Source organism: Carya illinoinensis, chromosome 5 (assembly GCF_018687715.1).
Source record: "Carya illinoinensis cultivar Pawnee chromosome 5, C.illinoinensisPawnee_v1, whole genome shotgun sequence".
NCBI classification, from domain to species: domain Eukaryota; kingdom Viridiplantae; phylum Streptophyta; class Magnoliopsida; order Fagales; family Juglandaceae; genus Carya; species Carya illinoinensis.
The window spans coordinates 5,445,533-5,517,621 of NC_056756.1; the positions used below are offsets into that span (position 1 = coordinate 5,445,533).

A 72,089-nucleotide genomic window follows, 5' to 3' on the forward strand; every position below is an offset into this window, starting at 1 on the left:
TACGCCGTGAGCAACCCAGCTCGTCGCTAGTTGCCTCTGATCTGCTCTATGCCAAAGTCTTCTATGAGTGAGTGCCCAGCCGCATGGAACTTTGGTCTTTTGCTCCGTGCCAACATCTTCCTCATATAGTTTGTTTTAACAGGATGAAGTTATATCTTAGAAGCATAACTTTCTGATTTTAGTTTCCCTCTCTCATTTTGTGTTTCCGCCTCTTTTTTATTTTTATTTTTATTGTTTTTAATAATATCAGCAGCCGATTCCGCAAAAGGTACCCAACGGCGGTTAGAAGTCTAAGTGGACTTCCTGTCAGGAGGTCCCTAGTTGGTTCATTTGAGGAATCTCTATTGTCTGACAAAGGTATTATACCTGCCGTGAAGGAATGGTTTGAACTTGCCTTCTCTGGTGGTGTACGGGTCCCTTTTTATAATTTCCTGGCCTAACTCTGTTTTTGTTGAGCCTCCTTCAAGCCTCCTCACTCTCTCAGTTTCTTCACCACTTCCTTCCTCCTACTTAGATGCACCGTGAGCCACCACTTGCACCACCTAACCCACTTTTTCTCCACTCTTCCAACCCACACGGCAAGCTCTATTTCTATACAACAAAAACAGAGCACAGTTTCTTCCGTTAAACATGACTCCGCCTCAAACTCTCCAACCACTTGCTGCCCATGCATGCATCTAGCTTTATCTTCTGCATAAATGTTTACATTTCATAAATAAACCAACGTGCATGATTAATCGACAGACTTTTCTTTCACAAAATATGCTTGAACATTTATAATTGAATGAAAAGTTCAATGTGAATTAAATTTAACTACGGTTACAATCTTTGTTAAAAATAACAACTTTCGTTAGACAACTTTCGTTAAAACAAAAATTTTCGTTTTATACACACTTTTTATATATAGAAGATATATATATATTTTTTTAAAATGTATTATTATATCATGTGCTTTTTGTTAGAAACAGTAAGAAAAGTATCTAAATTTTGTATCAAATGGACTATCGACATAGAGTAGGGCCCTCATGCAGCCCATTATTCGTCGATCACCAGCTGCCACTTTTTTTTATATTTTATTTGGTTGGGATATTCATCCTTTTTTTTTGTTTTTTTTTTTTTTTTTTTTTGGTCTTTGTTCTCCCACGGCTGATATGACTACATCAATATCGTGCTGACTGACTTTGATAACAGCATCTCTAGCCAAGTAGTTGGTCATGTGGCTAGTGTGATTGAAGCTCTCTGTCAAGTACACCCCAGGAGGTATGTAAAGCAGCGTACCACCTCTCCTTCTCAGGTGCTGAATCCGATATATCGCCTCCCACTATACGCCATTTTTGCTCCTTAAACAAAGCTTACAAAATTTTTTCTTTTAGTTCTGGGTTTGGAGCTGGACTTGATGCTGCTCCTTCTCTGGGTGGGCCTCTGTTAAAAACGAGGACTGGCAGCAACCCATGATCTCTGTGGTTTTAGTTTTTGGTTTTCGGTATCGGTTTTTGAGTTTGTAAACCAAAGCTTGGTCTTACAGGAGTAGAGAAAACAGAGAAAACACGACGGGAGGGGTGGGTATGGTTTAGCTTTTGTATTTTCTCAGTCTCTGTAAATTTGGTAGTATTACATGAGCCCCATGGGTTGAAGCTGACCGAAGTAAGGCTCGGCGAGATCTACAGTGGCCGGAAAAAAAGGCCGGGGAACTCCTCCAGTCAAGCGGCGTTGTACATCCAGCCAACGCTTAGTCCCGAGTTGGAACGCCAGGTGATCCGCTGGTCTCGAACTCTTCGAAGGCGAGCTCCGAGTTCGCATGGATCTTCCTGAAGTTCTCAGCTGTTATAGGAGTGGTGTCCGCGTAAAACTCCAACGATCCCGATGGCCTCCATGATCTGGGCCTCCACGAAGTGTCCGATGCGAGCTGAGGTGCGACTCGGAACCCCCGGAGAGGATGGTTGATTGGGTAGTAGTTCCGATCGTTATGTGGATGATTCGGTCGAACCACCGGCGAGTCTGTTCTGCCGGGAGAGCGTTCACACAGTGAGAGAATTTCGGAAACCATGTGGCAGGAGGAAGATTTTTCTGGCGTGATAACTTGTTGTAAATCTATCAAATTAGAGAGAGAGTTTCAAAGATATAGAGAGAATAGAGAGAGCCATTCTTATTCATATACATTACTTATAAATATCTCCATATATATAGAAGGATATAAAAATCTATAACTTAATTAACTACATAATCATTCGATATAAACAAGTTTATAACAATATGAAGTAGTTGCCTCTTTTCCCCATTTGGTGTTGGTTTCTTACAGACATGAGGTCAATAATTGAGTCACTTTTTTGCAAATTATCCTGATCGTCCATCAAATTTGGTTAGTAAATTTGAGAAAAATAAATAGAAGATAGGGTAAGAGAGACCTAGAGCGTTAGTGAGACTGGTTGGGATGGAAACATCGATATCACAAAAAGTTTGATACGATCCAGTTGGATGGATCCCTATACAGTGTAGTGCGCCACTAGAGCTTATTGTTTAATGGGAAAAATTGCACCGACAGCAGTCTAGATGGATCCCTATACAGTATAGTGCGCCACTAGAGCTTATTGTTTAATGGGAAAAATTGCACCGACAGCAGTCACAACACAATTATATTCGATCTTCTTCATTAAAATAGATAGAGCTAGCTTAAAAAAAAAAAAAAAAAAATAGATAGAGCTAAATTGGCAGATTTCAAAGCCAATGAATCTGATCCCGATCCCCCCCCCCCTCTCTCTCTCTCATACGTGGAGTGGTAACATATCATATGTGGAGTTATAATTATTGATTATAAAATATTTATTTGTTATCTTTGCATTGTTGTATGCATGAACTTTTATATTGGTATAGTATTGTATGTAGTGGGGGCGCATGCATAAAATTTATGGAAAGTATATTTTACATTTTCGTTGTAGCAGACATAATTTTTTAGATTTCTATCTTTTTGTTATTTAATGTCACGAGGGCAAGAACTTGAATCCATTTGAGTCTATCGACATTCTAAAATAATATTTTTAAAAATACAGTACTATGAAGTCATTAATAAATTCTCTATTGGCATAAGATATATCACTTTATTATTGAATTATAATATCTGTCATGCTCTTACATCGTTCTATTTTGTTATATTTTTGTTAAGGTGTATATAAGATTAGAATCCTTATTTGAATTTCAGGTTTATAATTCACCTGAGAGGTATATAAACATATAAATAAACCCTATACATTTACTGAATACTATTGAAGCACTCAATCACTCACCTACTAATATTCTAACAGACTACAGTAGCAAGCATAAGGAGCCTACGGCTATTCTAACAAACTCCACCACAGCTGTCAAGAGCAATACAGTGCCATTTGTCATACTCTAAAATCTTCTCTTATAACCACCTGAACAATTATACACCGTTTGATCAATTTATAATTGAATTACTTGTCTTTCCAAAGGTGTATAAATGCTCACTGTGACTGTAATGAAATACATGAAAGAAATAATATACTCTAACTTCTTGAAGGTCTTTTCTCGAATGACTCTTGTGTCATCTTGTTCTAATAAATACTTAACAATATTATTACAGAAAATTCACTCAAATAACTAGAAATATTATAGAATCTTCAAATCAAGTATTTATTTCTTGTCCACTCAGAAATATATACTAGAGTTTGCCTCGTTTGATTACAAAAATAAGATAAGATGAGAAATCTGTTAATAATAATAAGATAATTTGTGAATATGAATGAAATAGTTTGAGTTAAAATATTTTATGGGTTGATTTTGTCATTCTTGGATTTTGATAATTTTGAATTGAACATCAGATTCGTTTTCTATTTGTTGTAGGTGATTCTCTTATCTTTGTTCTCTATAAATTATTTGTTAAAACTAGCCTATAAAGTAATCTATATTCTATCTGGCATTAAGTATACACTACAAAAAATAATTTTTTCTTCAAATCAAATTTTTATTTCTTGAACACTATGTAAAAGAGTTCGAATAAAACATCTCCTTTTTTAAATTCTTTAAAGTCCAGTTTTATTAAATATGATTTTTATTATTTAAAAGAAAACAAATGTGGTCAGAAAAGGAGGAAAATGAATACTAATCAGGAAAAATTTAATTATAAATACAACTGGATATTAATATATATTAATTTAATATAATTAATTAAAAATTAAATTTTATTAAAAATAATATTAATTTAAATTTTAAATATAAAAAAATTAATATTAATACGTAAATTAATATATATATATAATAAAACACTACAAATTAATCTGACTAACAAATTAAATCAAAATCTTATCAACACATGAGAGAGTATTTACTGCTATTTGTCATTGTCTGTCACTTTTGTGTCATTGATCTACCACCGGGCCCAATTAAACGTTTGAACGCTTTTGCTCATTGCAAGCTCCTACATACACGCAAGATCAGGTTCTAGATTTTTGAGTACCATTCAGACATCTGAATCCGTGTAATCAATTATTGTAAGCCATATTTTATTAGATATGATTTGAGCTTTTTAAAAGAAAAAATATATACACATATATTGTCAGAAAAGGGAAAATACACTAATCGAATGACAGCTGACAAACAAGCAAAATGAAATCGTAGATTAGGTACAAAGATTTTGCTCTTCTTGCTGGATAGTTTATACATAATCACAACGTGATTGGTGCAATTAATTATGAATCACAAGTAATTGGGCACTTGACTGCTAATGTGTATAGAAGAATTAATTATTTTATTAAAAATTCAAATATTAATTCAAAAATTTTAAAATTATTAGATACTAATTTGATTAAACTTTTAATCCTTAGAATCATAACATTCTACCACGTTTTAAAATCTAACATCTACGGTGGCCCATTCTATCAACATTAATTCGGTAATAGCATTTTCTCTTTTGATTGTTTCACTCATTTATCAGTAGTCAATGTAAGGTTTTAAAAACATTTTGTTCCAGTAGGAATTTTCCATGCCGGAATAGTAATCGGCAAGGTGTGATGGGTTATTCCATTTTAGCTCAAATTTCGGCCATTTTAGCCTATTCTGATCTATTCCGACTGAATTCTAGTGTTTCGACCGAAACATGTATTCCAGTTCAGAATTGGACTTAATGGCAATTTGAAAAATATTCTAAAAAGAAAAGGGCAAACTTGTAAAAGTCTCAACCCTTTTCATCACAGATATATGCAGCATTTCCTGTACAAGTAGGTTAATAAAGCTCTTAAGAACTACTGCAAACACAAAAAAAATTACATAAAATAAACCCATAAACTAACGTGAATTCATAAAATTTGTTAGATCTACTTTATAATAAAAGTAACTTTACAATTTGACGTACTACATTAAATTACATTAGTTTGTGAGTTTACTTTAAATTTGAATTCGACATCCACGTCGACCTATTCTATCGACATTGATCCAATTATAGCCATTTCCATTTTGACGGTTCACTTATCTATTAGTATTCAATAACTTAAAACTATATCTATACATAGTATTAAAACATTTTAATCCAATCTATCAATCTCTCCTTCCGTAATTTGAACTCGTGATGTAATTTTTACTCTCATAGTAATTATTAAAGACATAATTATTGATTCGAAAGCTTTAAAATAATTAGATATTAATTTAGTTAAACACTCAAACCCTCTATATCGTAACACATTGTCTGTGACTTTTTAGTAGATAGTGGGGCTTGGCTAGCTAAACGTTCACTAACTACACTAATCAATATGAGTTTTATTACGTACAAGCACAATCGCACACTAATCTGTATACTAATATTGATTTATTCATACTTAAAATTTAAATTGACACTATTTTTAATAAAATCTACTTTTTGACCAATCACATCACATTGGTGCACAGATTAGTGCACAATTGTGCTTGTAACTATATTTTTCCAATCAATATATGTTGAGGTTTGGATCTAAGCTCTGACACATTCACGTGTCTATTATAGCACTGCTACGTACATGTGAGTTTGTGCACGAAATTGCGCACCCCCTAACTCTTTGAAACACACCGTTTCAATTTTGAAAAAATATAATTGCAAATATAACTATGTATTAATCTGTACATCAATATGATGTGATTAATCAAAAAGTAAATTTTATTAAAAATAGTATTAATTTAAAATTTAAGTATGAATAAATCAGTGTTGATACACAATTTAGTGCGCGATTATACTTGTATGTAGCAAAATTCTTTCATTTAACACATCTTGCATAAAGGTGTGTGCAAGGTGTGCGCAAACTCACCTTTTTATTTCTCAATCTCTGCATCGTGTATAATGATTTCTTCTTCTTATTCTTCTAATGTAAATATTTTTGGTTGTTTATTAGGTGATTTCTTTACATGCAGTACTTACATGTAGAAAAAAAATTATATAGTCATACGAATATATGACAAAAATTACAAAGCCAAACAACAGGAACATTTGAAATTACAAAAAAAAAAAAAAAAAAATAGTGGACCCAATAGTTACATCTAAAAAACAATTAGATAAATTCATAATAGAATAGATATATATGCATGACAAAAGAAGTAGAAATTATAGGTAGAAAAAAAAAATTACGCCTAAACAAAGTCACTAAGAACTTCCAATCTTGACATTTTCGAACCCAATATTTATATTTAAAAAGTAAATACATAACTTTATAATAGAAATGCTTTCACAAGGCTCCATAAAAATGAACTAATTGAAAATAAAAAAACCCTTCACAAGGCTCCATAAAAGGAACTAATTGAAAATGAAAAAACCCTCGCGTATGAAGCGGAAGATTTGTAAGATTTCAAAATTTCTATAAAATCACTTAAACAATATATTGACGTAGACGAAATTAAAGCAAGTACGAAAAAAGAGTAGAACATGTAAATCTAAAGAAGGGGGAAAAACAGAAGAGCCAAATTTCCCGTGAGTCACAGCCGTGTTCCTAACAGCTAAAATCGAGAACAATTTTTATAGAATGAAACTTTGCTTTCTCAAAATAAAGGATAAAATTTGTAGATCTAAACAATTGACTTTAAAAAAATATTTACTCATGTACATTTGACAGATCTAAAGTAAAACTTGTTAGATCTAAACTAAAACGTCTAAATTTGTTGAAGTTTGTAAATATTACAAAAAAGAAATCTGCAAAGCACGTAAATCTAAATAAAGAAATTTGTAAAAAATTCATATTTTCAATGAGGCACACCCGTGTTCTTAACGGCTAAAATCGAAAATAATTTCTACAAAATGAAACTTTATTTTGCCAAAACAAAAGGTAAAAGTTGTAGATCTGAACATTAGACCGCAATCAATCATGAATCACAAGTAATAGAGCCCTAGACAGCTAATGGGCCGGAGAATGGATCGTTGTCTGTGACTTATTTGAGGATACACACTGCAAGAATTTATCCTCGTATACATTACCAACAGAGAAAAATGAGATCATATTTTGGGGGGTTATAACAAGTCTAGCGGTCTCAATCCTTAAGATTAAAATCCGCAACGGCCTTAAAAAAAAAAAAAAAAGAAGGAAATTTCTGGTTCAAAATTTTAATCCGGTCGCATGATATCCGTTCACACCACTTGGTAATTCTCTGTGATCAACTGTGTTCTCTGGGAATACTTGGGAGGGACTCCACCCTTTAGAGGTATGACAGTTACAACCTGCAGATATTCAAAGAATAAGCAAGGGATGAAATCAAGCGAAACTACAGGAAGAGAGTAACCCGATATATATAAAGTCATTCTGCAGAGATCTAATGCCCGATCTTCACAAAAATACCCGCTATTGCAAATGCTAGTCGAAAAGAAAAGGGAAAAGGCGAAAATGAAAACCCAAAGAAGCCACCAGTGTACTTTTCCCATCAGGTTTATTCAATGCCAATTGCATCATACCAAGATTTACATCACAAACTAGACTATGATGAATTATGTGCTTTGCCAGGGGGCTGGCTACTGGTGCCCAAAGGCATTGAAATCATTTTTCAGTGAGATTTGGCAAATAGAAAAATCTAAGAACCTTGATTTATATGAAAGCACAAAAGGAGCTACATCATTTTTTTACTTTTGAAGCGCAAAAGAGCAAAGATCAGACTATATGAAACATTTTTTTTACTATTCAAAGTAACACCGCATGACTACTAAATAGATCCGACTGTGAATAGCCAAAAAGGAGGTTAATATAAAAATACAAGAAGGCATATTGTTGACACCATTCTATAGGTGCCTGTTGCAATTAACAGGGTACAGCTAAAGCAAAAAGACAAAAGTATATCACAGTAAGAGCAGCAAACCTTTAGCTCACTGAATGTGTTGGTAGCTGAGAAACGCACAGAAATGGGGAAAAATACAGATGAGTCTGCCGGGGGAACAACAAACTCTAACGATCCACTGTCGATTAAATAGTGAAATATACGAAGTTCGTAAGCACTGGTAATATAGGAAAAAAAAAAAAAAGGCCATTTTGACAAGAAAACAATGGTCCAAAGTTTGCAAACCTGCGGTTTGAATTGTCAATAAGAAGAATGGACCACTCCAAGACAGAATTCCTCGAATCATATCTGCAAGTCAAAAGTGGATCAAAAAGCTAATACCAGGCAAGGCAAAGAAACAAAAGAAGCCAAAATGCATAAACCACATTACGTTAGAAATAATCATTTAAACGATGTTTTAACCTCATATATTTCTCAATTTTTTTTTCAAGTACAAATATTTTCTTAGATTTTGTCACAGTGAGCTTTTGGTACCTTCTAATTTAATAGATGCAAACATAAGCCCACTTATAAGAGGTAATTGTAAATTGTAAATTCAAGATTCTGTACAATGTGACAGAATTGCTAGAGCTCTACAATTACTTCTGGATATGTTTGTCCACTAAACAAAAATTTTAAAAGCTCCTAGGTGTAGCTTAAAAATACAACTAAGACTTTAAGCAATAGTGAATGAAAATAAATCAAAAAGACCAATGGCAGTCTAAAATTTCCCCTCTCAATAGCTTGGTATTTTAAACCTTCTATAAATGCATTTACATTCACTTAATGACCTCAATGTGGTAAACAAAAGGATACTGAAAAAAATTATAGCATAACAGACCACACACACTGTGTCCCGGCCCAATAACACATGAGCTGGCTACATAGGTTCCTTATATCTACCTAGACCAGGTGAATAGAGTTTATAGAATTCTTCTTCTTCTTCTTCTTCTTCTTCTTTCTTCTTCTTCTTCTTCTTATTTTGATGTTGGGAACCTCTACAAGGCCCCTTTGGACTCACTCCTGCAAAGTAAACCCCGATCCCATGCACCGCACCTTCAGAAGTTTCCCTACATGGATCTGATTAAATCGCTGACTTTTTACTAAGAGGTGTGGCTCCAAAGGATTGTTTGCACCCATGAGGTATTGAACCTTGGACCCTCAAGGCAGTGTTCACCACTTGGGCCTACCCCTTGGGGTTGTTTATAGAATTATAACTTGTGAACTTTTTGAAATGACCACTATCTCATGAATTTGCAACTTTTACCAACATGTGCCCCCAAGGACAGTCAAACCTTGAGTCAAGGGCTTTACAATCTATAAGTGAATTGTGACACCCCCTCAATAACTATTTCACAAACTAGATGTTAAAATAAAAGAAATAAAGTAAAAGTGAGTTTCACACCTCCATTCCCCATCAATCTGCCTAACACTTGGTGCCTCTCGAAGAGCTGGAAGAGGTACCGAGATCACGACGTTTTGTAGATCAAACATTGATGAAGCTTCATATTCAATGCTGACATAAGTTTCATTTCCAGAAACAGAGGGCCAGCAGTTGACTGCAACATACATTGATTCAGCTAAACAATTCAAGCATAGAAGACAAGTTTTAGAAATGGAAGATGAAACACATAATATTTTAACCCACTTGTCAATGGAACGATTGACTCATCTGTAGTTTGCATTCTCCACTTCAACAGACCAACACCAGCTGCATCACCACCCTGACCAGTGGGAAAAGGCCTATTTGGGTCCTTAAGGCCTAGAATATTTTCATTAGAAAATAATTCTTTGTTCATGTTAGGGTGTGTCTTGAAAAGGATGCCCGGATTCCCACCAGTTTTAACCTGAAAAGTAGCATTTGCAATATTATGATTGCAGTGAAAAAAGCACAAACCCAGTTGCTGCATGTTTACTCTTATGTAGGGAAAAAATAAAAAAACTCAGGACTCAATTTTGAGGTTTCGTTATTAGGTTGCCTCCCATGTATCAGGGTACTTTTTTTCACATGGTTTTTTGTCCAAATTATTGGCTGTTTTGGATGGAAGGAGAAACTAACACCAAAATTTCAAATAGGATACAATTTTAACTAAGGTAAATTTTGTGTAAGGGACCCAGGTATTTAATCCTTTTATATCTTATTTAGTCTAAGTTAACAGCTTTGAATTACTTATCAAAAAAAAAAAAAAAAGTTAACAGCTTTGAATTTTTTTTTTTTTTTTTTTTGGGGGGGGGGGGGGGGGGGGGGGGGGGGACACAAAATAATACCAAAACATTGCCAGATTGCACTTTTTAAGATTGAATTGGTGAGGACGAGTGAAATAAGGGTGATAGTTTCATGAGGAAAGTTCTTTTCCCATTTCTTAATTACATTTAGTCTAGATTTTCTACAATTCCATAAGTGAGTAGTATTCTATTAACTTTCTTTAGAAATTTGTTCACCTGTAAATTAGGAATCTGAGTCCTAATAGAGTAAATAATTCAAAGTTTTATGAAATGCTAAATGTACTCAAATAGATTTCAGCCCCATAATGGAAGGTTGAGATTACTTATAAAAAACAATAATGGAAGGTTGACATTTGAGTAGAGACCCGATTGTCCAGAGTGCTCTCTCTTCTTCTCCTTTTCTCACTGCACATTGGTACCATTAATGCATACTGTTCACAGCTCCTGAATAGCCACAAACTTTCCCTTTTCTCTCTTTTCGTGACTGAAATCAAGCCATTCTTATTTACCGAAATCATATGACCACAAAAATTTCTATACCAGATAGCCACCAAATAACTACTCAAAACAAGTAATAACATTGTATTCGCTGCTGTCAAAGAAATGGCCAACCCATTTTCTGTTTCAGCCCTTCTTTGCCATTCAGTCCTATGATCCTATCTTTTCAAGCGACAAACAAACCACAAGCCCAAATCATAATCTCAAGCTCCAAAATCCAACATTCAAACCCTAAACCCCACCACAAGCACAGGCATATTGGGATCTATCCCATGTCAAGAAATTTTCATGGGAAGGACAATATCCTATATCCTAAGATGCCAACCAAAAAACATTACTCTATTTCTGATATTGTTCTTCTAGTCAAATACGAAAGCCCCATGCTTACATGTCACAGAATACAAGTTCAGAAACAAAGTACTACCAAGATTATGCGCACACACGCAGACATGCTCAGATACAGACAGAGCAAAGAAAGAAGAGAGAGTACCTGAACTTGGATATGTGCATCTTCTTCATTAAGAATTTGAAGTAACAATGTTCCTTGAACATCAAAGTTACTAACTCCGCCATCTCGTTTCAGCATCACATTGAGTTTCTCCTCGACGGTCAAAGTGATGGGATCAGTTGGTGGTGGAGCAGCTGCTCTGGACTGGCCAGCTTTAGGCTGCACATCCTCAACAATTACTTCACCTTCTGCTTTCAACGATTCCAAGAACTGGTTTGTCCTTTGAGATTTACCAAGTTGCATACCAAGACCTTTTGGAGGGGCAGTGGCAGATGAAGGTGGACGACCTAAGGATAAGGCATACATTATCAAAAGTGTTCCAAATGATTTCTCGAAAAAATACACTGGAAAGATAGATCAATGTCTCAAAGACCAAACTAATGTAAACCTTAATGCAAGGCATTGCAATGTATTTATAAGAGATCACGGCACCTGTTTCTGGAGGTTTACACATATCTCACACATTTTTTAAGAATAATGTCCAAGACTCAAAAAAAAAAAAAAAAACGTACTAGAAATAATTATTACATGTAGATACAAGAGTCCAATGAACTTAAAGCATGTATTAAGTATCAATATCCTCCATGCCTATTATTATGAATAAAACTTCTTGGTTACCTAGTATCAATATCCTCCACAACTAGTCAAGCATTGGAAGCTCCTTGTGGAATTCATGCAGAAGAATCGGTACAAACCTTTTGACTTGCTAGAAAAGGATTCAACGTCAGTGCTTAGTCCAAAGCCAGAACCACTTCCAAAACCGCCTCCACCACCACCAGATATGCTCATGTCACTAAAGCTACTCTCAATTCTTCCAGAGCCCATTGACTGCAAGGACATAAACCCTCCTTTATCACCTCTGTTCCTTTCAATCTGCATAAAATCAAACAATAATTCTATACTGGATGCCAATTGAAAGGAAAAATAGGCAGACAAAACGTAGAGAATCCATTGCAGGTCCTTTAAAAGTACCTTGCTTTTGTCAATCTCACTAGCTTTGCGCTTCATAATATCCTTGGTTTCGTTGATTTTGCTCTGTAATACCAGCTTGTGTAGCTTCTCTTCATGACTCTCCATCTCACAGTACTGCTTAACCTGTGCAACAGTTACATTTTCCTTGTGCCCAATAGAGATGACTTCGTCAAAAGCAAAAATCAGCTCAAAAGCGGTCTTGCAAATACCCTCTTCATCTAGAGAAAAAGAATATTCAGGTACCTAAGAATATTTAAGGAATAAACTCAATGCCACTATTCACATCTTTGACATGTGTGTCTTTTATGAAATATTTGCAGCATCTTAAAAGACACTTGCATGCCTCAGAAACTTCTGAATTGTATAAATGAAAATGGATGAAGAATAGAAGAGGCTAAAGAAAAAGAAATTAGGGGAGCAAAGGCTTGACAAGTTGATAGTCTCAGATTCTGTTGCAATGATTATTATGACTTGATAGCCTGCACATATTAGTCTAACCGAAAAATCATACACAAAAAAATCGAATAAGGTAATTTTTGTCATTTTACTAAAAGGCAACATTTCCAGACCATGGAAACGTTGATTCATGAATATTTCAAAGGGAGTTCACATCCTCACATAACCACACTCTTGTGGGAATCTGCATACCTGTAAGCCATGCAAAACCAAACATGAAAATGCTCGGAAACTTGAAACAATTATCAAGAATCTTAAAGATTCTGCAGACCAAACACCACATAAAGGTCAAATAAGATTTTAAATTTGAGTAAGTTTTACAAGCATTTTAATCTGCAATGTCATGTCATGGATATCAGACTTATGCAATAAGATTATGCTTATCGATTGGTTTATTGACTTGCTTTATTGTCTCCTCATAAACACAATCATATTCGAAAACCTTGAAGTTTTCTATCACAAACCATTACCCAAAAAACATACTTTATCAGAGTAATTACCGAGAATACCGGACAACATATTTTATATTTCCCAAGGCCATTCTCCAAATAAATCCCCAACCCACTTGTATACCTTACTTATACTGTCCCACCTATTATAGGCCATAAAGTATAGTTTTACCACCAACTTAGCATATGTAATCAGCTTATGAACTGTCAGAGGTCCATCCATGACAATTATCACAATTAAATAAAGCTTTTCATTGGGTCTTTACATCTGGCCTTTAGTAACCAAAACTGAGCAATCTATTCAGAGTCTTGTAGTACCTATGTAGAGGATCCCAGTCCTACACAAATAAGAGTTCCAAAAGACTCTAGGATGTCTATGCAGTCAGTCAACTTAAGACAGCCAATTGTGATACCCCATTCTGATAAGTGATAAGGGTAGGTGGTGTATGAGATCCCACATTGCTTGGGAAGGAGAATTTTTGCTCTTTATAATGTTCCAATGGGATTCCATTTGTATCATTGACTAGTCCTTTTGGAGTATAGGCCATGTGGTTTGAATTTTCTATTAGAGTGTTACAAGTGGTATCAAAGACTATCCCAACCAGAAATGTGAGACTTGAGCCATACCACTTATGACGGACTGACCCGATGAGGACATCGGGAATACAAGAGGGAGAGATTGTAATACCCAATTCTGATAAGTGATAAATGTAAATGATGTATGGGATCCCACATTGCTTGGAAATGAGAATTTCTTACTCTTTATAATGCTCCAATGGGATTTCAATTGTATTATTGATTGGTCCTTTTAGAGCATAGGCCATGTGGTTTTAGCCTTCCATTGGGGCGTTACACCAATTCAAAGAATTCTCACCAGCTTCAAAGCTCTTTGAAGACGGTGATTTAATCCTTTCCAATGATTGCTTTGGAAACCATAGCCCAATTGATTAGGCTTCCGTTTTCTATGATCTTAATCCAAATAACCAGACCTAAAACCATTTAAATAAACCTATGAAAATAGGGAAAGAAAAAACCTTCATTTTATTCCAAAACCACTTCTACCAAACCAAAATCCTAGCAAAATATAGCGTTGAATTTGAGAGCTCCCAAACATAAATGGGAGAAAACAACATGCACTAACAAAGCTTCATCAGATAAAATGAGACAAACCACCAGCTTATGGAGCACAAAAAGGTCACTAACAAAGCTTCATAAGATAAAATGAGACAAAGCACCAGCTTATGAAGCACAAAAAGATCAATCCATGCATTAATGTTAAAGCTATAGGAACTGCTTAAAAACTCTCCAAAGTATCCAGAATAAGTGGGTTAAAGAAATCAAGACAAATTAAATATAAGGCCATAAAATACAATAATAGACCATGTAGAAGAGGATACAAGCTTAGAGAGCAGCCTCAAAGTTTCCAAATCTTCAAGGATGTTGCTCTGTTTGTTTGTGACAAGCAGCAAGTACAAAGCTTCAATTGGCTGGAAAACATAGCGCACATTTTCTGTCTCAACATAAGTGTGTTGTTTTCCAGTTCCTACCAACTTGGGAAAAGCTGCAAGAAGACCTTCAATTCTTATACGAGACATATCCACAAACTGCCTTGAAACAAGCACTGCAAAAATATGTCAACAGAACTCAATATATGATTGTATAAAATGTTTTTTTATAAGTTGATAGTACAAAATGTAATAACCAACAAACAAAAAAATAATCGTAGGACAAAGGAGCAAGGGAACATCAGAAATAAATTAAATTATTATTTTCAAATGCAAAAATGTGAACATTGATTGTATAAATTTCAGCCCATGATTAATCAAATCTAATAGACTCATAGATAGACTGTGAATTAAAATAAGCATACAGGTAACCTGCAATTCTATAAGCCCCATTAAGATATTTTGAAATAAAAAACAGAAACAACAAAATAAATTTTTTGAGAATAATTATAGAAACACTACTGAAAGGTGGATGTATATCGAGAGCAATAGCAATAGGATAACTTTTTTTCGTCAACTCAGACAAGAAGTGCAAATGACAAGCAAAGAACTCACCTTTCCCAGACTTGCTCACAATGGAAGCAGCAAGAACAACCTACATCAAAATAAGAAGCAATATAACACCAAAAAATCCTATCCAGATGAAAACTACAGATATAGAAACAGAGAAAATAAACAAGGTAAGAGTTTCATTAGTTCATTGGCGGTTGAACAGATATGGGAACAAAACAAAAAATCTTACCATCTTAGCTTATTCAGAAATGAGAACCAAGGAAGACTAGTTGAAAAGGCAGCGAAAGAGATTGTATCTGTATCAATCACCTGAGAGAGTGAAATATCTTCTCAAATTCATAATTATTTCAATACTAAGCAGAATCACGCACAAACCGAATCATACAATCAATTGCTGTCAAAAGTGAATAAACAAGGTTATCGCACCCACCATAAAAATAAAAAAAAAATAAAAATAAAAAAAAAAATAAAAAAAAAAACACACACACACACACACAAACACACATTACACAAAAGCTGCGTATGGTTATATAGAAGTAGTTTATATAAACTGAACCTGAGGCCCACATTCCAAGTCTGCCCTCTAATGCTTTATACACCATCCGATTCATCAAAATTTGGTGAATTGGGAAATTCCAAATCAGATCAAATGCAGCATTTTGGAACTAATCTCGACCTCCAAAAAATTTCAAAAATGCAACCTTATAAAAGACAATAGTAATACTAATAATAAGAAGAAGAAGAAGAAGAAGAAGAAGAAAAACAACAACAACACTCGGCTCTTTCAAAATCACGAAGCTAGAAAAATTGCGGAACGATTCGGATCGCACAAAATATAGCTGCAAGCTCTGATCTCTTTAAGAAGCCCCAGCCGCGAATAATAGAGCTCGTGCAAGGAACTCAAAAGAAGCTTGGGGAAAGCATCGAATAAATTAACTCACCTAGGAACTTCACAACCGTTTGGCTGTTGAGAAAATGAAGGAAATTAAAATTAAAAAAAAAAAAAAAAAAAAAAAAAACTCGCGTCTGAGAGAGACCACAACTCGCACAATGTTTTGATGATAAATTTTTTCGTTTTCTCATGTTTTCCTTCGTTCACGGCAACCACAACGGGGAGCGAATTGAATTGAATTGAATTCGACGAGATCAAAAGGTAAAAGTAAAATCTACGCTAAAATGAAAATTTTCTGAGAGATTGACAGCTGAGATCTGATCCGAGAAAGCTCTTACCTGGTACCACTCCTTCCGAGCGAAAAGAACGAGAAACTGAGGTCACTGAGGTGAGACGAGACCAAATATTTTAAAGTAAGCGAGGTGTTACTTTAGCACGCAAGCGGAAGTGGTTCTTTTAAGGCCGTTAGTTCGTTGGGCCTATAAAAGCCCTGATTCTTTTCTTTAGCAATTCAGCTTAGATTAAATATAAATTTTATATTGTTTTATAAATCAAATTATTCTATATAAATAGAGTGAAATATATATATAGTCTACACTAGTTTTTAAATAGAATTTTTTAAAAATTATATCTACAAGTAAAATACCCGCGTAGTCATAATCAAATTGAGTGACAGACAGTTAAATTAAATTAATTAATTGAGTGACAGACAGACAAATATATTAATATTTTTAACGTCCGTATAATATTTTAATTTTATGTTTAAAATATTGCGAAACGGTAAGTTAGGATGCAACGATAACATGTGTTATAGAGATGTTATTACTACAATTTTCCCTTAAGGATGTTTGGCAAATCACGTAACATACTAATAATATATAAATATCATTACTTTTTATTTTAAATTTTTTCTATTTAAAATAATTTTATATATTTATTATCATTTAAAATGTGAAACATTAATAAATATAATTAATAATTATAAGATTTAATGTAAAAATAATAACATTCTCCATAAAAAAAAAAAATTAACTTATAACTCTTTTACAATTATTTTATAATTCTATATAAAATGGATTATAATTTTGTAAAACTAAAATTTATTTTTAATCATTACAACTTTTCAAGTTTCTACACAAAATCAAATAAATAATTCAATTTTTTCATATTTTAAAATAAAAATAATATTAAAAATATATATTTTAACAATATTTTATTTAACTTTTAACTTTTATTTCAATTTATCTCATTTCATCTGCAAAAACAAACCAATGGCTCGTTTAAATTCAGAGAGTATTTCATCTCATCATTACAATTTTCTCAAATTCCTACACAAAATATAATAAATAATTTAATTTTTTAAAATTTTAAAATAATATTATTATTTAAAATATAATATTTTATTTATCTTTCAATTTTACTTAAAACCATCTGATCTGATATTACCGACCAAATGGGCACCAAGTGTATATATCTAAGAGAAAAAGCTGCCTCTTCCGAGCCGCACAATTTTCTACCCCGACCCAAATGCTTCACTCTGGGACTCATCCAACGTACACGGCCTTGCGTTCACTCTTAGAGCCGCTGCTCAAGTTCAACCATGTCCCGCTTCACATTCTATCATACGTACCCATATTCCAGTGCTTGACTGGCCACAACCTGTCGAAACTAGGCCAACAAATCCATGCCCACATGATCCTTCGCGGGCTCGAACCCAACGCCTTCCTTGCTGCCAAGATGGTAGCCATGTATGGGAGTTCTGGCGATCTTTTCTCGGCCATGACTGTATTTGATAAAATTAATTATCCTACTGTGATTTTGTATAATTCTATTATTCGAGCTTGTGCTCGATATGGGTATTATGAAAAGGCCATTGGGATTTATTTTCGAATGCACTCGTTAGGACTTAAGGGTGATCATTTTACGTTCCCTAATGTGCTCAAGTCTTGTGCGGACTTGTCGAGTGTTTGGATGGGAAAATGTGTTCATGGGCAGAGTTTGAGAATTGGATTCGAGTTTGATATGTACGTTGGAACTTCGTTGATCGATATGTATGTTAAATGCGGTGATTCAACAGATGCTCGCAAATTGTTCGATAAGATGACCATGAGAGATATTTCGTCTTGGAACGCTTTGATTGCCGGTAACATGAAAGATGGGGAAATCTCTGTTGCTGAGGACTTATTTAGGACAATGCCATGTAGGAATATTATTTCCTGGACTGCTATGATATCAGGGTACAATCAGAATGGGCTGGCTGATCAGGCATTTTGTGTGTTCGAGGAGATGTTGAAAAAAGACTCCAACGTAAAGCCTAACTGGGTAACAATAATGAGTGTGCTTCCTGCGTGCGCACATTCTGCTGCCCTTGAGCGTGGGAGACGGATTCATGATTTTGCTAGTAGTATTGGTTTGGACTCGAATGTCTGTGTACAGACAGCACTTGTTGCAATGTATGCTAAATGTGGAAGCCTTGTTGATGCTTTTCGTTGTTTTGAAGGGATACCTCGAAGTGAAAGGAGTTTGGTTTCTTGGAATACTATGATAACTGCTTACGCATCCCATGGATGTGGAATGGAATGCCTATGGACTTTTGAGGACATGATCAGAGCAGGCATTAAACCTGATACCATCACATTTACAGGGTTGTTTTCTGGATGCAGCCATTCGGGTCTTGTTGATGTTGGCTTAAAGTACTTTAATTGTATGAACACAGTATATTCCGTCAAACCAAGAGTTGAACATTATGCTTGCATTGTTGATCTTTTGGGTCGCGCAGGGCGATTGGTGGAAGCCAAAGAGCTTGTTGATCGAATGCCAATCCAAGCCGGACCAAGTATATGGGGTGCATTGTTGGCTGCTTGTAGGAGCCACCACAATTTGGAAATTGCAGAAATTGCAGCTAGAATGTTGTTCGTATTAGAACCAGAAAATAGTGGGAATTATGTACTGCTTTCAAATATGTATGCTGAAGCTGGCTTGTGGAAAGAGGTGGACAATTTGAGAGCTCTTCTAAAATGTCAAGGCATGAAGAAAAGTCCTGGATGCAGTTGGGTTGAGGTTAATGGGAAAGCCCATTTGTTTATTGGCGGAGACACATCTCACCCTCAAGCGAAGGAAATTTATATGTTGTTGGATATGTTGTTGGAAGCATTGCCTGGAGAAGACAAAGGCAGCTGGTTACATACCTGATACTAGTTTTGTTATGCATGATGTTAGTGAAGAGGAGGAGGGAATATAACCTTACCACCCACAGTGAAAAGCTAGCCATTGCTTTTGGTCTTCTTGACAGAAAACCTTTAAATTTGTGGAGATTGTCACTCGGCTACTAAGTTTCTATCAAAAATACATGGACGAGAGATTATTGCAAGGGATTTAAATCGATTCCATCATTTTAAAGGTGGTTACTGCTCCTGTGGAGATTATTGGTGATTAGATGTCAGGGTGCGAGCCACGTCCCGAGCTTCATGTGCGTTTGCTGTCGTCCTGCACCATATTGAATTTCGGTTTTATGCTTTGACGTGGATGTCCAACTTCAGTCCCATTATATGAATGGAACAAAAGGGGAACAAATTTTACACCATGATTACATCATCTGTCTACGATACTATCATTTATCTAATTTTTTTATTTATTATATGATAATGTCGTGTAGACGGATTGTATAATAAATGTGTAAACGTCTGTCCCTATCATTATTCATAGTGTAAGCCATACTTCACTATTCATTTGATCCTCGATGGGGCCACCTCTAAAAACTTTTGAGGTTTTCTTTTCACCTGCTTGCCTCCAAAAATACAACATACGAAATCGCAGCTACCACACCAAGCAAGTTAAATAGAAATATAAAATTTTTGTAGACTCAAACCATGAAGGAGACACAATATGTACAAATTCTTGAAGCAAAAATGTAATTACTGTGATGATGAGCCAGTGTTTTAAGACAAGGTGAGTGTGGTCTGTATCACTTAATTTACATGGAGGAAAGTTTTTCATTATTTTTTGTTTTTTCGGTTCAGCCTGATTCAACAACTGGAACGGTCGAGTATGAACAACTGTAACTCTCCACCTTGGATCCATTTTCTTTGACCTTAGTCCACGAAATCCTCCACGTCTGGAGCAGACTTTGCCTGCATTTAAGAAGCAACAACAAATGCATGCATGAGATAGGGGAAGGGAGACCCATAGTGATAGTGGGATAAAAAAAATATGCACACTAACATTGAAATCCTTGGCAGAATAAATGAACGGCAAGCTATGGATTATGCCTCCATAAGGACCCTTCTTATCTTTAAATACTGTTTAACCGATCACTTGAAAAATCGACAAAACGAGTTCCCTTTTTGCACAATTTCTTTTTTTTTTTTTTAAAAAAAAAGAAAAGACTGATCGGGCAATTGTTTTCAGGTTTTGATTGAAATACAATTTTTAAGAGTGAATTGAGATGCAAGATTGGATTTTTTAAGCTAAAAATTAGATGTTGGAATTCCATATTTGGATAACAACCAATTCTTGAGGGAACTTACTACCATCCCATCAAAACACATTAAAGATGCACTATGCCATTCAGTTAAGGGAGGAACTAACCTAGTGATAAAGCAGAAAAGGCCATCCAAACATAATGTACTACTCTAACGTAGCATGAACAACTAGGTTGTAAAACCAGCCTAATAGCTCACAGAGGTGGGTTTCTTTTGCCACATGCAAAGAGTTTATTTTTAGAACTCTTTGTAGTTGGGCCATAGCTGTGGATTTTAATGGCATGGTTCTTCAAGATTTTCTTGTCTCTAATGTGCTTACCTAGTTAGGGCATTAGACTAGTGTAACTGGCTTTGCCATTCTTTGATCAATATATTTATTTATTCATCAAAAAAAAAAAAAAGAGTTTATTTTTATTTTTTTGTCAAACTTCATCAATCAAGACATTCTAGGACTTCACCATTCTAAAAGTGAAAAGAACAACCATATTATCCAATTCCCTACAATCATCAACAAATCACGAAAAAAATCCCTGATGAGAATTACTAAGATGCCAGCCAACATGCACTTGAGACAACATTCTAGCCATGGTTGCAAGTTTTCAAAGTATTTTAGACGGAATATAATTACCAATAATAATCATAGGACACCAGAAACAGAAGTGGATGCCGTCACTATTTTTTTCCTCTTATGAAAAGAAAACGGTTTTTTTTTTTTTGTATACTAATTTCAAATTTAAATAGTTGATAAATCCAGATCATTTGATATAAGAATGAAGACTTCGATGTTATTGAATTTCTAAGTTTGCCAAATTGATGAATATCATCAAATTGCTTCTTTAGAAAGGACTTCTATAAATTTACATGATGAAACACAAGATGTTTCTAATAGTACGCTGCAGAATTGTAAGAAGAGACTTAAAAGTACCTATCTGTTTCAACACTCCTCTTTGCAAGCATAAGTGTCAAGAACACAGGAACCATAGCAGCACACAAATGCTTAAGCGTGTGCCCACTGACAATATGATGTGTCCATTCGTAAATCACTTTATCCGCAGCTTCTTCCACTTTAGCTAGGAGATAAAATCCTGTGTTTAATGACTTAGTGTCATGCTCAGCATAGCAAAAGCAAGGGGACATGTTTTAGGCACAAAAAAAAAAAGGGAAACTTGTAGAAAAACACAAACCCGCAGCCCAAAGCCAGTATGCGGAATGTGTGTACATTGGAGGCAACAAGATGGCCATCACAGGAATGACAATGCAAGGGACAAACTGGACCACGGCATATGGGCGGAGGTCATCAAAAAACCTGCAAAAGAAAATTCCAGCGATCAATTTTTTTTTTTTTATATGTAAAAGAAAATTTATTGAATCAAGTAAGTAGGTGTAGCCCAAGTACGCAAGAAGTATAAATGCAAAACAAAGTTTTCTGACCATGCCTGATTTTTATTTTTGACAACAAAAGAAAAAAGGTGGTGTTGTGTTCAAAGGAGCCAGAAGAGCATGCAACTTGCCAACACATACACATTGATGGTATACAAATGGGATACGTGCCCTCTAGATCATGTCTAACCATAGGGGTCGTTCAACAATCATATGTGGAGATGGAAATATAGACACCAGCTGTCTCCTCAAATAGTACCAAACAAGCTCCAGACACCTGACTAAACTTTCGTTCATCTAATCATTACCTAATTATTACAAATTTTCCAAACTTCCAAACAAAACACAAAAAACAATTCAACTTTTTCAAATCCCAAAACAAAAATAACATTAAAAAATTATATTCTAATCCTCTTATAACTTTATAATTTTTTTATTCAACTTTTTCTTCCTCCTTTCTCAAAATCCCATAAAAATTTTAACTCAAACAATTTCATTACTGTTCACAAAATATTTCACTACTATTCATAAATTTCTCATCCTATCTCATCTGTGTAACCAAACAAGGCCTAAAACTTGCATAGAGTTTCTTTTTCTAGTTCCTGACTTGTAATTAGGTTCAGTTTTTGTATACTTCCTGTGTACTTGCCTTTGCCTTGTTACTTGTCTCAATAAAACTTTCCTATTCATAAAAAAAATAAAAAATAAAAATAAAACTATAACTTGCATAGAATTATTATGAAGTTATACGCCTAGAAATTGATCCCTGTGATGAAATAGATTACAGATGATTGCCAAAACCCTAACCCAGTAAAGAACACAAATCACTTCATTAACATAGCGCAAAGATATTTATCATCTGTCATTGTCCACTTTTAGAATCAATACCATACTGAGCTTAAACCAAAGAAATAAGTAATAAGCTTGCCTCCAATACAATATGCTTATTATGCCTGCCATTAGTAGTGGAATGATGGAGAATGTTCCCTTCCTCTCATCAATCCTTTCGATGATAAAGATTGCCATTATTGACGTGAAGGCAATAGTCATCTGTGTTTGTCATAAAAAGCTAACAGGTTGGAGTTAAAACAATACTATGCAGGCATTTTATAAATAACTGTGAAACTGAATTGTATTTCATCACATTAATGTACTCACCGGCAGACGATCCCATACAAGGCGAGCATCATTTGGTTTGAGATGATAGTATGAGGATCCAAAAGCAACAGCAGCAACACCTATGTAAAAAAAGGTCCAACCCCAAAGCTCACCTTGCAAGCTTTCAATGCGAATATTGAAACATGATCAGTATTTACAAGAGTGCTAATGTTAGGATTGCATAGAATGATAGACACAAAAACCACATTACCTCAGCCTAAAATAATTCCCATAATAGCAAAGTACAAGCCCTATCACACCAGCAACAAGGAAAGGAAAATTTGAAACCACATTAAGTGTATTAGGAATACCTGAAATATAATTAAAAAAAATACTGTCAGAGTGATAGATAAGCACCCAACTAACACCAAAGAAGCAGGGACAGTAATTTCTTGGATCAAATTTACTCCTACCTATCCAAATGTTCCTTTTACGAAAATGATGGATGGAGAAGTCATGGGCTCAGCACACAGGTGCGCGTCTAAGTCACTAAAAAAAATTTATTTTTATAAACATTTACGATGCGTGCGTATTTATAGAAAACAAAAGCATATATACAAGGTAATTCATGTGGGAAAAAGAATTTAACAAAGTAAAACCCCATTTCCAACTGGACCAGACTTTCACGCCAAAATTGAAACAACAAAAGAGAAAGAGTCCAAAATTGTATACAAATTCCACAATAAGAATATATCCACATATATGTCCGATTCAAGAAGTTGAGAAAAGGAGAAAAAGGTGGACGGGAAACCCTAAGAGAGGGGAAAATTACCGAAGAATTCGCGTTGGTCAGCGAAATCGTGGTAAGCTTGAGACTGAGGAATGGCAGGGGTGACGATCATCAGCACAAGGAAACTCAGGATCGCTACTACCCATGCGTAAACGGTGCGTTTCTTCATTATCACGCTGCAGAGCTTCACAACTTTTTAGCATCTGAGGGTGAAGGGTCAGCCACAGCCTCAGCCAGAATCGTATTTTTGTTTACGTTGGGAAGGACGGACGGACTAGGACCACGGACCGGGTCAATTTGACCTGTTTTCTGCATGCTTATTTAAATCGGGTCGGTCTTCAAAACCATTTAAGTTTTTGATTAGATAGGTAAGATGTGATTAGATGTTTTATTAAAAGTTAAATAAAATATTATTAAAATTTAAAAAATTTAAATTATTTATTATATTTTATGTAAAAATTTATAAAATTTATAATAATTATATAAGATAAAATGATATAATTTTAATTTAGATATCCAAATCTAAGGGCTCTTATTCAATTTGAAAAAAGTTATTTATCATCTCGTGTTGTGATTTATTGTTTTCATTTTTTATTTAAATTTACATCAATTTATAATTTATCAAAATATTTTAATTATAAAGTGATTACACAAAAGTAAATTCACAAACTTATATAATTTGACGTAATATATCAGATTATAAAATTATTTTTAATTATAAAATAAATCTAAAGAATTTCATAAAATCACATCAAATTATAAATTTATTTTATATAATCTTTTTATATGTGTAATAATTCTCTTTATATAATTCAAAACAAAAAATCTACACAACCTCCACACACCACTATTTTTTTAATTTTTATAATTTTTTTCTTTTATCAAATATTTAATATATAAATAATGAATAAAAAAATTGAATTAATTTAAAAAGAATAAACTCAAAAAAAAATTTTAATATTAAAAAATTAAAAAAAAATAGTGTGTAAAGATTATGAGGTTGTGTAGCATTGCTAAATCCAAAATAATGCATAATGCAAAGACAATATTTCAATTTCAATGAAACTCAATTTTTGAATTTTTCTATGAAATCAAATTCGACGTCAAAAGTGAGTGTTTGTTCATACTGTTATACACATCAGTTCATCCGGTCAAGACCGATGAGTTCCCAACAAAACTTGCATCGTACGCTTAGAAGCCCCCAAAAGCGAACCCCCACTGTCCCACAGGTCCCGCTCCATTCAGTACAAGGCAAAGCCAAACCCTCAAAACAGTCGAGCCTCAAAAAAGCCACATCAAACGGCTCCGGCCTCCATTACAAGAAGCCCAGTCCTTTTAACAAGATTCAGTGAGACAGAGAGTCGGAGACAATTCTTGATGATACAGGCAGACAGCAATGGCGCAGTCGTTGGAACTGTTGCTGATACAATTCTTCATGCCCGACAACGACGCGAGGCGGCAGGCGTAGGAGCAGATAAAGCGCCTGGCCAAGGACCCGCAGGTGGTGCCTGCGCTGGTGCAGCAACTCCGCACCGCTAAGATCCCCAACGTTCGCCAGCTCGCAGCCGTTCTGCTCCGCAAGATGATCACTGGCCAATGGGCCAAGCTCTCACCGCTGGTAAGCAACTCGTCAAGCAGTCCCTCAGCAAGAGCGTCACCTTGGAGCATATGTCCAAATTAACCAGATAAATATATAAGAACAACTTTTTTCCCCTTCTGCATGGTTATAAATTTATTATTGTTTTATTGGGTTTAATTGACCGAAATTGTCTTTTTTACACTGAATTTGGAGATGGGTATTATTTATTTGGATTTTAAGTCTTGATGCTGTGAATTTTATATGGTGGTGTTTGGTTTATCGAATTGGGTGCGAATAATCTTTTCTGATTAGACATTGGCAGTTCGATTGAAATTTTAGTTTTTAAGATAAAGTCAGAGTTTTGAATTTCATAAACTTGAGTTTCTGATTAAGTTTAGTATAATTAAGTAGAGTTAATTACCCCATTTGTTTGGTCAGGAAAGCTGAGGATGTGAGAGAAAATTAAAAATTGGGGATTTTAGTCCCTTTTTAACTGTGCGGTATACAGCAATTTGGCTAAGTTGAGATTTTGTATGCTCTTATTAAAGGATTTATATGATATCACCGTCGTTGAATGTTGATTGTTCCCTGTAGGAGCTTGTTGGTTTTGCAACTATATTGATGCATTGCAATTGCCATTGATTCTCGGCAAGTCATAAGCCCACTCTGTTACGATCACTGGTTCAATTGCATGCTATAATGAGATTTTACCGTGATGCCCCTTACACCATATTCATGGTTTATCATTTAGCATTCCGTTATGTCTAATGTTATTGTTGAATAGAACTTTGAGGCTTTGGAGTTTCATGTTTGGCTGGTGATAAGAGTTAGAAAACTAAGTTGAAATGATGCATCCCATAGTGAAACTTGTGTTTGGCTGGTGATAAGAGTCAGAAAACTAAGTTGAAATGATGCATCCCATGGCGAAACTTTTTTCAAACTTCTGGAGACAGAAACTGCTCGATATTTCATTTCAAATATCCTTTTTCTTTGAACCTCCCTATATGTGATCTATTCTTTAAATTTGTCCCCTTTTTCTTGCACTTTGGGGTTTGTTAAATTTGAGTATCTTTTTCTTTCAGCTAGTCAACTGTATCCGATATTTAATTTATTATATGCATCTTTGTTTTCATTTCGTATCTTGATGATGATCTCATTGATTGTGCTGCTGCAGCCACCAGTGAGATGATTAAGTACAAATGTGGTGAGCATCATCGCAACGTATGCTGTTCCTGCTGGAGATTGATCATTGGCCGGATTTGCTACCCTTTTTGTTCCAATGTAGTCAGAGTGCACAGAAGACGCTAGAGAAGTAAGCTTATGATTCTTTGACGCCATTTCGTTGCCCTCTATATGTTAGTACAATGTATTGTGTTGTTAATCATTGCCATCTTGTCGCCTATTAGGCCTCTTCCCAACACCTGTCCACATACTTGTGGTCTCTATGATTCTGTCAGTATGATGGATAATGTTGATCTTGATAGGCTATTCACTTATTCTTGTATACACAAAATTTATGTTATAGTTATTCGCTTATTCTTGTATACGCAAAATTTATGGTATATATTACGCACCTTACTTAGTTTTGGTGCCATGCCAGTACCAGTACCTAAGCTTATATAACCTCACAGCTTTGGTATTGGCAGCTTGTTTCAATTACAACTATGACCGTAGAGAGATGATTTTGTCCAATTTATTATTTGGAGCTACTTATATATGATTTGGTATATATTCTGCGCTTTGCTTAGTTGTGGTGCTGGCACCAGTACCAATACCTAAGGTTATAAGCTCACAGCTTTGGTTTGGCAGCTTGTTTCAATTACAACTTGACCTTAGAGAAGATGATTTTGTCCAATTGATAGTTTGGAGCTACTTATATAAGAGCATGACCAATTTAAATACAGTTAAAAGAATCATTTGTTCCAGACATGATAGAAATTTTTGGAAAGAACTGTCAAGTTATGTATTGTTTTATGTCTTCACTTCAATCAAAGCGTAATGCCATCTTTTAATATAATAGTATTTAACTATGTAGGGACATTTTTGGAAACTTATTTGCACGGGCACAATCATAAAGTACTGACTTATTTCAACATTTATGAGTGATCCTGTACCACATGTGATTTGCTTACTTATGGAGGAGCATGCTTGTCATGATATCTGAGATTTTTCACCTAGTATTATTACACTAAAAATCTTTTGTGTCTCTTGTAAGGGAATGAATATGGCCAAATCTGTTTTTCTTTATTCTTAAATACCACGAATATATTTGCTCATAAATCCCTGATGATTCTTATTATCTAGTTCAGATCATGATTAGCCCAGCCAAAGTACTAGTATCTTTATCTCCTTGGCCTATGAGATGTTCACAATCTTCCCCTTTAAATTCCCAACGTCCTCATCGAGCCAATCCATCATAGGTGACATGGCTCAAGTCATACAGGCTCTGATACCATAAGAATGTCCCAAGGAAGGCCTAACCCACATCTGAGCCTATACTCCAAAATGACTAGTCAATAATACAATTGGAGTCCCATTAGAATCATTATAAAGAGCAAGAATTTCTCCTTCCAAACAATGTGGTATCTTATACACCTCCTACCCTTATCACTCAGTATGGGGTATCACAATTTATGTTACACATGTATGAGACTATAGAACTCTCATAGCGAATTGATTTTAATTGCATATATCCTAATAGCGGCACAGACAATCTTCCAAAGCCAAAATGTTAGGGCTTGTTAGGAAATAGATCTCATCCCAAAATTCTCGTCTCATTTCCTTTTCAAACATAATTTAAATACAAAATTTTCAAACTAATCATTACAATTTTTCCAAACTTTCAAACAAAAAATAAAAAACAATTCAACTTTTTCAAATCCCCAAACAAAAATAATATTATAAAAACTATATTCTAACAATATTTTAATTTTATAATATTTTTTATTTAACTTTTTCTCTCATTTTCCAAAACCCTAAAAATACTCAACTCAAACTATCTCATTACTATTCACAAACTTTTTTACTACTACTCACAAAATTCTCATCTCATCTCACTCTCCAAACAAGCACTTAGTCTACATCTGGACCCTCTCTCTCTCTCTCTCTCTCTCTCACAATTTGAACCATGTCTTTTATTCTGGAATTTTTTATGGAGATTTTTATCTGGCAATATTGGTTACATTTATATTTTAGTGAATAAAGAACTATTTCAATTGTCCGATAATTCTAGAAATGCACTCTTTAGATTAGCAACTTCAGTTTGAAAAATAGCTTGGTCTTATTACTCTATGTTGTGAAACCAGCATAGATGGCAGGATATACTACTAAGAACTAATATCATCACAATTTTTCTTCTTGTTTTGCAGGCAGGAACAGAAAAATTGAAAGAAGTTTTTGGTAAGCACTTAATTTAAAAATAGCAAATATCTAGTTCTGAAATTGCCTGGCCTGGCTCTTATAATGCCTTTTAATCTGCAGACACAGTGATGACTATCTGTATCAAGACTATGACTGAAGATGATGACAAGGACATTGTTGCTCAAGCTTGTCTGAGCATAGCTGACATCGTCAAGGAATATGGTTACATGGCTGTTGAGCCATGTAAGTAGAAGTTTAGTTGCCGTTATTTTGCCTATTATTCAAAGAAATCTTTCAGATTCAAGCCAAAAGTCAAATTTTGAACTTGTTTTTTGTGTGATCTGATTTCAGATATGACTCGGCTTGTTGACGCTACTTTGTTTTTGCTCAAGAGGAATCGGCTTGTCAGCAGACAGAATCTGACAGTGACATTGATGATGATGATACTCAACATGATAAAGAGCTTATGGATGCAGTTTCTGTTCTTCTTCCTGCATTTGCTAGGTCCATGGGTTCTCATTTTGCACCCATATTTGCAAAGCTATATGATCATTTAATGAAATTCGCTGTGGGTTAGTAGATACATTGTAAATGATAAGTCGTCTATGATGGAATTGAATCTCATCTTCCCTTGAACTTACATTGCCTTGCTGTAGTTTTTCCCTTTCATCGATACCAAACACTATGGTGACATATTACGTGGACTTTACCCACTATTTGGGGAATCTGAACCAGAAAATGCTGCCAGGAAAGATGTTGCTGGTGCAGTGGCAAGGATGATAATGGCGCATTCTGGCGTCTTCTTATACTTTTTTTTACCTTAAAAGAAATCAGTGTCATTTCTTGGTATAGTTAATTATTCCTTTTGCTCCTGTCTATCTCTTTGTTGCTTTTACATAGGTCCTTCCTGTTTTCTTAAAAGTTCTTCCCTTGAAAGAGGATCATGAGGAGTCCATGGCAGTCTATAGTTGTATATCTGCTCTTGTTTTATCAACAAATCGTCAGGTAATTTTTTTCATTTCCCAATAATTGATGATTTTGCTTTATATCTATACTTATATATAAAGTGCGAATCCGCTTTCTACAGTGTTTTCGTCTAACATTTTTTTTTCCATTTTACCCATGTTTTGTCTACGTTTTTGCCGAGTTGTCATTTTCATCATCTCCTTATTATTTCCGTTAGAGAAATGCAATTTCGGGGGAGGATCCATGAGGGGATGGAAAGTTGCCATGATGGCATGCTCGTGGTACCATTGACGTGTAGCTGCGGCTAGCTAAGGAGAGGTGGCGTGAGGGAGAAATCAGAGAGAGAGAGAGAGAGAGAGAGAGAGGGGCATTGGATGAGAGGGCTTGGGAGGTTGACGGTGGTGGCTGGCATGGAGGGCTTGGGAGGGGCTTGCGGTGGCTTTGGTGTGCTCGAGGTGGGGCTCGTGGTCGTCGCTTCGGGTGGCACACAACGTGGGTGTGAGGATCTAGAGAGATCCGAGGGACAGAGGTCCACGGGGAGGGAATGCTGAGAAGGGTAAGGGGTTTTCTCAATCGACGATGGTGGGCTCATGGAGGGGCTATTGCAGAAGGCGGCGGCGTCGCAGTGCGGTAAGGTGCAGTAGTGTTTCCGTTAGCACGCTGAATCTCTCATTGAAGCTGTTGACTATGGGTTACGGTGGAGAGAATTCCTCTGTTTGGGTTATAGACAAAAACAGCGGCATGGCTGACAGTTTATGTGGCTGATCTTGTGCACAACAGGAGTGTCTCGACAGCGAGGGGTGGTCTGAGCAGAGGATGGAGGAGTAGCTGGTCTTGGCTGGTTTTGGACTGTCCGTGGCTATGCAGGAAAAATCGAGACTCAGAATGCAATCGTTTGCTCTGATTTTGAGCAACCAAGTAGAGGCTTTGAGGAGGTGGGGCTACAACAGAGAAAACGGGTTTGGGTGGAGGTGAAGCTTGGCTTTGGTCTGGGTTGAGAGAGAGAGACGAGAGAAATGATAGAGATGAGAGATTTTTGATGTTAAAAGCAAAAGGAACTAGCAGCCTTGAAGCTGCCTTTGTTACCATTCAAGATAGCATGGTCATGGAACGGGAAGGCTGGCTTGGTCACAAATGGCTCGAGGAAGAAGGACGAGAGAGAGAGAGAGAGAGAGAGAGAGAGAGAGAGAGAGGAGTACATTCAACTGAGCCTAGCAAGATGAAGAAATCCAGCATCAATTGGGAAGACTCACGTGAGATTGTACGTGAGGTTGACAAGAGGATTTCTTTAAATAATATACGATTTAATTACTCCTTGGCTATGAAATTTAAAACAAAAATGAAAAGAAAAGTTAGATCTTGACAAGTGGGACAAGACGGGATTGGTTTTTTTTTGTTAAAAAGGCTCCATTTTTGTGTGGGAGGAATGCATTTTTATTGGTGTGGTGACAGAAAGGATTGATCCAGTGGGACCAACACGTTTGTCTCTTATTTGCCCTTTTTTCTTTCGAATTTTATTACTTACAAATAAAATTACATATTAATTTATATATTAATATTAATTTTTTATATTTAAAAATTAAATTAGTATTATTTTCAATAAAATTTACTTTTTAATCAATCACGTTTAATTGATACTAGAGGGATCATCCCAACCGAAAGGCCTTAAAACATATAAGGAGGCCCGTAGTACAACAAAAGCCAAGAAGCTCAGAGGATGGGCCCAGGGGCCATAGAGGGATAGAGTTTGAAGGCAGATATGCATGGCACCACCTTTAACGGAAGGATGAAGACTGCAGGAAATTACGCGATTACTCAAAATACTAAGTAGCGATCCGTACCGGTAAATTCTGAATGAGATAAGTACAGCAAACGAGCTTATATATACAGGTAATTTTTGATAATTAAGAAAAACTTGAATACAGTTACCTCTTAACTGACTTAAGCATTGGAGTGTTTACAGAAGAAACCTCCTCAAGTTTTATCAACGAATTGTCGTCGCGCGGTGGTAGATTGGAAGTAAGACGCGTCCTTAACATTTGGCGTCGTTTGTGAGATCTGTGTGATTCCGCATGATTCTCACATGCCAATTGTAACACGCTCAATAGCGAGCCGAACGATGGACGCATTACCGTCATCTGTAGAAGCGCGACTAGCGATAGCAGAGATAAAATTAAGACAGGCTCTGGAGGCCATGGGAATCTTACAAAAAGAGAATGTCGACTTAAGACAGAAGAATGCCAATTCCCATAATGTCGATGTGCCCGCTCACAGTGAGTAAGGTGAGGGAGAGGCACATTGTAGTGCCAAAACAGATACTGAATGAACAGAGAAAGAAAGAATGCATGACGAGTTGAAGGAGCTGGCGGGAAAGTACAAAGAGATGGCAAAAAAGATGGGCGATTCTTCCTCGATGGAGAGTCTACTACACCAAACAGATCTACCATACAATACACGTATTATGGTTGTGCCACTCCCGCCAAAATTTAAAGTTCCCCAAATAGATATGTACGATGGGTCCAAGGATCCAGTAGATCATCTGGAAAACTTTAAAGCTCATATCACGCTCCACGATTTCCCAGGGGAGATTGCGTGCCGGGTTTTCCCTTTGACCTTGAAAGGGACCGCTAGGGGGTGGTTCGGGACCCTCAAACCGAAGTCAATAGATAGCTTTGAAGAACTGGCAAAATAGTTCTTAACCCAGTTCATGCCTAGCAGGAGACGTCGGCGCCCAGCCGCCTATCTATTAACGGTTAAGCAAAAGGAGGATGAGAATTTAAGGCTTACTTGGTCCATTTCAACAAAGAACGCTTAACAACGAATGACCAAGATGAGAAGATCACTCTGACCGCCCTTTTAGGAGGGGTATGGCTGCGCAGTCCTTTTATGGCAGAGTTGGCCCAGAGGACTCCTTCCACCCTCAGGGAGTTCATGGACAGGGTGGATGATTTTGTCTATGCAGAAGATACTCTACAAGCTTTAGTGGACCCTTATAAAGAAGATACCAAGATTGAGCAGAATAACAGGTAGGCTGATAAGAAGGGTAAGCCAAGTAGGCGAGAGAGAGCGAGGGAAGGGCGGTCAGATCGCAACTTCAGACTGGTGCACAATAATTTGAGCATACGAGAAGAGGAGAGAGAAAGGGAAAGACGCCGTCTTATCAAACGGGCAGTCGGTACTGCAAGTATCATCAGACAAGCTCACACTGGACTGAGGACTACACGACCATGAGAAAGAGGGTCGCTGAGTTAGCAGGAACTGGCGAGTTGGAGCGAATGGTGGCGGAGCGGTCAAAACCTAGAAGGCGTCAGGAGACTAGGCAAGGAACAAGGCAGAGTTTTAGTCCAGAAAGAAGGTGTCACGTTAATGACCGCCAGGACAAAGGGGTGAGATTGCCCCCAAAAGGCGACAGGAACAGGGCGCCCATAGGAGAGATAAAGACTATAGCAAGAGGTTTTGCTGAAGGTGGTGTTTCCGCGTCCGGCCGAAAGGCATATGCACTGAAGGCAAGATATGAAGAAGTTTTCGTAGCAGATAAAGCGCACAAACAACCAAAGCTTAGTAATGAGCAAATGGTGATATCCTTTGAAGAGGCGGACAGGGAAGGAGTCCTGTACCCGCATTAAGATGCTTTACTAATTACCCTCGTAATAGCCAATTATACAATCAGGCGGGTGCTAGTAGACAATGGGAGCTCGACTGATATATTGTACTGGGAAGCATTTGTCAAAATGGGGATCGATGTTGGCAAACTGAGGCTCTCCCCTACACCATTAAAAGGTTTCTTAAGGGATACTATTCAGCCCATAAGAGCAATCACCCTTTCGGTAACTACAGGAGCTGGGACGCGGACAGCAACCACCGTGACCGATTTTTTAGTAGTAAAAGCTCATTCCTCTTACAATGCTATATTGGCAAGACCGACACTCAACCATTTGAGAGCGGTAACATCCACCTATCATCTCAAGATCAAGTTTCCAACCGATAGCGGTGTGGGCGAGGCAAGAGGCGAGCAGGCCCTAGCTTAATAATGCTATGTGCAAGAACTAAGGAAAGTCAAGAAGGAAGTCTGCATTGTGGCAGGACAAGATGGGGCTTTGCCGCCCCTCCCACTACCTGTAGCGGTAACTTACGAGAGAGACATAGAAGTCAGGGATAACCGGGGTCAGCAACATCCAGAAGTCAACAAACCTTTGGAACTCGTGACATTATTTATTGACCGCCCTAGGACTACTACCCGTATCGGGACACAAGTCCCGCTAGCAGATAGAGAAGCCCTGATACAGTTGTTGGTAGAACACAGTGATATCTTCGCGTGGAGCCATGAAGAGATGCCCGGTATAGACAACAAGGTCATTGAGCACTGCTTAGGTGTAAACCTAACTCACAAGGCAGTGCGACAGAAAAGGAGAACGTTCAGCGCAGAAAAGTACGCCGCTATTAATGAAGAAGTTGAAAGACTGCTCGCAGCCGGCTTCATCAGAGAAGCCCACTACCCAGAGTGGTTATCCAACGTTGTCATGGTGAAAAAGGCGAATGGGAAGTGGAGAATGTGCGTAGACTTTACAAATCTAAACAAAGCTTGTCCGAAAGATAGTTTCCCTTTATCGCGCATTGACGTCATTGTAGATGCTACAGCAGGATATCATATGTTAAGCTTCATGGACGCGTATTCAGGATACAACCAGATACGGATGAATGCAGCAGATGAAGAAAAAACATCGTTCATAACAGACCGAGGGCTATATTGCTACTAGGTCATGCCCTTTGGACTGAAGAATGCAGGGGCGACCTACCAAAGGTCGGTGAATCGAATGTTCAAGGGACAGATTGGGAGATCTATGGAGGTATACTTGGACGACCTGCTGGTAAAGAGCAAAGAGCCCGCCCAGCACCTCGTGGATTTGCGAACGGCGTTTAGAGTCTTACGCCGTTATAAAATGAGGTTGAACCCAACGAAGTGTGCTTTCAGGGTCCAGTCGGGAAAATTCTTGGGCTTCATCGTGTCTGAAAGAGGAATTGAAGCCTCTCCAGATAAGATAGAGGCCATAGTCAATATGAAACTACTAAAAAATCTAAACGAGACTCAACGACTGGCGGGGAGAGTGGTTGCCCTGGGAAGGTTTATAGCCAGGTCAATGGTTAAATGCCTCCCCTTTTTCCAAGTACTGCGGAAGGTACATCCTTTGAATGAGCAGTGTGACAAAGCGTTTGAAAAGTTAAAACAGTATATGGCCAATCCGCCCCTTTTAAAGCAACCCAATCCGCCCCTTTTAAAGCGACCAGAGAAGGGTGACGTACTCTATGTGTATCTAACAGTTTCCCCGCACACTGTATCCGCCGTTCTCATAAAGGAGGAAGGAGCTGTCCAACATCCGGTGTATTATGTGAGTCGAGCACTTAGAGGAGCAGAAGCAAGGTATCCTTGAATTGAATTATTGGCATTTACCTTGGTAGTGGCGGCTAGGAAACTCCATCCTTATTTTCAAGCCCACACAGTAAGGGTACTAACGGAGGCTCCGTTGGCGAAAATTCTGAGAAAGCCAGATAGCATAGGAAGGCTAATAGGTTGGTCATTCGAGCTGAGTGAGTTCGATATAGAGTATGAGCCAAGGAAAGTAATTAAAGGACAAGCGATGGTGGATTTTGTAGCAGAATTCTCAGACTTTCCCCAGGAGGAGGCAATAGCACCATCAGGGAAATCGTGGGTGTTATTTATAGACGGATCGTCTTGCCAAATAGGCGGAGGCCTTGGGATACATTTACTGAGCCCTGACAGCCAAGAGCGGTATTACATGGCCACACTGGCGTTCAAAGTAAGGAACAATTAAACTGAATATGAAGCGCTTATAGCAGGATTGTCTATGGCTGCCCAAATAGGGGCAACCGAAGTGGATGCCAAGTTAGATTCACAAGTGGTAGTAAATAAGGTTTTGGGCCTATACGCTACAAAGGACGAGAAGTTAAAGAAATACCTGGCATGAGTTTGGAAAATACGCGATCTCTTCTCATATTTCGCTATAACTCAAATATCAAGAGCAGACAACAAGGTCGCAGACAGATTGGCACGAGCGACATCAGGAGTGGAGGAAGTACCTCTATCATGGCAAGTAGAGAGAAGGGTCATCGAGGTCCCAGCTGTTGGCACAGAAATAGGCGTCCTGGGGTCAAGCATCCCAGATTGGGCGAATAGGGTAGTAGAGTACTTGGATGAAAGAAAATTGCCAGAAGCAAAAGAAGAGGCAAAAAGGATAAAGAAAATGGTGGCTTGATTCCTACTCATCGATGGAATCCTTTATAAAAGAGGTTTCTCTGTCCCTTTGCTGCGATGCATCTCCACACAATAAGCACAATATGTCCTAGCTGAGATTCACAAATGGATATGTGGAAATCACTCTGGGGGAAGAACCTTCGTTAGGAAAGTGGTCCAGGCAGAATATTACTGGCCTAATGCTCTAAGGGACGCATAGGAATTCACCAAGAAATGTGCAAAATGCAAGACTTACGCGCCCGTATCGCATGCCCCTTTGGAGGAGTTAACATTGGTGATATCATCATGGCCTTTCGCCCAGTGGAGGGTAGATTTGGTGGGACCCTTCCCTCCAGGAAAAGATGGTATTAAATTCATGATAGTCGCAGTCGATTATTTTACGAAGTGGGCAGAAGCAGAGCCGTTAGCAACAATCATAGGCAAAGTCATGACAAAATTCTTGTGGAAGAATGTCATTTGCAGGTTCGGAGTTCCCCAGAGTATTATAACTGACAATGGGCGTTAGTTCGACTCAGACCACTACAGGGAATGGTGTGCTGAGTTAAGGATCAAGGCGAAGTACTCCTCCCTAGGCCACCCCCAAGCAAATGGTCAAGCTGAGGCAACAAATAAGGCGTTACTCTCAATCCTTAAGAAAAAGGTCACGGAGAAGATAGGGGATTGGGCGGACTAGCTGCCAGGGGTACTCTGGGCATATAGAACTACAGCAAAAACTCTGATAGGAGAATCCCCGTGGAACTACAGCAACAATCGGTTACTCCAGTGGAAGTAGGGTTACCAACTACAAAACAAACCATTTTTCAGGTGCCCAGAATGACAAGAAGATAGAAGAATACCTCGACTTACTCAAAGAAGAAAGAGAGATGGCAGAAGCTCGGATGCTGCAAGAAAAGAAGAAAACCGAGCAATATTTCAATAAAATAGTAAGGCCCAAGACTTTTAAAGTAGGTGACCTGGTTTTGAAGAAAAGCGGGGTGACTACCCAAGGCAAGGGGAAAATGGGACCCCGATGGGAAGGTCCTTACCTAGTAGTAGGCCTGGATCATACCGATTGAAAGACAGTGAGGGCAAGGAATTACCGCACCCGTGGAACGCGGAGCACTTAAAGAAATTTTATCAATAACTTTCGTAGTATTTTTTGTTTAGTATTCCTTTTCTTTACTTTTTTCCGATGCTTGCGTTATCCCTATTTATGAATATATTTCATTTTATTCTTTGAAAATTCTGTACAAAGGAAGGAGTTCCCAAGGGTGAATATAGATTCTGCGAAAAGAAAGGCGGGAAAGGTCAGGGATCGCCCGACCACTAAACACCAAAGGCAAGTATTAGCAGCTTGTGGTGCCATGAAAACAGGGCGCGTAGGTCCTCAGACTATGTCTACCCTAAACACCAAAGACAAGCCTTAGCAGCTTGTGGTGCCATGAAAATAGGGTGCGTAGGTCCTCAGACCACGCCGACCCTAAACACCAAAAACAAGCCTTAGCAGCTTGTGGTGCCACGAAAAAAGGGCGCGGAGGTCCTCAGACCATGCCGACCCTAAACACCAAAAGCAAGCCTTAACAGCTTGTGGTGCCATGAAAAAAGGGCGTGGAGGTCGTCAGACCACGCCGACCCTAAACATCAAAAGCAAGCCTTAGCAGCTTATGGTGCCATGAAAAAAGGGCGCGTAGGTCCTCAGACCATGCCGACCCCTAAACACTAAAGATAAACCTTAGCAGTTTGTGGTGCCATGAAAAAAGGGCGCGTAAGTCCTCATACCACGCCGACCCTAAACACCAAAGGCAAGCCTTAGCGGCTTGTAGTGCCATGAAAAAGTGGTGCGTAAGTCCTCAGACCACGCCGACCCTAAACACCAAAAGTAAGTCTTAGTAGCTTACGGTGCCATAAAAAAAAGGGGCGCATAGGTCCTCAGACCACGTTGACCCTAAACATTAGGCAAGCCTTAGCAGCTTGTGGTGCCGTGTAAAAGACAAAAACTAAAAGGACACAGTAACCTAAGCATTCGACAGGGCAAATCAAAATCCATTATTACAAATGTACAAAATATAGAAACACAAGGAAACTCTCCACAGTTAAAGGCAGGAGGGGCAAAAATGGTTAAGGGGCATTGTTAGGCGGGAACGCTGGGGGCACGTTTATAAAAGTGTCAGGCATCTCTTTCCGACCAAACTCGTCAACCTCGCGGCGGGCAATTTCCTTAGGATAAAATAAATCCCGGTCAAGAATCCTAAGGTTGGTGGCAGGATCAACCAAGAGACGGTTCCTCAGCCTCAGAATGTCGCGACCATGCCCATAAGTAAAGGCATGGTCCTTTGTAGCAGGGACGTGGGCCAACTGGGCACGGAGCCGTGCGACCTCCTCCTGGGCAACAATTAGCTCCCCCATCTTCTCAGATAGACTCTACTGGCTAACTCCAAGAGCCAAGTTGGCCTCCTGAAGATTCTTCTCGAAGGACCTACAGCTGTCTTAAGAACGGGTCAGGTTTCCACGAAGAGACGATAATGCCTCATCGCGAGCAGCAAGCTCGGATTTCAAGCGAAAGCTCTCAACCTCAAAGTTCTCCTGAGCCTTTGAAAGTCGCAACCTGGTTGAGCCCCTCTCAGAGCGGAGAATAGACAAGGCGAGGTCGTCTTTAACTTTGGCCACATTTGCTAGACGGTTAGCCTCGCGCAGCTTTAGGAGTTCATCTCGAGGTCACCTTGCAAAGAATGGGAATAACCCTCAGATTGCTCTAGCAGGATCCTCAACTCCTCTCTCTCATCGGCTAAGGTTACCAGTTTAGCCCTGTCAACTCGCCATTTCTCATAAGCGCGTTTGGCTATGTAGCATAGCTGGCGACGCTCTCTAACCTCCTCCTTAAGACAGGAACAGTCAACAACTATCCACGTAGCCAAATCATTGATGCCCTGCAAGAAGAAGGAGAAGCAACCAACATGAAGGGAGGCTAAGATACGAAAGGAATATATGAAAAAGGGGAGGGAAGGCATACTACCTCAGAGAGCCAACTTCTCAAACGGGTAGCCGTCTGGGCAATGGCCCAACCTGGGAATTAACAGCCGTTGAGGAATCACCACTGCTAGCGTCCCCCCTCACAATCTCACTAGGGTCTGGAAGGGGTGCCTCCCCAGGCCTCAACGACGAAGCCATCATCCTTCCCGATGAATCACCCAATCGCACAGGGGGCAGAGAAGGCGGCGGGTAGGCCAGGTCAACCTCACGAAGACAGGTGTCTTCCCTTAAGAAATTCACCCACTCCTCCTCAAGGAAGGAGTCAGTATCCCTGCCAAAAGAGGAGGCATGGAGAGGAGGAAGAGAGAGTCCAATCTCGCTACCAATTGGCGAAGGGGTATTTCCCCCAGAGATGGTGTCTGGCAAGCTTTCTGGGGAAGTTTGGCGTGAACCAACCTCGCCACCTACTTCAACCGGGTGTGGAGGGACACTCCTTGTTGCACCTTCCGCTCCATTCGAAGGTGAGGCGTCTGGTGTTTCCATGTGGCCACTTATGGGCAAAACAGTGGCCTTCTCAACATGGGCAACGGTGGAAGGAAGGGGTGAGCAAGCTCCCACAGCGGTGACCGAGTCAAGATTAAGGGTCGCGACCAGTTATGCGTCCAGCTCAACCTGACTCACCCGCCCCTCCAGCACAGGAAACTCAAACGCAGGGGCAGAAGCCGTGACATGCTCTTGCGTCCTAGGCACAACCTAGAGGGAGGCGGCCAGGTCGGCTAAACCCTCTGCATCCCTTAGGCTACAAGAACGTGGCCACAAAGGGGAGAGAAAAGGCGAGGAAGGTTTAGTGGTATCAGGCGGGGTAGAACTCTGGCTGTGACCTCCCCCTGAGGATGCGACTAGGGGTGAGCATCGGCCGGTCCGGACCGGCAAAACCGACCGGACCGGTACTGTTTGGACCGGACCGGTACTGTTTGGACCGGACCGCACCGGACCGAATTGGGTCCGGTGCGGTCCGGTCCCATTTTTAAGGGACCGAAAAGATTCGGTCCGGTCCCAGTCCGGGAGTTTTTCACCCCAGACCGGACCGAATAGAAAAAAAAAATATTATTTATATATATTATTTATATAATAGTTGTATATAATTAATTATATAATTATATATGGTATAAAAAAAATTAATAGTCTAATATAGACTATAGTTATACTAATATAGTTATACTAATATATTTATACTAAATCACTATAACTAATACTTCAACAATAGCTATAGTGACCTATACTAATAGTCTACTATTAATACTAATATACTATTATATAGTTTATATAGTTATACTAATCACTATAATTAATACTATGTATAGCTATATAGTATATTTATCACTTTAATTAATATAATTTAAATATCACTATACTTATATTTAATGAATATATAAAAATCATTATAGTTAATACTTATATAGTTATACTAAAGCACTGATTTACCATAACTAATATTACTAATATATAGTTATATTAATGGTCTAATACTATTATAATTTATATAGTTATACTAATCATAATAAGTTAATAACTAAATCACTAGAAATATAACTATATATATTTAGTATGAATGTATTATTATATTATTTAATATATAACTATAATATATAGTACTAGTATATATTAATATATTATAAGAGTTATAGTATAAATATAATATATAAATTATAATATACTAAATCACCATAACAGTAACTAATACTAATATATAGTTATACTAATAGTCTACTATTATATAATTATACTAATCACTATAATTAAAACTAATATATAGCTATACAATATACTTATATAGTTGTACTAATACTATTAGTCTATTATATACTCTAAAACTCAATTCTAATATAGGCTATATAGTTATAACTAATACTAATATTTATATTAATACTAATGATGTAGAATATAGTTATACTAACTAATTGATTCAACATAACTAATATTACTAATATAATATAGCCAAATTGAATTATTAATAGTCTAATACTAATACAATTATATAGTTATACTAATCATTAATTCATAATAACTAAATCATTATAAGTCTATAACTATATATATTTAGTATCAATGTATTACTATATTCTTTAATGTATAACTATTAACTATAATATATAGTACTAGTATAACCGATCAAAAATATATATATATAATACTAGTATATATATTAATGTATTAATATATTATAAAAGTTATAGAATAAATTATAATATATCATATATTTGTAAATTTATAATAGTATTAGTATAGTTAGCTTAATATATAATATGTTAGTATTAAATCACTATAACTACATAGAGTATTAGTAATAAGAGTATTACTATTATTTAATATAGTATTACATATAGTATTACTATCATTACATATAGTTATTAGTTATAATATTAGTACTAGTATAGTTATTAATACTAGTATAGTTATTAGTACTAATAGACTAATAGTATTAGTTATTAGTATTACATATAGTTACATATATAGTTATCACTATTATTATTATTACATATAGTTATTAGTTATAGTATAGTTATTATTACATATATTTATTAGTTATAGTATTATTACTAATAGACTAATAGTATTAGCATATTACTAATATATATATATATAATACTATATGTATATATATTAAATATATTACAATATAATTACATAAATATTAAAAAAAATGTCATTAGATAAAAAAAAAAAAAAAAAAAAAAAAGAGAAGAAGTCAACCTTGGACCGAATGGACCGACCGGACCGGACCGGTCCTGATGGAGTTCGGTCCGGTCCAGGGTGGAAAAACCCTAGACCGAATAGGTCCGGTCCGGTCCACAAAACCTCCCCGGACCGGACCGAACTCACCCCTAGATGCGACGATGACCTCTGGTTGTAGCGACGGAGGCTCGGGGGCGGCCAACTGCTTAGACGTTTGAGGAGGGGTGTCCTTATGCGGCACCAGGGCCTGGACGCCCCCTGAGGACGCCAGGGTCTCCTTTTGAAGAGAAGGAAGGGGAGAGAGATCTCCAGAGCGAGCTTTTTTTGGGCGACCGCCAGCTTCATTCTTTTTCTTGCTCATTTTTTCCCTTTTTTCGGCGGCCTCCTCCTTCTCCCCCTCTTTCGAACGTAGCTTCCTTTTAGAAGACTCAGACCTCGAAGTTTTCTCAGTAAGTTTCGGCATGGGAGGAGGAATGATGGCTGAGAACATAAAGTCACGTCCTTGAAAATAAGACTGGTTGGGAGACATTAAGAATCGATCAATATGGGAGGAGGTCAACAAGAGGTTAGTATAAAGCGCCTTAGGATTAGCTTTGGCCCAAGAATGAACTGTCTCGATTCAAGCTAGTTCACGGCGCGACAAAGGCTCCATTCTAAGCCACAGCTTCTTTTCGTCATGAATAGGGCACCAGATTGATTTGATTGGTAAGTCACGAAAAACGTCTTCTGTAGCAGGGTATTCCCAACCTTGACTGGAGATAAAAAAGAATTTGGAGGTCCACGCCTTAGCATTGGAGTGGTGAGTCTCAAACTGGACCAATGCTTGCCCGTTGTCTTTCTTACGGAAGCTAAGAACATTGCTTTTGCTTCCCTCACGTTATAGAATGCCAAAAATTCCAGACCAGTTTGGTCAGGATAAGGGTCCTCAAGAGGCTCCAAAACCATGCGAAATACGATACAGGCGCAGAGGTACGCCCTCAGTGCGAAAGGGTGTAATTGAGCGGGAGCTATGTTGAGAAGATCCAAAATGTCACGAAGAGGGCGGCAGAAGGGGAGCCTCAACTCATTCTGCATAAGGGAAACAGTAATAGCCACTCTACTAGCAAAACCCTCGTCGTCACAACATCCGAATTCAAGAACTCCCAAAATAACGGTTTCAGAAATACGAAAGTCTTTCCGAATCTTGGTGAAATGTTTCTCTCAGATGGCCGAGCGCCATCAGTATCCAGCAAAAACCGTGCCCTCAAGGACCTTGAATGGGTTTTCAGAAACCTCGCCTTCACTGTAGGGGCCATTAAAATCGGTAGGAAGAAGATAACGAGAAAGGTCAGGGTAAGCGAAGAACAAAGATGGGAATGGAAGGGCAGAGAGTATAACAGGGGAAGGAATGAAAGAAAACGGAAAAGTGGGGTATTTGAAGGATAACGAAATGCAGAGCACCAACAGACAGAAAAAATTAAGGTAACCCTACACTAAAGAAGAAGATTAACCGACACAAGAAAGCTTTCTTTCTTCTTTGCCACAGCAGCAGGAAATGATAAGGAGTCCTCGATTTTTTAAAAAATAATAATAAAATATTTTTGGAAAATGAAATAGTATAAAGTGGCAAGGAAAGAGGGCATGACGGGCCTGAAGGCATCAAAAAGCCGTGGGTGGTTTGGGCCTGTGTCTGGGTCTACTTGTTTTCCAGGCACCCAGGCCCAGGTATAAAGCAAAAGGGGAAAAGGAAGTGTGCGCATGAGATAAAAAAATAAAAATAAAAATAAAAAATGGGGGGGGGGGGGGGCGGCATATGATCACACCCAGCAACAAATTTGATCAATGTGAATTCCGTCCGCCAGAAGACGAATGGAATTGGCGGGGTAACTGGAGGGACCATCACAACCGAAAGGCCCTAAAACATACAAGGAGGCCCGTAGTACAACAAAAGCCAAGAAGCCCAGAGGATGGGCTTAGGGGCCATAGAGGGATAGAGTTTGAAGGAAGATATGCATGGCACCACCTTTAACGGAAGGATAAAGACCGCAGGAAATTACGCGATTACTCAAAATACTAAGTAGTGATCCGTACCCGTAAATCCTAAATGAGATAAGTACAGCAAACGAGCCTATACATACAAGTAATCTTTGATAATTAAGAAAAACTTAAATACAATTACCTCTTAACTGACTTCAGCATCGGAGTGTTTGCAGGAGAAGCCTCCTCAAGTTTCATCAATGAATTGCCATTGGGCGGTGGTAGATTGGAAGTGAGACACGTCCTTAACAGATACATATATTAATATATAATTGTACTTATAATTAGATTTTTCTTTTTCTTTTATATATATATGCATTTGAATTTACTCCAGATATGTAGACTGAATTAAGAGGACTTTTCTTCCACGAAGAATGAGAAAGGCATACAAGGATATATATATATATATATATATGTTGAGAAATGTTAAAGCTCCTAAATTTTGGAGATTTTATTTTTACCGAATTCTTTTTATTTATGTTTTTTATTTTTACTTAGTGATTAAGTAAAATTTTTTAAGTGATGTGATTTAAAAAAAAACATTTAAGAATATAAAAAAATCAAAATTCATAAAAAAAAAATGAACTACTTCAGTGAGTTTTTGGTACCTTTTTTTGATACCTGTAGTACAGCTCATACATATTTAGAAAAATGTTGAAAGCATGATGTTATTGGGTAAGTGCCTGTTTGTGATTGAGATTAAAAGTTTAAAAAATATTTTTAATCATTTAAAAGTTTTTTTAAACAAAAAATGATATGTTTGATAAATTTATAAAAGTATTTTAATTATTTAAAAAAAGTTAAAAATCTACTTTTTAAAAAAGCATCAAATTGAAACTTTTATCGAAAAGCTCATACAGATAACTATATATTTTTAAAAAATTAAGACAACTAACTTTAAAAGTACTTTAGATACATGTTTATTAAACAATAAACAATTTTTGAAGTATAGAGTTTATTATTTAAGTTATAAGTTATAAACCTTAAAGTTATAAGTTATATTTTTCATCGCAATTATAAACTTGCACTAAGTTTATCATTTTTTGAAAGTAAAGTTTATTATTTTTTGGACGAATTTAAATAATAATTTTATGAAATATTTTTATAATAAAAATAGTTTTTAATAAATTCAAATAAGTATAATAAATTTTTTTATTAATTTGATGTTTTGAATAGCAATGATACGAGAGAAAAATAGACTAAAAAAATGATAAAGTTTATGTAATTTATTTTAAACATGGTATTAAAAAATGACTTTTGGGTCTATTTTTCATTTAACCTTTTTATTTTATTTTTTTAATTTGGATATTAGGCATAGTTTGGTTTCACAAATTTTTAAAATTATCTGATTATATTTCATCTCATCTAAATATCATCAAATATAAATATTTTTCAATTTTAAAATTTTAATTTTTTAACTTTTTCATCTAATCATTATCAAGTTACAACTTTCTCAAACTTCAGACAAAACATAAAAAATAATTCAATTTTTTCAAAATTCAATACAAAAAATTATATTTTAACATGATAATTTTTTATTCAACTTTTTCTCTCTTATTTTTTAAAACTCTATAAAAATCTTTTGGACCTTACATTTTATACATTTTACTTTCTTTTTTTTTTGTTCAGTACCATCTACTATTCTTGAAAAACATAGCCAAAGAAACCTCACAAAAAGAGTGGATAATCCAGCTTAGCACATATATAGATGAACTAAAACAACAATACCATAATAAATTTAATATCCTATCAATTGATTTTAGAAAAAAAAAATATGAAACATGTTCATTAACAAGTAATATTGTATAATTCAAGTTCATTTCATTCTTGAAACTTCTATTAAACTATATTTATAAACTTTTATCAAATTTCTTTAGATTGGATGGATATATAATGCATGTTGGATTTTTTTTTATTCGATCATATTTTTTTTTTTCTTTCATCTTATTCTAAAGGTTTTTTGTTCTTCTAATAATCCATTATTTTTATTTTTTATTTTTTTTCTTATATTTTGTCATTAATATATATTTTTTCTAAATTATTGTATAATTAAATATATATTTTCTACACTGAGCGAACGTCCAAGGGACGTTCCCCCTACTAGTGTGTGTGTATATATCTATACTTATATTATAAGCGAGAATCGATTAGCTACAGTAATGCACAGTAATTTTTCCTTTCCGTTTTAATCTATGTATTTTATAGTATTTGTCTTTTTTGCCCTTTTCGTTGGTCTTGTGTGTGTCCGTGTCTGTCCGTGTAGTTGGGGTTTTATTGTCATTTGGGGTTGGGGCTTTTTGGTCATTTCGCTCCATGGGTTTAATTGTTTGGCTTTTCATTTCTGTCATTCCGAGTGTCCTTCGTCCGTTCGGTTCTTCTGAGTTCTTCGGTTCCCTCTTTTTTTCTCTCCTATGTTTCATCTTCTCGGGCCGATTGTTTGATGCTGGTTCTTGCGTTTTGTTGGCTTTTTTATGTTGGTTCTGATTGTGTTTTGTTTGGTGTGGATTTGGTTTCGGTTGTTTTGGGTTTTCGGATTTAGTTCCGGGTGTGTTTATTTTGGTGTTGTTTCCGTTTGCTTAGTTTAGGTTTTTCGGTTCTTTTTTTGTTTCTTTGATCTGTTTCACCTTCTCCGGTGGTTTATTTGGTCTTGCTTTTCAAGTTTTGTAGATTTTTTTTTGCATCTTTTCCGTTGGTTCTTGCGTTTTCTGGGTTTTTGTGGGTTTTTTCGGTTCTCCTTTTGTTTGTGGTTGCGGGTGGGTCTGAAAGGGGAGAAAAATTGTGTCTTTTGTTGGTGTTCGATGTTGATTTGTAGTTCTCATTGTTTGTGGTTTTTCGGAGACTTCGAAAAGGAAGAAAAATGAGGTTTTTTTCCTACTGTTTGGTTGTGGGTGCCTTCGGTTCGGTTGTTTTGGAAACGAAGAAAGATGATTTTTTTTTTACAATGTGCTTGTATCTGTTTGTTGTGGTGTTCCTTTCAGTTCCGTTCTTTTGGATTTTCGATTCTTTTTTTATTGTAGGTGTGTTCAGTTTCATCTTTTCCGATCGTTTGTTTGTGGCTTTTTTTGAATGTTCATTTTTGCATTTTTTATTTGTTATGTTCGATGTGTTTATTCTGGTGCTCATTGTGCTTTTTCGGTTGTCATTGTTTGTGTTTTTCCTAAACGTTGGAAAAGGAAAAAAATAATTTTGCTGCTCTTTGATTTTCTATTTGTGCCGTTGTCATTAATCGTGTTTTGTTTTCGGTATTGTATTAAAGTTTGCACTTATTTTTTGGGTTTTTATGCCAAAAAATTTTTTCCTGCCATCTCAGTTTGCATGCGTGTTTTTCATGCCGTGGTCGATGATGAATTGTTTATTCTTTGCGTTTTTACCTGTGGTCAATGATGTTATTTGCCTTTTTTTTCGCGATTTTTATGCGGTGGTCAATGATGGATTTAATATTTTGGATTTATTTTCGTTGTTGTATTTTAAAGTTAGATTATAGTTTAGATCTCTTTTCTGATTTTTAATCCACGGTCAATGATGCATTTCATATTTTTTAAAATTAAGACATATCTTTGTATGTACTTATAGATATGTACATAATGTATATGTGTACTTATATTATAAGCGAGAATCGATTAGCTACAACTGTCTACATTAACTTTTCCTTTCCGTTTTTAAATCCTTTGTTTTATAGCATTTGTCTCTTTTGCCCTTTATATTGTCCTTGTGTGTGTCTGTGTTTGGGATTTTATTGGTATTGTCGGTTGGGCCTTTATGGTCATTTCGGTTGGCTGATTAATGAATTTTGGTTTTATTCGATTTTTAGTATTTGTCTTTTCTGTAATCAATTTCCTTCATCTGTTTTGGATTCTTAATTCATTAATTTTATTTCAACATTTATTTTGATAGGATGGCAACTTAATGCTTCCGTAATATTGATGCGATGGAAACTGTAGTGTTTTTATTGTTTCGCCGCAGTTATGCTTTAGTTTAAATGCTGTCCTGTCCTGTCTTGTCCTATTCATGTTTCGTTTGGTTAATTTAGTCGGTTTCTAGCTATATTATTTTTTCAATCTGACGTAAATGTAATGAAGTTTTGTTGGTGATCTTTCTGTGGTCAATTTAGTATAAATATTTAAACATATTTAGATACTTTGAATCTGACTTCAAATTAATATAGCTGTATTTACTTTTTGATGATTTGCCGGCATGTTAGAGATTTGTTTCAGAGATTTTTTTTGCCGGATTTGTCTTTTTACTTTGCTACTTTATTGGTAATTGCAAAACAGTGACTTATTTTATAAAACCCTCTCAGCTCTCTATCCAGATGTCAATCATTGTTTTATTGCCCGTCCTTTCTTTTACTTTTTTTGTTTACGTCTTTAACCTGCTTATAAAAGTTCGTTTCTTAATTTTATTTGTATCATTTATTTCTATCATGCTTCCATCTCTCCTCAAATGTCTGCCGAGCTTCTTTTGGTTTTATAAGCAAATCTTCTGTTGACCTCAGAAGTTCCACTTTTTCCGTCGAAGGTTATTTATCATTCAGTTTCTATTATTTCTTTAATGGTTCAGGTTCTTAAATGTTGTTTTCATCAATTTTTATGGTGTTCATGTGTAGGAAATTATCTTATTTATATTTTTACAGTAATGTTTTTTATTTTCTTTTTATATTATGTTGAAGTGTTGCCTTTTAAGTTCTGTGCGTGAATTTACTTCATTTTTAGCTATGCTAAACTACAGTAAGTTCTACCTTCCCTTTTTAACTTCTGTGTTTTATAGTGTTGGTCTTTTTTGTCCTTTTTGTTGGTCTTGTGTGTGTCCATGTGGTTGGGGTTTTATTGTCATTTGCGATTGGGCCTTTTTGGTCATTTGGCTGCATGAGTTTAATTGTTTTGGCTCTTGCCTTTCGGTCATTTCGAGTGTCCGTCTCTCTGCTTCGTCCGTTCGGTTCTTCGGTTCTCTCTTTCTTTCTCTTCTCTGTTTCATTTTTTTGTTAATGTATGCATTCCGAGCTATGTGCCCTTCGTCAGCCAAAAACTTGACCAGCAACGTAATATTTACGTTGAATAATTCCCATTTTTGGTCCTGAAGTATCTTTCGATCCTTCTGGCGGCTTTATTGATGTAAAGTTCATTTTTTGTGTTATTTTACATGTTATTGTATCTATCTAAGACCGCGGAATTTTTTACCTTTTGTTGTTTTCTGAAATGTTATGAGATCACCATTTTTGCTCGTTGTGGACCTGGTTTTTTAAGCATGATATGGTTAATACATTACAGTCTATTGTACGTGCGGTTTTAGATTTGAGTCTATCTATCTGAGACCACGGGATTTTCTGGATGTTGTTCTTTTGCCATTTCTCTGAGACCACGATTTTTTTTTTTGTGTTATATTTTATAATGTATTTTTTTGTTTGCTTTACTGACTTATTCATTTCTGATTTCAAAATTATGTATAGATTGTTGACTTTTTTGTGGCTGGAATTTTGGACACTGTATTTTGTTCACTACCGATTTGTATTGTCACGGTTGATTCAATTTTTTTTTTTTCGGGATTTTGTTTGCTTATGTTGTGCATTTAATAGTTCTAATTTGTTTGTATTTGATGCAGGGAATCGGGATTTCTTGTTTTACAGTTCAGTTTCTTTAAGGTTTGTCTCTTATAGTTTTGTGTTAGATGTGTTTTTATTGTTTTGATTTGCTATTTACTTGTTATAGTTTTAGCTGTTCTCTTGATGGCAGTTTTATTGTGTACTATTTTTTGTTCATATATTTCAAAGTAAGATATTGCATTACATCTTTTATGTTAATTGATGATTGACCAAATTATAATAAAGATATTGTTAGATAGCTTGTTGTTTTGATTTGTTAAGGTTTGTAGATTTTATAATTTTTTGAACTTAATTTTGTGGAATCCTCATTTTTATTACGTATATTTTTTAAACAATAAGATTTAAAACTTAAGTTGGCTGGCTGCTCAATTTTGTTATGGTATATTTTTGTCATTCATTCAAAGTTATGAATTGGACAATATCTTAGATATACAGATATTCAAAGTTTTCTTTTCTTTTTATTCTTTTTGGTTTAGATATTGTAATTTGTTTTTAGTAAATATAATTTTAGATTAAATATAATTTTAATTTGTTTTTAGTAAATTCTATAAGTATTCATGTTCTTGTATGTTAGGTTTTGTTGATAACATTAGGTATCAAATTTATACACTTGTTCGAACATGGACTTATATATCTTTAGTTTTCTTTTTTAGTTATATTATATTTTGGAAGTATGAATACATATTTAATTTAAGTCCTTTATTGTTTTCGGTGCTTTGAAGTTTTGAAAACTTTCTGTTTTGAAAACAACTAAGCAAACGTGCACAGCACGTTTCCCTCCACTAGTATATATATATATATATGATGTAGATCCTCTGTCTTGTTCCTGAGTTGGTCAATCTTTTTGCTCAAGTAGTGGTATCTCCCCATAAGAAACCGCTGAAGTTAAAGGTCAAGTGGGCAGATCTTTCTCTTGATTTCACCTTATGGGCAACAAATGCAACCCCTTTTAAGCAACCTCTCTCTCCCAGGAATGCTAATGCGCTCGCTACATTTGCCCCCCCCCCGAAATCTAGTCAGCTAGTTACCATTCTTTTCACATAATTGAGGTAGTGGTTATTTTTTCACACCGTGCAAAAGTATTTGTTTCTTCTCCTTGGCGTTGCATTATTTATAGTCAAATACTTGTTTGTCATAAATTTGTCAGGGACTGCCTTTAGAATTTTCCAGATGATAAAGCGATAAACTTGACACATTTCAATGAATGTTTCTTCCATCTGTCAAATAAGGAAAAATCGTCCCAACACCTTCAACACCTTACTTTTTTTTTATTTTTTAATATTTTTTAATTTATTTTTTTAATTAATTTAATTAATTTATTTATTATTTATATATTAAATATTTAATAAAAAATAAAATAATAAAAATTAAAAAAAAAGTGAAGTGTTGAGATGTTGCTAAGCATAACCCATCAAATAATAGATAATAATCGAACGCGTACTTTTTGATGCAAAAGGGTAAATAGACAAATCAAACAAATATACTTACGCACTCACTGACGTTAGGAATATTGTGGGCCCAGTCCTCTTGACCTTTCAACGCCGGTGGCCAGGAAGATGAGTGGATGTTTCGAAAAAAGAAATACGAAAAATAATTTGTGAATGATAATAAAATAGTTTAAATTAAATATTTATTAAGTTTGAAAAAATGAGAGAGAATAAGTTTAATTAAAAAATATTATAAAATTAAAATATTACTAGAATTTAATTTTTGTAATATTATTTTTATTTTATAATTTGAAAAAATTAAATTATTTTTTATTTTTTATTTAAAAATTTGTGAAAGTTTTAATAATTAATTTGAAATTATTTATGTTTGAATGATGTTTAGAAAGTAAATAAGATGAGATGAGATAAGATAAAAAATATTTCTAAACATAGTGTATTTTGTTTTTCCTCCACGCCTCTTTAAATTAACATATATCCATGCATGCAACTCATTTGTATAGGAGTTTTGCTACTTATCAAAAAAAAAAAAAATTATAAGAGTTTTGCTACCCATCCTCAACACGCATCATACATTATATTTTTCTTATTTTTCTTATTTTTTTTCTTTTTTTCTTTTTAAATTAATTGAATTATTTTATTTATTATCTATACAGTACATATTTATTAAGAGATAAATAAATAAATAAAAAATAAAATTATGATGATAAGTAGAATTGTTCTTTGTATAGATATCATATCTCATAATCTTCAATTGAGAATGCATAGCTTTTCTGTTTCTTTCGCACTTCTCTTCCTCCTTGTTTTTGACCTTTAGGTGTAAATATCTTCTTTTAAGATTTAAGAAGATTTAATATAACCACATCTAACCTTCAAAGAATAAAAATATTAGTTTGGTTTTTCCTTTTTCAAAGCAATTAAACATTCATAATACACCAAATGTGGTTATATTAAATGGCATTTTGAGCCTCAATTCTCCTCCAAATGGCGCAAGTACTTCTATTGAATTTAGTTTGAATTTTATGGTTAATAATTATTATTAATTTCTGTTGTGGGTTAAGTTTTTTTATTAATTTATCTACATTAATACATACATATACCGAGAAAGTTTACTTCCATAAACGAAATTCAAAAATTTTACTTTTATGAGGCAGACCGATCAAAATTGAGTAGGTGGAAAGATAAACAAGTAAAATATGCATGCATTGCATGCAATCACTTCCGTATGGTATTAATATTGGAAGATTCCAATTCTAATCCAACTTCGCTAATTCGGAGTGGTGGCTCCTTCTCCTGCGCGCTAATCTCTCTCTCTCTCTCTCTCTCTCTCTCTCTCTCTCTCTCTCTCTCTCTCTCTCTCTCTCTCTCTCTCTCTCTCTCTCTATAAATACATGCATGTCATTATATATATCATCTCAGAGATGCATGCAATAATTGTAAGCATAAGATAGAGAAAACAAAAGGCAAAAATGGAAGACATCCTGCTTTATTCGATCCTCTCACTTCTCACCTCTCTCGTTCTCTTAGCTCTCAAGCATTACTTTCAAACAAGAAGGCTAGACAAAAACCTCCCACCCAGCCCACCTAATTCTCTGCCTATCTTTGGTCATCTCCATCTCCTTAAGAAACCCCTCCACCGTACACTTTACAGCCTCTCACAGAAATACGGCCAAGTTTTGTCTCTTCGCTTTGGTTCTCGTCTCGTGGTTGTAGTCTCGTCCCCATCTGCAGTCGAGGAATGTTTCACCAAGAACGACATCGTCTTAGCCAACCGCCCTGCCATGCTCGCAGGCAAGCACCTCGGCTACAACTACACCACCGTCACAACAGCCTCCTATGGCGATCACTGGCGCAATCTCCGCCGCATAAGCTCCCTCGAGGTACTCTCGACCCATCGTCTCAACATGTTCTCCGGCATACGAAGGGATGAGATCAAGCACTTGCTTCGAAAACTATCACATAACTCGTGCAAAGATTTCGCCAAGGTGGAGCTGAAATCATTGTTCTCGGAGCTCACCTTTAACATCGTAATGAGAATGGTGGCGGGGAAGAGGTATTACGGGTACGGGAAGGACGTGAAGGACGAGGAAGAAGCGAGGCAGTTTAGGGAGATAATGAAAGAGGTAACCAGTAATGGAGGGGCGTCGAATCCTGGAGAATTTGTGCCCTTGCTGCGATGGATCGATCGTGGGGGTTTCGAGAAGAGACTGAAGAGACTCGCCAACAGGACGGATGCGTTCTTGCAGGGCCTTATCGATGAGAAGAGGCGCGAGGAGGAGCAGGGAAACACTATGATTGACCATTTGCTGTCTCTGCAGAAATCACAGCCTGAATATTACAGTGACCAGATTATCAAGGGGCTTATACTGGTAAGTGCAATGCATCCCTGTTTCCAACTTCTTTTGTATTTCTGGCATTTTGAGCATTAATGATTTTTTGCGGCGGTGAAAGTAGACGTAAATGGCCAAAAAAGGACAGAAAAATAAATAGAAAATAAGGCTTCGATGCGAAATAAAATGTTACGAAGTGTTATTATATATTTGTTTTTAAAACATTACTTAAATATAAATTTTTTTTTAATATTTAATTTTTTCATCTAATATTTTTTTAATTATTATAATTTTTTCAAACTCGTAAAAAAAATAATATAAAAATTTTTAATTCTAAAATAAAATTAATATTTAAATAATTTTTTAATCTTATTATATTTTTATTCAAACACAAAATACTTTTTTATTTTGAATTTTAAAATTCTTATCTAATCATTATCCAACGGTCCTAAAAACTACTCAAACAAAAAATAATATAATTTTTACAAACTTTAAAATAAAAATAATATTAAAAAATTATATCAAAACAACTTTTTAATTTTATATATTCACTTTAACAAACTTCAATACAATAAAAAAAAATACTTTATTCAATTTTTTCTCTATATTTTAGCAAAATCTAACAAAAAAAATTATTTACACAAATTATTTCACTATTAATCATAAAATTTTAAAATATTTTAAACATCTAAATTTACCCTTGAGATAATATTAGAACTTTCAATCGTATTAAAAAGTTAAAAATAGATTATTAATTTATTTTTACATGTGATCAATCGTATGATTATAATTAAAATGGTTATGAAACTGAATTTTCTTACTTCATGAGTACTTATTTTTAGCTCTCGTTTTGGTTTATTTTCTATTCCCTTTATAATTTATATCTTGTGATCATTGTTTTAACCAATCGAATGACTAATACCAAACAGGTCTTATTACTTGCGGGGACTGATACGTCATCGGTGACGTTAGAATGGGCAATGTCCAATTTGCTTAATCATCCCGACGCATTGAAAAATGCTAAAGCTGAAATGGATGGTCAAATTGGACAAGAAAAGTTGATTGATGAATCAAATGTCTCTCAATTATGCTTCCTTCAAAATATAATCTCGGAGACTTTCCGATTGTACCCTCCTGCACCATTACTATTACCCCACATGTCCTCCCAAGATTGTACTATTGAAGGATACGATGTGCCGAGAAATACAATAGTACTTATCAATGCATGGGCCATACATAGAGACCCGAATGTATGGGACAATGCAACCGATTTCAAGCCTGAGAGATTCGAAAGTGGCAAAGATGATGCGCACAAACTGATGCCATTTGGATTGGGGAGGAGGACTTGTCCTGGGGCGGGTCTTGCCAAGCGCACGGTGAGCTTGACTTTGGGATCATTGATTCAATGCTTTGAGTGGAAGAGGATCAACGAGGAAGAGATTGACATGACTGAGGGTGATGGGGTCACCATGCCCAAAGCTGTGGCACTGGAGGCCATGTGTAAAGCTCGCCCCATCATGAATAAGCTTCTCTCTACATCTGAATTTGTGGATGTTAGTTGATTTTGAACATTCTCATGATCTCGACTTACTGGATTATATATATACGCAACTGGATCTCTTATAAAAATATATATATATAGATATGAATATATTCTCAATATTTTGTGTATTTTCTCAACTTCTACTGGGTATTAAGTTGTATCGATAATAAATTGTAACTTCTATTGCGTAATAAAAGAATGGATTTGATTGAAGTAATTTTCTTTTTCTCTTTGTGTTTGTGTGGGTAATAGGGTTATATCACAACAATATATATATATATATATATATATATGGCAGTTTGCCGTCGTCCCATAAACGCCGACAACACTCACATAAGAGTAGTATAATGTCATTAAAAGAGCATTGAATTTGTCCCTTCTATAATGTTACCACCTAGATTTTTCTAAAGAATTTCCTAACCGTCTAGAAGCCTCTTAGTCCTTTGTAATCTTGTAGAATTGTGTAGAGTCATCTAGAATGGGCGTTATAGTCAATTCTAGAGTAGTGTTCTAGAAAGGGCTTTATAGACAATTCTAGAGTAGTGATCTAGAAAGTTATTTACCCTTGGATTGGTGACAAGTGTCACAATCCTAACCATTCTTTATACCAAGAGTTCCCTATAAATAGAGGGGCTCTCATTTGTATAAATCACCAAGCAATAAGAGAAACAAGTTCTCTAGAGCATCTCTCTCTATCTTCTCTATCTAGTTTGTTCTCTATTGTCTTGAGTCCTTTAGAAGGCTTACTTAGGAGCTTTGTGGGAGAGAAAGCCTCCTAAGGCCGCACGGGTCGAGTGAAGAAATTCTAAATCCGTGACAGTTGGTATCAGAGCTATCTAGGTTAGGATGGCGGATCCAAGTGAGATCACCATGGAGGTCCAGGAGACAAGAAAGAGTAAGAGATCGAAAGACTCAAGCTCATCTATGGAGTCTCGTCTCGATGGCATCGAGAGGGCCATGGCCAAGATATTGGCCAAGATCGAGGAATGGGATTAGTCTCACAGGGAGGTGAGCACCCTCGACAACACGGTGACCAGGATGGAGGTGGCGGTAGCGGATGTCAGGGACCGACTTGACATCGTGGAGCAAGGTTTGGAGGAGCTAGGATTGGAGGGACAATCCGAATCGCTCAAGGAGTCCATTCTGAGCACCATCCACCCTACCATCGAGGCACAACGTGTTGAGAATGTTACTTTCCAAGACCGGGTCTTGGGGGAGCTAACAAAACTCCAAGGACAAATGGAGGAATACAGCGTCGGTCTGGAGGAGACCAAGGCGGATTGGGCTATATGCAAGCGTGCAGTGGCCAATGGGGGCGCCGTCGGAGCTGGAATGATGGCGACACCAAGGGTGGATACCCCCAAACCAAAAGAGTTCGATGGCAAGCGGGATGCCAAAGAACTAGACAACTATATGTAGCACATGGAGCGCTACTTCGAAGCTTTGAACATGCAAGACGAGCATGTCAAGGTACGTACTGCCTCCCTCTACCTTACTAATCTTGCTGGTACTTGGTGGCGTCGTAAGCATAATGAGATAGAGAAAGGTACTTGTACTATTAATTCTTGGGAAGAGTTCAAGCGTGGACTCAAGAGGCAATTCTATCCCGAAAATGCGGCCATTAATGCGCAGAAGAGGATGAAGGAGTTGAAGCACACCTCTTCCATCCGCAACTATGTTGAGGAATTTTCTGCCCTCATGCTTCAAATCACAAACATGAGTGAAGAAGATCTCCTCTTCAACTTCATCGATGGTCTCAAGTCTTGGGTGGCTCAAGAACTCAAGCGTCGTGGGGTCAACGACATCTCCACCGCCCTGACCGTGGCTGAAACCTTAGAAGAATTTAAGTATCATAAGAGTGACAACTCTTCAAAACCCAAGTCTTCAAAGGATAATCACTCTAAGGGTGGGGGAGCGAAAGGGTTCAAGCCCCCACAGTACAAAGACCGAAGAGACAAGCCTTCAACATCAAAGGAGGGCAAGAGGGACTACTCTCAAGACAAGAAGCCAAAAGATGCTTGCTTCCTATGTAACGGACCACATTGGACTAGAGATTGTCCCAAGAGGAAGGCCCTCAACGCTATGTTGGAGAAGGAGGAAGTTCAAGAGAAGTCGCACCTGGGGTGTCTACAACTTCTCAACTCCCTTAAGGCAAGCATAAAGCCAACCACTAAGGATGGATCTTTGATGTTTGTAGAGGTGCTAGTCAATGGGAAGAAGAGTCACGCCATGGTCGACTCAGGAGCTTCTTATAACTTCATTAAGAAGGAAGAGGTGACACGGCTAGGGATTCCTCTTAAGAAGGGTCAAGGATGGTTGAAGACCGTGAATTCTGAGGCCAAACCCCTTGATGGCGTAGCTCACGGGGTGGAGCTATAACTTGGCACGTGGAAAGGTACGGTGGATTTCTCGGTCGCTCCTATGGATGACTTCAACATCATATTGGGGATGGAATTCTTGAGACAATTCAATATAGTGTCTCTTCCCCACTACAACTCGGTGTGTATCTTGGAGGGCGGTCCATGCATGATACCCACCGTGTCCAAGCCAAACACCACCCAACTTCTATCCGCCATGCAATTCAAGAAAGGATGGAAGAAGGGAGAGGTGTCTTACTTGGCCTCCATGGAGGAGGATGAAGTGAAGATTTCCTCCCCTCCACCCAAGGAGATCCAAAAGGTCCTCAGGGACTATGAGGATGTCATGCCTCCAGAGTTGCCCAAGCAACTACCACCTAGGAGAGAGGTGGACCATCAGATCGAGATGGAACCCGGCGCCAAACCACAGCCCAAAGCACCTTATCGCATGTCACCTCCAGAACTTGAAGAACTAAGGAGGCAACTTAAGGAGCTACTTGATGCCGGATTCATCCAACCCTCCAAGGCACCATATGGGGCACCTGTATTGTTCCAAAGGAAACATGATGGGTCGTTGCGGCTGTGCATCGACTACCGAGCTCTAAATAAGGTAACCATCAAAAATAAATACCCAATTCTTTTAATTGCTGATTTGTTCGATCAACTAGGCCATGAAAAGTACTTCTCCAAGCTTGATCTAAGATCGGGATATTATCAAGTGAGGATTGCGGAAGGGGATGAAGCAAAAACAACTTGTGTAACTCGCTATGGGGCATACGAGTTCCTAGTGATGCCATTTGGCCTCACAAATGCTCCAGCCACCTTCTGTACGCTCATGAACAAGATCTTCCATCCTTATCTTGATCAATTCGTGGTAGTCTATCTAGATGATATCGTCATCTATAGTTCTACTCTTGAGGAACATGTGGAGCATTTAAGGGTTGTTTTCCATGTCTTAAGGGAAAACCAACTCTATGTCAAGAAGGAGAAGTGCTCATTTGCTCTAAATGAAGTCCATTTCCTTGGCCATAAAATCCAAAGTGGAAAACTCAGCATAGAAGAAGGGAAAGTTGAAGCCATCAGGAAGTGGGATCCTCCCACTAAGGTTACCGAGCTTCGATCCTTCCTTGGGCTTGTCAACTATTACAGGAGATTTATAAAGGGATACTCCACAAGAGCATCCCCCCTCACCGACTTGCTCAAGAAGAACAAGGCCTGGGAGTGGTCCTCAAGGTGTCAGGAAGCCTTTGACGATCTGAAGACAGCCATCATGGAGGAACCGGTCATGGCCTTACCAGATTGTACCAAGCCTTTTGAGGTACAATCAGATGCATCAGATTTTGCCATAGGGGGAGTTCTCATGCAAGAGGGACATCCCATTGCATATGAGAGTCGCAAACTCAATGAGACTGAAAGGAGATACACCGTGCAAGAGAAGGAGATGACAGCCATCATCCATTGCCTCAGAGTTTGGCGACACTATTTGCTTGGCTCCCGTTTTGTGGTCAAGACAGATAATATTGCCACTAGTTACTTCCAGAGTCAGAAGAAACTAAGCCCAAAGCAAGCTAGGTGGCAAGACTTCTTGGCAGAATTTGACTTTGTTTTGGAGTACAAACCCGGCAAGGCCAACCTTGTTGCTGATGCACTGAGTAGGAAGGGTGAACTCTCTGCAATCACTCAAGCTCAAGGGGAGCTACTTGATGTGATCCGTGAAGGCATGGAGCATGATTCCTTAGCCAAGAACTTGGTAAACATGGTTAAGGAAGGCAAAACCAAAAGATTCTGGGTAGAGGACGGTCTTCTCTACACCATAAGGCGGCGAATCTATGTTCCAAAGTGGGGAAACCTACGGAGAAACCTTATCAAGGAGTCCCACGATTCCTTGTGGGCTGGACATCCGGGCCAACGACGTACTCGAGCTTTGCTGGAAGCTTCCTACTATTGGCCTCAATTGAGAGATGAGGTGGAACTTTACGTGAAGACTTGTCTTGTGTGTCAACAAGACAAGGTGGAGAATCAAAGTCCTGCAGGATTACTAGAACCACTACCCATTCCTTCTCACCCATGGGAAAGTGTGAGCATGGATTTTATAGTGGCTCTACCTAAATCCGAGGGTTGCGGTACCCTCATTGTGGTGGTGGATCGATTCTCTAAGTATGCCACCTTCATCGCGGCTCCTAAGGATTGCTCAGCTGAAGAAACTGCAAAGTTATTCTTCAAACATATGGTGAAGTATTGGGGCTTACCACGGAGCATTATTAGTGATCGAGACCCTCGCTTCACAGGAAAGTTCTGGTTAGGACTATTCAAGCTTATGGGGTCTGCCCTACATTTCTCTACTAGCTTCCACCCTCAAACAGATGGGCAAACTGAGAGGGTGAATGCCTTGTTAGAGTTATACTTGAGGCACTTTGTAAGTGCCAACCAATCCGATTGGGCCAAGTTATTGGATGTCGTTCAATTCTCCTATAATTTACAAAGGAGCGAGTCCACAAACAAAAACTCATTTGAGATTGTAATGGGACAGCAGCCACTTACTCCCCAGTCATTGGAGACAAGCTATGCGGGGAATTGTCCAACAGCTTTCAAGGTTGCTAAGTCTTGGAACGAACAATTGGATGTGACCCGTTCCTACTTAGACAAAGCAACCAAGAAGATGAAGAAGTGGACTGATCAAAAGATGAGGCACGCGGAATATCGTATAGGCGACTTGGTGTTAGTAAAGATCTTGTCGAGCCAACACAAGTTCACGAGAAAGCTACACAATGGGCTTGTACGACGTTATGAGGGACCATTCCTAATCATCAAGAAAATAGGGAAGGTCTCCTACAAGCTAGACTTACCCTCCAAGTTCAAACTTCATCCAGTCTTCCATGTCAGCTGCTTGAAACCTTACCATGGTGATGAAGAGGAGCCAACACGAGGAGAGTCCAAGCGTGCACCATTGGGCATAACTACCACTTTCGACAAGGAAGTAGAAGAAATCTTGGCGGACCGTGTCATCAGGCGAAAGAGTCATATGCCACGCCAAGAATACTTGATCAAGTGGCAATTTGAAGATCACATCCAAAGGTTCCATTAAGACACCGCGTCAAAGACGTCGCGAAGCTTGGTGGGGGAGAATGTCACCACCTAGATTTTTCTAGAGAATTTTCTAACCTTCTAGAAGCCTCCTAGTCCTTTGTAATCTTGTGGAATTGTGTAGAGTCATCTAGAAGGGGCGTTATAGTCAATTCTAGAGTAGTGTTCTAGAAAGGGCTTTATAGACAATTCTAGAGTAGTGATCTAGAAAGTTCTTTACCCTTGGATTGGTGACAAGTGTCACAATCCTAACCATTCTTTGTACCAAGAGTTTCCTATAAATAGAGGGGCTCTCATTTGTATAAATCACCAAGCAATAAGAGAAACAAGTTCTCTAGAGCATCTCTCTCTATCTTCTCTCTCTAGTTTGTTCTCTATTGTCTTGAGTCCTTTAGAAGACTTACTTAGGAGCTTTGTGGGAGAGAAAGCCTCCTAAGGCCGCACGGGTCGAGTGAAGAAATTCTAAGTCCGTGACAATAAACAGGGGCTGAAGACATAGTCCCCTCGTAAGGTCTTCCCCCTCCCTTATGGAAGTTAACTATGTTGTCGACCCTACTTTAGTCTACATTCAACTGACCATTAAATGTTGTGGAAAATGTTCCCTCTCGAAAAGGACAAAAAAAAGTCACAATTTTCTTTTCTCGCTTTTCATTTTGTATTAAATGTTTAATACAAAATATCATAACGCATAGTCTAAAAAATTAATATAAGCAAGACAACCCACCATTAATGGATAACTCTCCTTGTTATAATAGTAATCACATTAAGCTCACGTACATTTGAATTGATTCAACTCTTTTTGTTATGACTGCATCAAGTAGTTACTTAAGAGTTCCATTTACTTCATTGAAATGAAAAGAACTCAATGCATCAATTGATTCTCACAGTCTTTCCAATATTTTCCACGTAAAATTCCAAATGTCTGGATCTACAATGATATTAATGTATGGTACTCGACCCTTTCCAAGAAGAATCGACCATTTAATATTTCTTTAAATCCATGCAAGATCTTCAAGTTAGTTATTAGGTGCACAGCTAATAACTATATATATAAAAAAAAAAAAGAGATCAAAAAGAAGAGAATCTTAAAGTATCAAGACACGTGAAATCTTGTCCCTTTTTTATTTGTCTATGTATAGACACGCGTGTCACAGAAGTATAGAACTCAAAAGAAATGAGGTGTTGGATTTGGATGAATAGAAGTTTGCAGAACAAGACCAATCAATGTGTTTCTACGGGATGAAAAGTCTATAGAACTACCGTGTCTTGCTCTTGTTGTAAGAGTGCACAGCGAAATTCTTCAAGCACAATTTTTTGAGCTATTCCAAAAATTTATCTAGCTTGACCAAGTAATTTAGCAAAAGTGTTTTCACTTAATAGTGAAGTGTAGTACGTAAAATAAATTAAAATAACACTGTACAAACCGTTGCTCTTTGGAGTCCCACATCGGTGCAAAGTGAAGAATAGGCAAGGCTCGTGGTCTATAAAAAGGAAGTTTAGCCTCATGGTTAAGTACATCAATTGAAAGCTTATCTAGTAACTTTTGATTTTAGTTAAATTTTTCTGTTAGCCTTTTTGTAAAAGGGGAAGAGGTGTAAGTTAAACTTTTGCTAGTGCGAAAGTTTTGTGGGTGTGTTTGGAATGAGGAAAAAAATTGTGTGATTATAATAATTTTTCACATAGTAAATTTTCTTCTTTGAGTCTGGTGATTTTTTTCCTATTTAAGAGTTTCTACGTAAATATCTTGTATAATTATTATTTCTCTATTTTTCTTATTATTCCTGTAAATGGTAGATCTTAGGGGGCTAAATTTGAAAGGTTCAAATTTTCAACAATTGGTACTAGAGCCACTAGGTTCTTTTTGTGAGGTGAAGTTTTAGTATGGTAGGTTGGATACATACAGTCTAAAAGATTAGAAATTTTAAGCGTGTCTATTGTGACTCTCCAATCTTTCTTGAGAACTTACTTAGTGAGGTACTATTTATTTATATAGTAAATTCATCAAAACGATGTTAGGAAATAGGGTTTCAAATCCTATCAGATTTGAGGTGGAGAAATTTGACGAGTGAATCAATTTTAGCTTGTGGCGAGTACAAGTCAATTATGTCTTGATTCAATTAGGATTGCACAAGACTTTGAAGGGTAGACCATGTGACGCCCCCAAATTTCCGTTTAGGATTAGACGGACATTTAAAGCGTCGAGATATGCAACACAAGATTACCTGCCCCCGTTCATGACATATAAGATGCAATGTTCCTAACATGCATCTAACATTATGCAATATTCGCAGCGGATAAATTTTTCTTTAGCAATACTATGCACCAAATTGAAAATATCCCAAATGCTTAAAACACACTTCATATATAAAGACCCATTGAACAACTAAGATCATAACACTAGTCCAAAATGTTTATGATCCAAAAAGTACTGGAGATGCAACTCCATCGTACAAGTAGTAATTTACGTTAACTACTATATTAACATTGACGTCGCATCGTCGCTCAGTCAACTGTGTCTAGTTGGTCAGCTCCTGATTCTCCTTCAGGTCCTGTAACAAGATCTACCATTCGGGAGGAATGGTAGTTGGGACTACCACAGTGAGATTTGATTACAAATCTCAGTAAGTTAACAACAACGTCCACACAGACTAATGATGCATAGATGACAGTAAAAGCATAAATGTATAATCAAATTCATAAGTAATTAAAGCATAACTTGACGTACAACATAGCATAATTGACATAACTTAAATTGAAACGTGAACTGAACTTGACTTGACATGAACTTGATCTGAAACTTGTCTTAACATAAACTTGTTCTTAAACTTGACTTAACATGAAAAATACATACTCTACAGTTGTTGTGGCCCCATGTACATAGCATAATTGACATAACTTAAATTGAAACGTAAACTGAACTTGACTTGACATGAACTTGATCTGAAACTTGACTTATCATGAACTTGTTCTAAAACTTGACTTAACATGAAAAATACATACTCCACAGTTGTTGTGGCCCCATGTATTCTACGTGTAAATACATACTCCACAGTTGTTGTGACCCCATATATTTTACACATCACAATGCAGTTAAATACATACTCCACAGTTGTTGTGGCCCCATGTATTCTACACGTCACAATGCAGTTAAATACATACTCCACAGTTGTTGTGGTCCCATGTATTCTACGCGTCACAATGCAGTTAAATACATACTCCACAGTTGTTGTGGCTCCATGTATTCTACGTGTTACAATTGTTGTGTCTCACGTAGTGTATGCGTCACAATTGTTGTGACCCCATACTTCGTGTGCCACAGTTGTTGTGGACCCCATGAAACTGAATGTAACTCAAGATGAAACGTGACTGGAATACGAAAGGACTGAAGCCCTGACGTAACATAACGTGACTTGAACATAACTTGAAATACATGACCAACTTGAGATAGAAACATTTCGTAACATGGCATAACATATAATAGACAACATATTTAACATGACATACTTGCAACGGTGAATATTACATGACTTGAAATACATGTAATAGATGGCATACTTAGCATGATGTACTTGTAATGTACAGCAATACATGACAAAATATATTATTTAACAGATAAAAACTGATGACAGAATAAATTCTGTATAACAGACAATTATGTGATGACTTGGCATGGCATGACATATATGATAACACACATACATACACTGTAGTTTCTTTACTTAGCACACATACACAGTAGATTGCTAGTAAGTTAAAAGCTAACTTACCTCGATCTCCGCATTTCTTATAAAACCTCAAGCGCGATCACGAGGAACTGTAATTAGTGATTCTAAAAGTTAGCACTAAATCACTAATAATTTGAAATATGTAAAATACTAACTTAAAGAGTAAAATTTTCATTTTACTCTCTACATGTAGGAAAATGACCGTTTTATCCATAACTTAAGGATTTTGCATACTAACTCCAAAAGTCACCAAAATTTACATGCCTTATGTAAATTTTATCCTCAACTCAAATATCAATTTAGAAAAATTTAAAACTAATCACAACTATTAAAACTCCATAGGGCCGAAATTCTCATATGCTATTTCCATTGATTTTTGTTTCTAACTTGTTTTGATTAACCTTTTGATCTATGACTTATAAAGATGTGATCTTCAAACCAAACCATCACATGGTTTAAAAAGATGTCATAAAACATATATAAGTTTCTAATTCAAGATTACATAGTTAAACATTAACCAAAACATAAATTGAGCCAATAATATCCACACTTTGGCTTATCCGAATATCTCTTTGCATAAAATTTCATATTTTTGAAACTAATATCAAATATCTTCAAAATAATAATATAATATATATATATAAGATGCTTAGGATCCTCCAATAAAATTATCAAAGTCATTGGAATAGGTTTAGACCACCAAAGAGTTAAACTTTCTTAAAACAGAAACTGTTTTTCTTCTTCCAGTTTCCAAGTTTCTAAATCTAAGAAAATATTTCATCAAAACCTTTAATCATGCAAAAATCCTCAACCAATAATCATATACACATGTTAACAATACTCCATAATAATTTCAGACCAATATCTATCCATTAGCTTGGTCAAAAACTCCAAACTATAACATATTCTCTAGTTTATCTCCTAGAATGACCTTTCTATAGTTTACACAATATTTGACTAACCAAATGATTTTCAAATGAGACAAATAAGATATCCACGTAAACTAGATTAAAAAAGGAACAACTTATATGAAGGAGATTTTATGATAAAACACTTACAAAAGTTTTGAAATGGGTGTGCAAAAGAACTCCTAAAAGCTGTCTGAGAGAGAGTGTTTGATATTCTTTTAATGAAAAGTGTAAATGAAGATAATTTCGTGGGGGAGGAGGTGGCTGGAGATACTTATGGATGAGATATGGAAGAGATGATGCTGGAGTGAGAGTTGAGTGTAGGTCTCTCTTACCTAGAGTGAAAGTTAAGTGTAGGACTCTCTTACCCGATAATATCTACAAAAATCACCTCAAGATATTTTTTACCCAATAATATCCACGAAATTAGCTTAATATATTTTTATCCAATAATATCCACAAAATTAATTTAAGATATTTTTATCCAATAATATCCACAATTTTGAACTGACGTTTCGTCCGAAAATATGAAAAAGTGTTATTGCGCCATAAGACCTTAAATGACCGTTTGATGGCACAAACCATAATATATTTTGACACTTCTAACTATCTCCAATAATCAAAACACACTTCTGATATCATAGAAAATAATAACACTAACTATGTAGTTAGACTAAAACCTATATGATTAATAGATTCGTGAAAACTTATAGAATCTTCGCGAGGTTCCTAAAGTCAATAGAAATTTCACAATTAAATTTCTACGGACTGTTACAGACCAACCCCTAAAGTCAGCAATTATACTAGAGATTGGTGAAACGGCTAATACAAGTAGTAGATTCGGCAAGTGGCTCCAAGTCAGTAAATGGAGATACTGGAAATGATGCCAACATTGTGTCTCTCTCCATGGAAGACTTTGATCTTTAGAAAGGGACATGTACGTCCTCATGGCATGCCGTTAATTCCCAAAATTTGTTATGATAGAGGATGTACTAATGTTAGCGGATCTACAAGTTTATATACAGGCATTGGTTTTGCATTGATGTAGGGTGTGTGGTGGAAATTTATGTTGATGGCTGATGAATTTCCAGGAAAGCTAAACGTGGAAGTTACACCATAATTTTCAATAAGGTTGTTTCCAACATGGGCCGAAATGAAATACTTGGAATTGATTTATTCTAAGTGGGTAGGTTTTTATGGTGAAGTATAATAGTGGAAACTATGAAGATCTTCATTACTGTGAAGTATGGCTGTGGGATAAGTTAAAGTCGCAAGGTGGAGATTGTTGAGTGTTGCTCTTTGGAGTCTCACATTGGTGGAAAGTGAAGAAGAGGCAAGGCTCATGGTCTATAAAAAGGATGTTTAGCCTCATGGTTAAGTACACCAGTTGAAAATTTATCTAGTAACTTTTGACTTTAGTTAAATTCCTCTACTGACCTTTTTGTAAAAGGGAAAAAAGTGTAAAGTTAAAGTTTTGCTAGTGAGAAAGCTTTGTAGGTGTGTTTGAGGTGAGAAGAAAAATTATGTGATTGCAATAATTTTTCACATAGTAAATTTTCTTCTCTATATTTGATGGCTTTTCTCATATTTAGGAGTTTCCACGTAAATATTTTGTGTTATTATTATTTATCTATTTTTCTTGTTATTCTTACAAATGGTAGATCTTTTAGGGATGAATTTGGGAGATGCAAATTTCCAACAGAAACTCCACAGCCTAAATGTTTACTCAAGAAAGAAAAAAAATATAGAGAGATTATATACTGATGTAGGATGGATGTGGGAACCTGCTAAGGAGGGCTTAGCCCTACCTGTGCACCACTCATGACTTGCCTTGAAGGCTAGCCTTCAATCCTATATTAAAATTACTGTTGCTACTTTTCATCTTAAGCATGTAAAAGCATTAGTAGTGGCCTAATAAAAAATTGGCCAACATTTGATTAAGAAATTCACTTTTATAAATTTAGCTAGTCACTTTTCAACAATACCAAATAACAAACTCACCAAATTTATCATTATTTTATAAAAATATTGATTATTTAGTCTATTTCCACTATATATGATCATGCAAACTCTAAAATTTCAATAAAGACAATCTCAATGCAAAGTCAACCTAAAAAGTGGAAGACAGTAGGGGAAAAGAAAAACTACAAAACATGCTTGGTCTAATTTCACGATTCAGAAAAACTAGAAAATGTTCATTAATGTATTGAAATGTTAAAAATAAATCATGCAATCGAAGGAATTTGTTGTGGCAATAAATATCAAGTAGCAAAAGCTTACCGAAAAAAGATCAGGGGTTCTTGAAAAAAGATTATGGGTTCTTGAAAAAAGAACCGAAAAAGCTTTAGGAGGTTGCAGCAATAGTGGTCAATATTTTGTTTCTCTAGGTGTAGTGCGCGAAGAAGATAGAGACGGGAAGATTATTTTATGGTCAAAATATTTGGGCTAACTATATTTGACTAGTGAAAATAAGATGGCTAAAATTAAAGTAGAATTATTGAGTATAATGTATGAGATTTTTAAGCAACTTAACTATAATTTGGCCAAAATTTGACTTTGATTAGGCCACTACTAATGCTCTTATACATGGCCATTAAGCCATGTGTTACATGCCTTTACGACATAGGACGAGGTCTGCCCAGGTGGACACCCCTCCATCTTACATCTTCCCTCTTTTTTTACCAATAATCATATGTTTGTTTTGATCCTTTGAATTTCATCATCGCATCAAACTTGATGAGGCTCCTGGGTTGTTTTTGGTCCTGCTAGCTGCTTCCGATGTCTTCTTTGTTTTTCCTGTGTGGTGCAAAAGTATTTATTTCTTTTTCTTATTTATTGTGTTTTATTTGCTTTTGTGTGCCGTATTATGTTATTTAATTTATTTGCTTATTGAGGTTGAGTTGGTGAAAGTTGTGTTTTGAGTTTTTGTATATTACAAGTTGGGTCCAATAAACAATTAGGAGAAATTTTATTGCACATATTTTGTAATAAAAATAATTTTATAATTTAATGTATTATATTAAGTCTTGTCAATTTATAAATTTATTTTATAAAATAACTTTATAGTTAGAATATTTAACTTTTGTTTATTTTAAATTTTTCTGTTGAATTAGTCCGTGTGTCCGCGTGCGTGTGGTTGGCTTCAATAAGTTTGTAGTTTGCATATTTGGTCAACAATTTATAGTCAATACTTTTCTGTCAATTTTCATGTACTGAATAAAAGCGTGTGAGATTTTTTTAACACAACATCTCTACTAAAGCACAACCTCCACACATCGCTGAGTCGCTGACATGTAATTTGTTTTTTATTTAAAAAAAATTAAACAAATAAGTCGTTTTGAGGTTTGGGGCAGAGCACTCTGCTCAACATGTTTGCAGTCCATGGCTCTTCCTTCTCAACTCTCCTGTCTTCCCCCCTTTCTCTCATCTATCCACTTCTACTCCTCCTCTGCAAATTCACTGCCAAAGGCGAATTCCTCTAAGATTCCAAGCTTCTCAAACTTCTTCTTTGGGACCTAAAGTCATGGTCATTAGAGAACGCGGCAAGAACGACAAGCTCACCAGAACTCTAGTATTTTTTTTCTCCATCTCTTTATCTCTATTTGCCTCACATTTTGAAGTTATTTTTTTTATTTTCTTGAGATTTCTTGAGTTTGCATTTCTTTTGAATTTTGCAATGGCCAATCGATGCTATGGATGAATCTACTAGTCTTGTTCTCCTTGTTTATTGAGAATAGTTTGTAGGTGTTATAAATTAACTTGTATGATCACCTTTAGTCGTCATAATAGCCGTCATTATTGACTATTCTTAGCCGTCATAATTGACCGCCCGTAATCATCATAATTAACCGTCCTTAGCCATCAATTATGACCATCCGTAGTTATCATAATTGACCGTCCTTAGTCGTCAATTATGACGGCCAAGACATCTTTTGTACTCCTATATATATAGGTATCCTTCAAGGTTTTCAATATTGAATCCTACACATTCTTTCATCTCTCTTTCCTTCTCTCTATTTGTCTTTGGCTCCCTCTCTCTTATCATTAGTTTTATAACACGTTATCAGCACAAAGTTCTGTTGATTATGAAGGTAGTGTTCTTCTACTTTAAGTAAGTTTTTCAATATATTATCCCCAAAGTGAGTGTTAAAGATTATATTCATTATTATTACTTAATAAAATTCTACGCTTATTCACATGGTTTACATCTCAGTTATATCTATAGTAAATTAAATTTTTCATAATTTACATTTCAGTTATATCTGAGGTCAATTTTTATTCACATAATTTATATACAAGTTTTATTTATTTTTTTATACTTGTTATGAAGTATTGATGATAAGATTCATCTTAGAATAGAAATGAAGCATCCCCGAAGGATCTATCTAAACCAATAATTTTATTGAGTATCTCATAATAAATGATCTATTGATTCTATGAGATAATTTAAGGGAGTGATACATGTACCAAAAGATCGAGATCCTCCCAAAAGCTCGTTATGATTAATGCACCTGAAGTTACATAATTGAAATTGTGTAGATAGAGAAAAGCCACTAAATAATATCTATTTAAAATGAATGCCTCAAATGTGCTCCTGAAGTAGCAATATCGAGTGTGAAAGTTTACAAGATATTATAAACTTATATCTTGTCTTCTAGTGGCTGAAAAAAATAATTAGTTTTTGTTAAGAAATCACTAGTCACGTCCTACTAGTTTCACATCATTTCCTGAAATGAATGATATTTGATTTATATCGTTCTCATAAGAGAATTGTGCATTTTTTCAAACAAACCAAGAGCTTGGACGTGGTAATGAATATCTTTATAGTACTTCTATGATTTCGAGCCATAAGCTCGTATTGAAAAAAACTACCAGTTTTATCTTTAAAATGATATTATACAACAATTGAATCAAATATTATGATGCATCAAAAGTGATATGATTCAAAATATTTGTATGTTTTTTCATGATTAACTTGATCATCCGAAATCAATTACGATAAGTCGAATAATTTTCATATGGACATCTATAAAAGAACCAGAAAATTCTTTTACTATAAAGTCTTCCCACCATGAGAGGAAAAAAAAATTTGCTGGAAGCAAATAAAATGAAATAATTTGACATTATCTTGATTATCATAAGTGAACTGGAAGTTCAGATGATAATTAATTTATGGATGTAATAAGATAAAAACATCTCATACTTTAGCTGCTAAAATTACAGCGATAATTGAAATTCTTGTAGGACAATTAAGAAATTTAGCAGTCTAATGAACATAAGACATGTATAAAAGTGTGTGAGACTTATTGATAGAAAAGATAAAGCATCATGAAAAAGAAAAGCACAAAGAAAAGAAATTGGTGCTCTTGAAGAGGTTGTATCCATAAAACAAGCAATAAGATCCATCCAAACTTTCTGTATAAAATTCTCTCATAATAAAATTCTTGAAGAGTATAATCCTCCTGAAGAATACCTTTACAAAAGGTTTTTCATGAAATATCTTCCCTTGAAGAGGGACAGATATCTAAAAATAACGAAATTTCGATACATTTCATGAGTATTGGAGAAATTCTGCATAGAAATAAAACTGTTGTCGACAACATATTTTCATATAAGATAGCACTTGACATTACCAAAAGTAATGAAGAAAGTGAGTCAAGAATCATCGATGAATACTGACATAAAAATATTGGCCAAAATTGAAAGAAACAATTCCTGCAAAATTGATATTACAAGTAAAATATGATACATATGGACTTATAGTCCAAACATGTAAGAGATGATGCTTGTTGAATATCAGTGGATATTTTTATAAAGGTAATGAAAATGTGATAAATAAATCACGAGTCGGTTTCTCGCATAAATAATATTGATATGCTTTTGAAGTTGATGAAATTATATTGAGATTTTTATTAGCTTAATAGTTACTAAGAGCTTGGATATGCATGATTAACTGTATATTTATATGGATCACTAGATATGAAATGCACGAAGCATATAGTCCTGAAGTACTTATTCTATCAAGTTTCAAAAATTCTTATATGATCTAAAACAATCTAAATGCATGCGGAACAATAAATTTTTCATATATTTTCAGTATTTATATTAACTTTTATTGTAATTTATATAGATGATTTAAATGTCATTGAAGTTTCAGAATAGCTCATAAAAACTGCACATATTTGAAATATAAATCAGAAACTCTTTCGGCTTCGAAGGGATGAATGAAATTATTAGTTCTGAAATACCATCTCTTAAATGCGATTAGTATTTTAGATTCATATTACGGTTTTGTAATAAATGTGTATTATTAAAAGAGAAATAAAATGGAGCAAATAGAATATCTACCAAAATATAGAAACACAATATAAATATTTGTGAAATATTATTTTATTATCTCGAAATAAAATTACAGAAATTTGAGGCTATTCACCTCATTCTTTAAACGATCTTGCTCTTCAAAAATTTGTATGGCATACCTATCTAATGGAGTAGACAATCGAAAATAAGAGTTAAACAAAGATTTTAAATTCCTATTTTCTTACTTTATTGCTCCTATCTTCATGTTGGATTTCAGAAAAAGTCGCTGAATGATAGAAATTTTCTCGTTAAGTTTGTCAACCGCACAAGTTTTGGATTATAGTCACTGAGAAAATGCAATAATGGTTGATGAGTATCGGGTACTAAGACTCACAAGCTTGTAGATAGCATCATTATCTGACTTATTAGTCAAATCATTATTATATTGCATTATAGCACATACGGTAGAAGTAGAAATAACTGGTGAACGAGGTGTAGAATACCTCATATACTGGTCACGAGAAGATTGCTGGGCCATTGCAGAGTAAGAATTCATAAAGAAATTGCAGAGTAAGAATACAGACTAATTACAGAAAAGTAAAGAAGATGGAATGCGAATGAAAATGAGCTGAATATTTCTTTTATAGAGAAAATTATGAAAGCAAGACAAAATTATATATATTGATAGAGGATATGCTAAACACAAATATCCTACAATTATTTACTAAGCCGTGAAATTAAAAGCAGCTTGCTCTTACTCTCTTAGAAGTTGGACTTTTTCAGATATACACAGCGATATTAAATGCAGCTTGCTCTTATTCTCTAAGTATTTGAACTTTTTCAAATATCTGTTGCTACTGATCCTGAAAATCACGAGCATAC

General features: G+C 36.2%; 4 protein-coding genes and 2 pseudogenes across 5 annotated transcripts; 4 read left to right on the top strand and 2 right to left on the bottom strand.

Annotated features, from left to right (window-relative positions):
• Positions 1-7,257: 7,257 nt before the first annotated feature.
• LOC122310620 (coatomer subunit delta-like) lies at positions 7,258-16,757 on the bottom strand. Of its 2 annotated transcripts, none has more exons than XM_043124689.1 (12): positions 16,629-16,757; positions 15,628-15,707; positions 15,441-15,480; positions 14,778-15,001; positions 12,476-12,718; positions 12,199-12,376; positions 11,486-11,790; positions 9,920-10,118; positions 9,677-9,830; positions 8,518-8,580; positions 8,314-8,410; positions 7,258-7,684 (listed from the first exon to the last, which is right to left on the bottom strand). In XM_043124689.1, the coding sequence occupies exons 2-12, from the start codon at positions 15,628-15,630 to the stop codon at positions 7,595-7,597; spliced, it is 1,596 nt and encodes a 531-aa protein (XP_042980623.1). In that variant the 5' UTR covers positions 15,631-15,707; positions 16,629-16,757; the 3' UTR covers positions 7,258-7,594. The 2 variants fall into 2 exon arrangements, with proteins under 2 accessions (XP_042980623.1, XP_042980624.1); XM_043124690.1 differs by lacking the exon at positions 16,629-16,757 and adding an exon at positions 15,955-16,080.
• Positions 16,758-17,760: 1,003 nt separating this feature from the next.
• On the top strand, positions 17,761-20,018 carry LOC122311087 (annotated as a pseudogene).
• Positions 20,019-20,176: 158 nt separating this feature from the next.
• LOC122311088 lies at positions 20,177-24,323 on the bottom strand. Its single transcript, XM_043125462.1, has 7 exons — positions 24,082-24,323; positions 23,521-23,620; positions 23,310-23,430; positions 23,080-23,201; positions 21,956-22,077; positions 21,697-21,856; positions 20,177-20,420 (listed from the first exon to the last, which is right to left on the bottom strand). Exons 1-7 carry the CDS (start codon positions 24,206-24,208, stop codon positions 20,306-20,308), a joined length of 867 nt encoding a protein of 288 aa, XP_042981396.1. The 5' UTR covers positions 24,209-24,323; the 3' UTR covers positions 20,177-20,305.
• A 4,669-nt stretch (positions 24,324-28,992) lies between these two features.
• On the top strand, positions 28,993-29,856 carry LOC122308899 (annotated as a pseudogene).
• Positions 29,857-32,830: 2,974 nt separating this feature from the next.
• Positions 32,831-33,972, top strand: LOC122310008. The gene is made up of 3 exons (XM_043123898.1): positions 32,831-32,970; positions 33,075-33,557; positions 33,615-33,972. The coding sequence occupies exons 1-3, from the start codon at positions 32,831-32,833 to the stop codon at positions 33,970-33,972; spliced, it is 981 nt and encodes a 326-aa protein (XP_042979832.1).
• Positions 33,973-52,357: 18,385 nt separating this feature from the next.
• On the top strand, positions 52,358-55,050 carry LOC122309883 (cytochrome P450 81E8-like). The gene is made up of 2 exons (XM_043123640.1): positions 52,358-53,329; positions 54,220-55,050. The coding sequence occupies exons 1-2, from the start codon at positions 52,430-52,432 to the stop codon at positions 54,850-54,852; spliced, it is 1,533 nt and encodes a 510-aa protein (XP_042979574.1). The 5' UTR covers positions 52,358-52,429; the 3' UTR covers positions 54,853-55,050.
• The last annotated feature ends 17,039 nt before the right edge of the window (positions 55,051-72,089 follow it).

Bases quoted from the DNA above. Each gene is read 5' to 3' on its own strand.
- LOC122310620 (XM_043124689.1), bottom strand. The intron at 15,002-15,440 runs GTGAGTTCTTTG...ATATTTTTGCAG, and splicing joins TGTGAGCAAGTCTGGGAAAG to TGCTTGTTTCAAGGCAGTTT. The intron at 12,719-14,777 runs GTATCCTCTTCT...AAATATTCTTAG, and splicing joins TGAGGCTGCTCTCTAAGCTT to GTACCTGAATATTCTTTTTC.
- LOC122311088 (XM_043125462.1), bottom strand. From the start codon at position 24,208: ATGAAGAAACGCACCGTTTACGCATGGGTAGTAGCGATCCTGAGTTTC. The intron at 23,202-23,309 runs GTGAGTACATTA...TGACAAACACAG, and splicing joins TTGTATGGGATCGTCTGCCG to ATGACTATTGCCTTCACGTC. The intron at 20,421-21,696 runs GTACTTTTAAGT...TCTTAAATGCAG, and splicing joins AGGAGTGTTGAAACAGATAG to GCAAAGTCTGCTCCAGACGT.
- LOC122310008 (XM_043123898.1), top strand. From the start codon at position 32,831: ATGGCAGAGTTGGCCCAGAGGACTCCTTCCACCCTCAGGGAGTTCATG. The intron at 32,971-33,074 runs GTAGGCTGATAA...GCATACGAGAAG, and splicing joins AAGATTGAGCAGAATAACAG to AGGAGAGAGAAAGGGAAAGA. The intron at 33,558-33,614 runs GTACCCGCATTA...TTATACAATCAG, and splicing joins GCGGACAGGGAAGGAGTCCT to GCGGGTGCTAGTAGACAATG.
- LOC122309883 (XM_043123640.1), top strand. From the start codon at position 52,430: ATGGAAGACATCCTGCTTTATTCGATCCTCTCACTTCTCACCTCTCTC. The intron at 53,330-54,219 runs GTAAGTGCAATG...AATACCAAACAG, and splicing joins TTATCAAGGGGCTTATACTG to GTCTTATTACTTGCGGGGAC.